The 72,089-nt window shown below is 35.4% G+C and overlaps 2 protein-coding genes across 2 annotated transcripts in view; both read right to left on the reverse strand.

Annotated features, from left to right (window-relative positions):
• Nucleotides 1-4,649: 4,649 nt before the first annotated feature.
• Nucleotides 4,650-56,153, reverse strand: slc6a5 (solute carrier family 6 member 5). The gene is made up of 15 exons (XM_030126734.1): nt 55,650-56,153; nt 53,933-54,080; nt 53,370-53,501; nt 53,044-53,217; nt 43,574-43,724; nt 41,729-41,861; nt 39,444-39,578; nt 37,710-37,813; nt 35,916-36,040; nt 35,691-35,803; nt 25,494-25,625; nt 25,086-25,185; nt 16,253-16,353; nt 6,314-6,481; nt 4,650-4,805 (listed from the first exon to the last, which is right to left on the reverse strand). The coding sequence occupies exons 1-15, from the start codon at nt 56,151-56,153 to the stop codon at nt 4,650-4,652; spliced, it is 2,376 nt and encodes a 791-aa protein (XP_029982594.1).
• A 15,518-nt stretch (nt 56,154-71,671) lies between these two features.
• The window catches only part of prmt3 (protein arginine methyltransferase 3), a 142,103-nt gene continuing 141,685 nt past the window's right edge, over nt 71,672-72,089 (reverse strand). Inside the window, exon 16 of the mRNA XM_030131078.1 lies at nt 71,672-71,916. Coding sequence (XP_029986938.1) covers nt 71,807-71,916 — 110 coding nt within the window. The 3' untranslated portion in view covers nt 71,672-71,806. The remainder of the gene's footprint in view (nt 71,917-72,089) is intronic.

Here is a 72,089-nt window from a genome sequence, read left to right on the forward strand (position 1 = left end):
TGCATCCATTAAAACCACTTGAGCTCTGCAGCAATTACACACCTGCAGTGTTAAAAGCCAAAGAGTCAGTCAGGACTGGGTTGGTCTTATTGTTGAGATACATTAACAACTGGCATGTATTCCTACCAGCTGACATTTGTAGACCACTTTGAAACCCTCAGAAAATGTCTTCACAGATGCTTATTTGTGCTGATGTGATTTAAAGGGAATTAAGTGCGAAATGACGGTAATTTGACTGACTTTTAAAAACCGCATTGAGAGAACAAGAATAACTCCATTAGGACTCCAGCCTTCTGTTATAATTTTCGCTTTCAACAGATTTCTAAATTGATTATTTTCTTTGTCTTTGTTCTTAAATCAAACTTAATTATTGCTTTTGTTGTAACTACTCTAGCTTGTTAAAAACAATGAAAAGCAATACACACAGTTTAACACTGCACACAATTGGTCACAAGAAGTTAAGTCACTTGCAAATCCTGTTCTATCAAACCAGGGTTATTATAGTAAACGAAGAACTAAACCTAGAAGTGAAAAAATAATCTAAAAACCAAGGTACAAGTACCAAAATAAAGCAATTCAATGTGAATTAAAACAAAAGAAAGTTGCAGGTAAAATCGGTTTCCCTCTTGATTTACGCTCTGGTTGTGATACCACTTTGGTTCACGGTGTACGAGGATAGAATGGCTTTGTACCTTTAAGAAACAATCGTTTGTGAATCATACATTCTTTCATCCTAGATTTTTCAGCTTCAGTAATAGAAGTTATCATCATTTCCTTATCGCTGAAAAGCTAACAATTAAAGTAAATACAAGTTAAACCAAAGGTGATGTAACTTCAGGGGAAAGATTCCAAGGTTGTTGAATTTTTTATGCAAATGTTAATTCGCCTAAACGTTGGTCTCTTGAGTAAACGATATCTAGTTCTATATATGATGTCATGCTGTCGTAAAACTCATTTCTGGTCCAAACAGTCTATAAAGTGGGGCCTGTATGTCCCATTTCTCTCTTAAAAGAGCAGCAGTTATGGTTCAGAAGGGTCTAAATTCACTTATTTGTTAAAATACTGTTTCAGCTGCTGCTTTACTTCATGCTCAGCTGTGCATCCATCCAAATCATTACGTTATTTACCTTCAACTGACCTGGACACAACACATAAAAGACCTGAAAACATGAAGTGCAGTGCAATGCAGATCTTGTTTGGCAGATGAAGACAGAACTGATATTAGTTGGCTGATGTGCTAACGCTACCTAATGCCTAATGTTATTTTCTCACTTATTTAAGACTTGTAATGTCACTTATCAGCTTTATCCACTTCTTCTGCTCTTTATCATCACATGTAAAGTGAGAAAATGACAACTGGGTGTGTTTTACAGACTCAGAGACACAGTACTGCAGAAAATTGTATATAAAGGAATGAACAGATGTGGAACCAGAAGTAGGAAGTGATGTCATAACTTAACTGGGCTGGTTCTCCAACATCACAACACATTCTAATGTCTTGTGTTGCAGCAGAGGAAATGCATTAGATGTGCTTTGTAGGTTTGGACGGTTTTAACTTTCATTTCAATTTCAATGTTCTAAAGGAGAGAGAAATAAAAGTTCTTGTGTATTTGGCTGATCTCGACCTGATCTTGTACTTTAAAAAAACTGCTTGTGACCTAAACTACATTGCGCTTTAAATATTTTGTCAAACTGTTGTTAAAGCTAAGGTTTAATTTACTGTTATCACTGATCTTTGAACGTGTTTTTCATTATGGTATGGTGTGTACTGCTCGACCTCTTGGCCAGGTGGCCCTTGTAAAAGAGATCTTGATCACGATGGGATTTTATCAGGTTAAATAAAGGTAAAGGTAGGCGACACGGTGGTGCAGTGGATACACTGCAAAAATCAAAATCTTACCAAGTGTATTTGTCTCATTTCTAGTCCAAATATCTCATCACACTTAAAATAAGACATAATCACCTAAAGAGTAACTTTTCAGGGAGATATAACAACTTATTTTTAGACAATAGATTCTTGAAATGTTATTTCAAGAAATCTTACCAAGATAATTTTCATTTGTTCCATTGGCCGATTTTTTGGCTTAATTCAAGATTTTTTTTTTTTTTTTTTGGCTGTATTCAAGCAAAAAAAATCTGCCAATGGAACAAGTGAAAATTATCTTCGTAAGATTTCTTGAAATAAGATTTTCAAGATCAATTGTCTAAAAATAAGTTTTTATATCTCACTAAAAAGTTACTCTTTACGTGATTATGTCTTATTTTAAGTGTGATGAGATGTTTTGACTAGAAATGAGGAAAAAACACTTGGTAAGATTTAGATTTTTGCAGTGTAGTACTATCGCCTCACAGTAAGAAGGTCCTGAGGTTGATTCCAGTTTGCATGTTCTCCCCATGTCTGCGTGGGTTCTCTCCGGGTACTCCGGCTTCCTCCCACCATTGGTTAATCTAAATTGCCCATAGGTGTGAATGTGAGAGTGATGGTTTGTCCGTCTCAATAGGTCAGCTCTGCAATGAACTGGTGACTCGTCCAGGGTGTACCCCACCTTTGCTCATAGGTAGCTGGGATAGGCTTCAGCAACCCCCTGCGACCCTAGTGAGGATAAAGTGGGTTCAGAGATGAATGAATGAATGAATAAATGGACCATCACTTTTTTTGAGGTCTAATTGGATAGTACCATACTTTCCTAGTCCATCACAGATGTCTTGTTTTTCTTATAAAACCATCTGTTTACTATTGTTTGAGATCTTCCCCCTTCAGTTACATCATCTTTGACTAAAACTACTTCTTACATACACAGGAAACTACTCAAAACCAAGGACCAAACACAATGAAACTCTGCATACACCTATAATGACTCTGATCAGCTCAGGACGTGTTTAAGCAACTCTCATGGATGTGTTTGTTCAAGTGTTGCAGCGCTGAGGCCGACAGTATTTTTTTGATTTCGACCTTTCGCAACACAGTGATGGCTCTGCTCTCTGTTTCCTATGCACTGAAATATTTTTTTTTTTTTTTTAGTCATTTATTCCCCACGACTACCGCGGCAGTCGGATTGGAATCGAGTTTATACCTGAGACCCTGGTTTTTCATGAGGATACACGACACACACAGAGAAGAGAAGAGAAGTGAGAAGAGGCAGAAAGTCTGAAAATGGCAAAAGAGAGTCTCCGGAGCTCTACCACAAACAACGAGAGACAAAAGTACACTTCCAGGGAGAAAGAGGCCATTATCCTAAAGTCTGATCATCAAGTAGTGGCGAGAGGACGCGACGACAACGACAACACACACCTACTACCTTGAATTTCTTTTTAAGAAGTGTACGCTTTGTACAAGATTACACAGCTAGCAAGAAAATCCAAACACGATGGTCAGGAGACATAAACACACACTCTCAGTGTCGTGGTACCGCTCTCCTCTATATATTTAACTTTATATGCATTTCATATATATTGTACTTTTAACCTACCAATGTGATGCAGTAAAGATGTTTTCACCGATGGCTTAACAAGTTCACAACACATATTCTACAGCAATAAATACACATCTAAAATATATGCACAGAGTGACGATCAGGTCCGTTTTGAAGATTTTAAAATGGTTAAATGGCCACATTATCATCTACTTAAAGGAAGGAGAAACTACTCTAGCAGTTTAATACGTCAGGATCTTTACATTCTAGGATAATACAATAAAGGAGAGCAGGAAGAAGACTTCAAGAGAAAGAGAGAAGGGGTATCGCAAATGGTCTCTCAGGGTTAGAGATAAAATAGACTCAAGCTCATTCAATGCTGAAGTGTATTTACTAGAAGTGGTAATTCAGGACGCATTCGCTACTCTACCGGGACGTAGGAGGCACAAATTGCAGATCTTGTAATTTATTTTTGATAAAAGCAAGAGCGGCGGAGCAGCAGCTACAGTGAATATACATATATACTGAACAAAATGTGGTAAAAGTGTGCACTGCTTTGTTTTTTTTTGTTTTTTTTTCCGTTTTGATATTATTTGTTCTGCCAATGGAATTTTGTACACAGATGGAACAAAACACCGATCCCCGCCGAGCTCGTTGAACCGTTGTCGCTCAATTTTCTTTTTGTTTTCCTGTGTCTGCTTGCACCAAGATGATTCATTATCTCTACACACAAAACGATGACACACACACGCAAAATACACACACGCACACACACACACACACACACACACACACACATACGACTCCATAGGGAGCAGCTATGGTGAGTTTAATATTGCAAGTGCAGTCTGAGCTGTGTCATTTGATGACACGTTTTTTCTCTTGGAATAAGATCCCTGGGAAAGGGTTCTGAAGTAATCAGTGGTCATGTGTGGGAGGCAATGATAGCCCGAGTACAAAGCAGCGGCGGCGGAGGAGTTGACTCCAACTGGGCAGCCACTCCTCCCTGAAACAACAGAGGATGTGGGGAGGAAGAGGAAGAAGAAGAAGAGGAGGAGGAGAGAGGTCCCACATCCACAACACGAAGAGGAGGAGGAGGACAAGAAGCACAGAGGGACAAGAACAGAGTGAGGAGAACACAGATACGAGGTGGAGGAGGTCTGGAGGAAGCACCGACCCGTCCTCCTGGCGCCCCCTGCAGGTGGGGGTGCTGTACTGCACGATGAGGAGGAGGCGCTACTGGTAGGAGCCGAGCTGGAAGTCCTTGGGGGGCAGTTTGAGGCCCAGGGAGTTGGTTCCAAGAGGGTCGATCATGTTCTTGTAGCGTTCTCCACGGTGCTTCATCAGGAAAGGACCCCAGTCAGGCTGAGGGGAGCAGACCAGCTTCAGACGCTGCAGGAGGAGGAGTAAGAGGAAGAGGAGGAGGAGAAGGGGTAAGAGGAGGAGAAGGAGGTGGAGAAGTAAGAGGAAGAGAAGGGGGGGGGTGGCAGAGATAAGGAAGTATGAGTAGAGGTCATATGTAGGAACAGTGCTTCTCAACCTTGGGACCTACATTTTCTGATAATAATAATCCTACTATATAATGCACGTTTTGTGTCAGATCGATCGATGTTGCAGCACAGGAGGGCGTTTGTATGGATTTTCCGCAGCCTTCACAGGCCCGATCGCCGCCAAACTCACCAAATGAATAGAAACATTACCCGACTATCTACTAGGCACAACTTTATGTCCAAATTCAAATGTTGTGAGGTACGCTAGGCGATTTTAGCCTCTCATGCTGTCGTACAATGGCACCACGGGTACAATGCCGCTCATAATAATAATAACAATAATAATAATAATAATAATAATGCATTAGATTTCTATAGCACTTTTTCTTTCTTTCTTTCTTTCTTTAGGACATGCAAAGAAACAAAATAAAACAAAACGAAGCAAATTAAGACAAAAACAAAATAACATTTAAATGAACAGAATTTATCTTCAAGTACGTGCAAGTCTGAATTTTGCATGGTTGAAAAGGAGTAGGAAGAAGAATAAACTTATTTAATCCTACCCCTCAAGTGCTTTTACACCTTTATCACTAAATTAGTACAACAATCAAAAAATACATTTTTCCTAATTTTAGCATTCAACCACAACAAAGCAACCTTTTCAAGGCACCCAAAGCACTTCACATTATTGATCCATTGTTCATTTACTCTCACATTGTGATGGTGGTGATCTACTTTTTTAACCACAGCTGCCCTGGGCTTTTTCCAAGTACCCCTGGAGGTACGCGAACCCCACTTTGGGAACCCCTGTTTTCGAACATTGATTCACCAATAAAACCCTTAGTGTTTAATAAATGAAAGTAGATGGAAATGCTTGATTTACGTTCAGCTAATGATAGATTTTATCAAAAAAGTGACTTTTTCTTAAGTTTTCTTTGTTTTTGATATAATAAACCTCAACTTTAATCTGAGCTTTTATAAACATTTTCAATTAAATACAGGAAAATATCAGATTTATGTTGATGAAATGCAAAATACAGAGGATAATATGATAATAAATGGTGATAAATCATTTAAGAAAGGTTAGACGTAGAGAAAATTCATTTGAGAAGTGGGTCTTTATGGGTTAAAGTGGGTGTGCTGTTTAGATATTGGAGTAAATGTGATCACAGTGAAGATAAAGATGTCAGAGCTGCTGAAGACACAAAAATGTTCAGCTCTAATCATCCCTATCCGTTACTCGGAGTATGTAAAAATGAGCTTCTGGACTCTCAGCTTCGTGTCCAAATGAGCGCTTCGCCGCCCGCCCGCCTCCCTGCACTAATGAGGCCAGTATGAGGCCATTGATTCAGCAGATTCCGTCTGTGTGGACGGTATGTGTGTGCATTTCCCACTCTGTTATGATTATACCTCAATGATGGTGCCAGGGGCGAGGTGCATCTTAATGACGAACATGATGGGGATCCAGATGACGGAGCAGATGACCATGAGCCAGCCCAGGACCATGGACCAGGTGGGGTAGGTGTAGTCCTCATATGTCATCACCTTCCACTGGTACAGACTCAGCCCCAGAATGCCCTGCAAACACCGGGATGGGAGACACTGTTACATTTTCAGCTTTTTATTGTTATGCATGCACAAAAGAAGACGAAGACTCTTTATCTTGCAATTATATAATGTTTAAGTAGAATTACTAGCCATCATGAAAAAGATGCTGATGTTTGTGCAAAAATATCAATAGCATTTAAAGCATTCAATGTGATAAAATCGAATAATAGAACAGAGTATATACAATCCAATTCCAATCCACTTTATTAATATAGCACATTTAAAGAACGTTTCCAAAGTGCTGCACATCATACAAACAATAAAACAATTAAAAGACATACAAAAAACAATAAATAAGTAATGGTCTAAATAAAACAATAAAATCAAATAGTTAAAAAGTAATAAAATCAACAATAAATAAATAAAAGACACAGAGGACCACACGACTCATGTGAAGCTGGGGAATAACCAGATACATGTAGGAACATTATTTATTTATTTATTTATTTATTTATTTTATTTTATTGAGATTAAAAATATCTTTTTCAAGAGTGTCCTGGCCCGGACACATATAGCAGGTGTACTTGGAGTCTGTTACTGTTAATCAAAGACAGTAAATTGCACTGCTAATCCTGAAAAGTAACACTGTGTTTATTTTGTTTTTTATTTTGTGATCTTGATGTTGAGGATGGATTTCATTTCCATCATATCCATCACACACATTATGCAGAGAGCAAAGGGTAGGAGGGGCATCAGAGTAACTGAAAGATCATCATCATAATGATAGTGATAAATTACTTACATTTAAGATCCATTTAACATACAATTCCACACACAAAACTATTTTTCTTGTCATATTCCCTAAAGGCCTGCAAAGGAAAATTGGGATGTCATTACCATATGGTGTTCTATTTAATTTTTATCTCATTACTACTAGTTTTCAGTTTCTTTTTTCATTTATGGTCCAAAAATACTAAACAAAAACATAAAATAGATACTTCCACAATATTATTTACATGTTAGAAAGCCTTTCAACCACAAGGATTTTGCACTTGAATTGCATAAAATAGCACATTCTGCCTATGGAACAACCAATGCAAAACACAAAGGCTGATGAAAACAGGTCATTTCTGCCACTGATTTGGATTTTATGAGTCGTATTTTATGGAAGAAAATTGTATTTACACATATTTGTGGTTTTTCCCTTTCCTGTAGTGTGTAGCATATACAGTGGATGTGGATCTGGTTTTCTTGTGTAAGATTAATAATGAAATAAATAAATAAATAAATAAATAAATAAATAAACCTGTCGATCCACTAAAAAATAAAAAATAATGAAATATATTTCTTAAAAAGGCAACACTTCTGATGGTGGTAAGTTGAGCTGAGTTTTTAATGTATTTTAAGGATAAGATGGTAAAAAAAAAAAAAAAAAAACACCATGAAAACTTCCATGTAAACATGTTCAAAGCTCAATTTTACTAAAAATTACACAATCCAATATGGCTGCCGGTGTGTAACGTCACAATATGCAAATTACATGAGTCAATTTGCTCCCACCATAAACTCTGTATTTTTCTCATTAACAATATGACTTCATTCTCCTATCACTTCCCAGATACAGCCTTTTGAAATCTTGATATCAAAATTTAATATTAATCCTTTCATGCATAGTGGTCACTCCAGTGGACAGTTTTGTTTTTTTTTTTTTTTTACAGCTGTTCTCTTGTATTTTCATGGGTTTTGTTGTTTTAGTTCCATATCAGCCAACACAGTGGACACTTGTGCATCATCCATACACTGTAATTCATACCATTACTGTAACTTTGCTGTTATTGATAAACCTGATCTGCAGTAAAATGATCGAGTCTAAATCAAGTGCTGATTGTTATTAGACTGTAATTAACAGTTTATTTTTTAAGCAAAAAGTTTTGGAGTTTTTTGCATATTATCTCCACAAAGTGAGTAATACCTAGTATTAGAGTATGTTAATATATGACAAAAAAAAAAGATTAGTAGCACTAAAAATGTTTTTATTTCATAGTTTTCACACAGTATATCACTTTCTGAGTTTAAATACATGTTTCTTTGCTTCAAAAATTAAATGCATGGTGTCCAGCTGAGTGGACAATTTTGTAACTCCATGAAAAATAGGTTCATAAAAAAAAAAAAAAAAATTTCAATTGCATTTTTTTTTTTTTTATGCCTAAAGAGGAATAAAAACACTCAAGAAAAAAATATTGACTAAGGTTCTCATAATTCATGCATGAAAGGGTTAAAAAAAAAACAAAAAAAAAAAAATTGGTGAACCTAAGGGTTAACTTTTCAATTTATATCTACAACAGAAGGCCTATAAAAATGAGTGACAGAGCTGGACCAAGTAAGAAACCAAAAGTTTCCCACTTTCATGTAGAATAGAAGGAGGACTTTTTTTCCCTCTGTGTCATATTCAAAGTGCATTTGTCTGATCTGTCAATCTATCACTGCTTTTCCCAAGAAGGGAAATGTGGAGAGGCACTTTGGAACTGTTCATAAAAATTATGACACTGAGAATAAGCTGAGAAAGAGAAAAGGTGAGGAACTAAAATCACAGTTAATTGGACACCTGTCATTTCCAGTTCAAATAGAGTTCCACCATGACTGATGATCCTGTGGAAGTGTGTTTGAGGCTGGAACCAGCAGATTCTGTCCAGACTGTGAACCATTCAGTACAAGTCATCAGAGGCAGATACTGACCATTAATGGACCGAACTGTACTGGGTCAGAAGGGTTCACACACTTATGCAAGGTATGAATAGAATAGAATAGAATAGAATAGAATAGAATAGAATAGAATAGAACTTTATTACCCTGCAAGGGGTATTGTTTTTGGTTCGGTTTGTTTGTTTGTTTAAGATAAAATCAGATGACATGAGATGAGATATACTTTATTGATCCCCCAAGGGAGAAATTCAAGTGTGTACAGCAGCGCAAGATAGTATGCATCAATACAATAGAAAATAAAATAAAGAGATAAAAATATAAACAATACAAACAAGTTTGTTAAAGTAGCTTAAGTGACAAAAAATAACAATAATAGTAAGGATAAAGTAGCAAGCATGCAATAGGTTTCTTTGTTTGATTGTTAACACTCTAGCAGCAAAACTATTGGTTGAATTCATACCAAATTGGGTTTATACAGGGGTTGGACAAAATAATGGAAACACCTTCACCTCAAGATGATAATGCCCCAATCCATACAGCTAGAATTGTTAAAGAATGGCATGAGGAACATTCTAATGAAGTTGAGCATCTCGTATGGCCGGCACAGTCCCCAGACCTCAACATTATTGAGCATTTATGGTCAGTTTTAGAGATTCAAGTAAGATGTCGATTTCCACCGCCATCGTCTCTAAAAGAGTTGGAGGGTATTCTAACTGAAGAATGGCTTAAAATTCCTTTGGAAACAATTCACAAGTTGTATGAATCAATACCTCGGAGAATTGAGGCTGTAATTGCCGCAAAAGGCGGACCTACACCATATTAAATTATATTTTGTTGATTTTTTAAGGTGTTTCCATTATTTTGTCCAACCCCTGTAGATTGCCAGTGACCCAGAATAGATGTCATTATATTTTGGGAAAAATAGGTCAAAGTTCAAATTTTTTATGAATTTAAAAAAAAAATAAAAAATTCCCCCGTTTGCTTAGAATGGGCAAAATTTCAAATGTCTCTAACAGCAAAATTATTGGCTGAATTCACATCAAATTGGGTTTATAGATTGCCAGTGACCCAGAATAGATGTCATTACATTTTGGGAAAAGTAGGTCAAAGTTAAAATTCTTTTTGAATTTTTAAAATGTTTTTTCTTCTCCCGTTTACTTATAATGGGTGGAATTTAAAATGTCTATAAAAACATCAATTTTGTTTCAGTTTACTTCAAACTTGGCACATACATAGGAGTAGTTGATATGCTGACATCAGCGCATGCATAGACATGATGACATCAGCTGGATCGATGCTAAAATAAGCTACAATACACGCGAGGGGCGGAGTTTGTTGTGCCTGGAACCACTTGTTGAAAAAGTTCCACCATATGACCAAGAGTACTGTGTGAATATTGTATGATGTCTTATGTATGTGCTTGCATTATCCTCTTTGTTCTTCACTGTAATTTTCGAAGAAGGTGGTCTGTGGCGACGCACCAGGTTTGCAGCGGCCCGATACCCTAACATCGAACTCCATTTCGTTTGACGTACTGTACATTGTACTGTGCTGTCAAATGACAATAAAGCTATTCAGTTCAATTCTTGTCACTGTTATGAAAATCAGTTTCTTGTTTAGCAGCAAACACTCAAAGTGCAAAAAGACTATAACAACATCACAAAAATTATGTTTACCTCCGCCAAGGAGGTTATGTTTTTGCCAGGGTTTGTTTGTTTGTTTGTTTGTCTGTTTGTCTGTCCGTTAGTGTGCAATATAACTCAAAAAGTTATGGACAGATTTTGATGAAATTTTCAGGGTTTGTTGGAAATGGGATAAGGAAGAAATGATTAAATTTTGGTGGTGATCGGGGGTGGGGGGGCCCACGGAGGGGGCGCAGACCAGAAAATTTCATCAAAATCTGTCCATAACTTTTTGAGTTATGTTGCACACTAACGGACAGACAAACAGACAGACAGACAGACAGACAGACAAACAAACCCTGGCAAAAACATAACCTCCTTGGCGTGGGGGGGCCCACGGGGGGAGCCACTGATCAGCCTTGGCGGAGGTCTGCGCTCTCCATGTGCTTCTAGTTATATTTATGCATTTGGCAGACTCTTTTTTCCAAAGCGACTTACAGGGGAAAACCAATCAAATCAATCAAATTTTATTTATATAGCGGCAGATCACAAAAAGTTATGTCATGACACTTTATATATAGAGTTGGTCAAAACCAGACTCTTAAATTATACTGAAAAATACTGACAATATACAAAACTACAAAGAAATACTAGAATATACAAAGAGCCAACTCTATACTACAGATAAAATGAACTTATGAAGGATATATCCAGGTAATATAGGATATGTACAAGATAAAATTAAAAACAAAGTGCATAGGTTATGATATTACACTGAGGTAGGGTGAGTATCACATTGTCTGTTAGACTGGGGGGGGGGGTAATTTAGTAAGAGTGTGTGTGAGTGTGTGAGTTGGGGGGGTACTTTCAACCACTTGTGGATAGAAAGTGTGCTTCAGTCTGTTTGTATAGACAAGTGTACTCAATATATATTTATAAATACAAATATATTTAGCAGTTTTTAGTGTAGGTAGATTGTTTTAAAGTAGTTTTCAGGTTGAAACAGTGTGGGCACCCTGTGGTCAACACTATCTGCAACAGTATAGTGTATAAGAGGCTGCCTCCAGACAGGCTCCATTCATCTGCAGTATATGTTCACATTCTGACATCTGCACCGCCTCGTGTCTACCAATCAAATCAATATAGAAGGAGCAGAAGGAAAAGCTTCAGGGCTTTATGGTAGAAAAGAAGAGGGTCTCATTTCAATCAAACCATGATTTTCTGAACTCGAACCAAGCAGTGACTGAAAACTGAAAATACTAATGAATAGAAGACGTCAGCGTGTAAAAACCTGCATTTCCCCGGGGAGACAAACCCCAGCCTTCTATATGAGAGCTCCGTGTACAAACCACTCACCTGCAATGACCCCCTCCACCTCTATACTCTATATTCAGCCCCACCTGACTTCCTAAAGCTTTTCTACCCAGAAGCCCTGAAGGCAAACGTCTCTCCATGATGTCGGACAACAACACCTTTCAGTTCTGGAAATCTAACAGAGTTTTTCTCCATGAATCAGAAATGATTCTAACATGACTAGAGAGTGGAGCTTGTTTACCAGTAGGGAAAACGCTATCTGCATCAGAATGATGTGTGAAACCTGAGGAGGTGGTTGGGTCTTTACATCAAAGTGTTCCAATGAATTCAACTGAGCAACGTTTTACTGAAGGTTTGACAGTTGTTGAGGGCTGTTGTGAAGTTTACATGCATGCTTGCAATCAGTGTTTTAACATGCTTTCTTTGTGTGTGTTTGTTTATCTATCTATCTATCTATCTATCTATCTATCTATCTATCTATCTATCTATCTATCTATCTATCTATCTATCTATCTATCTATCTATCTATCTATCTATCTATCTATCTATCTATCTATCTATCTATCTATCTATCTACCTACATTTGATGCCATTGCCTCATCTCGCCATCACAGCACTGCTGCAACTTTATTTACTTTATTATTATTATTATTATTATTATTATTATTATTATTATTATTGTTGTTGTTGTTGTTGTTGTTGTTATTATTATTGTTATTATTATCTATTAATTAATTTAATTTTTTCCCCTTTTAATGGTGAAAATAAACTCCTGGCCTATGTTGGGAAATGTTTGTATGAAAGTGTCTGTACTGCGCATTAAAAACACACAAGGTTGTTTGTTCTCACTCCTGGAATTCAAATAGGGTCACCTGTAATTCAATATATATTTCATTATAATTAAAACACCACACACGTTTCCTATAAAAATCAAGTTCAAATAAAATTCAGGATATAATAACTGAGAGGGCATATCTTGATTGACCTGATCGTGTGCGTTACTATGCTTCGACACAGTTGCAGTCAGGAAACCGGATCGAACAGAGAATGCAAATATTTCTTCACCCGCCTAACGACACTAAGACATCTAAGAAAAACTGAGAAGCAGACACCAAAAGGTGAATTATATACAATATACAGCCTAAATGTTTTCTAAAATGAATGTTTATTTGCAACATAGTATAGCAAACTATTACATGATCAATAACAAATTAATTTTAGCAAAAAAATGTCTGTTTTGAATATCTGGGGTCGCTAGAAATTTTTGATGTTAAAATGAAGTCACGAGCCATAAAAGGTTGGGAAGCACTGCTTTATGTTGTAGGAAATTAGAAGAACAAAAATGCTATTTATAAGCCTGAGCTATTTGAAATATAATGGATTAAGTGATATGAAAACATTCACGACATATGATAATATGCCAACACAAAAAATGTAATCATAATAAACGTTTTCACTGAGAAAACATGGCATGTTAACACAACAAATATTGTAATTTTGAAGTTGATGGGAATGAGACGTCCCCAGAGAGTTGATATTGCACAAAAAAGGCTGGAAAAGTAAGTGGAACTAAGACAAAACAGGTGGAGGAACATTCTACAACTAAACAGATGAAATACCAACAGGTTAGTGACATGACTGAAGAACATCAGAGAATCAGAGTCTGTCAGAAGTAAAGATGGATGAGAAACTGTATCTACAACATGTGGAGGAAATCATGGCCGTCTGCTTATATTTATATTTTACAGTGTCCCAACTGTTCTGGAATTGGGGTTTCATTAAAACATAGCGTTTTCTGACATTTAGGATATATGGGCAGGGATTTGTGACTTGAAATGAGAAATAAGATTCAGATAAGATAAGATACGATAAGATAAGTATTAAGTAGTACTCAATACAAACAGTGATAATAAATATAGAAAATATAAAACAGAAAAAATATAAACAGTAAAGTATGGAGTATTACAAGAACTGCACCTTGCTGTAGGCTAGATATTCTATAGTAATAATAATAATAATAATAATAATAATAATAATAATAATAATAATAATCTATATTATAAAAGGGAAGTGGACTCTGTTAGTGTGTTTGCGTGTGTATCTCGTGCATCACACTAAATCCGTACAGAGCTGGTTGCTGCAGTTTGTCATACTTATGTATTTTTAATCAAGGAAGGGACTTGTGAAAACGGCAAGTTGATAGGACCGAAATTTTGGGAGATATTAGTAATTTTGGAATATAATACCCCTACACTCACTTTGCTGTGGTCAGGACGGTTGACGGGAAGTGCAGTACCACGCTGCATGATGGGAAATGAAATTAAAAACAGGAACGACGCATTTACTAACTTCAGTCCCAAGATATCGTATTAATATATTAATTGTTGCTTAAATTTTAAAGAATGATTTACCAAACAACTTTTTATGTCAGTACTTATAAAATATAGACTAATATTTTTTTCCAAAAGTCAGCTCTCCCCAGGATAAAAACCACCACATCTACAACCCATGGTTCCCCACGGGTCAACGCACTAGTAATGATCATAATAATAACAACAATAACAACAAGTGGTGCCAGGCACAACAAACCCCGCCCCTTGCACGTATTGTAGCGTATTTTGGCATCGATCCAGCTGATGTCATCATGACTATGCGTGAAGTGATGTCAGCGTATCAACTGCCTCTATATATGTGCCAAGTTTGAAGTAAACTGAAACAAAATAGCTGTTCTTATAGACATTTGACATTTCACCCATTATAAGTAAATGGGAGAAGAAAAAAAGATTTAAGAAATTCATAAAAAATTTTAACTTTAATCTATTTTTCAAAATGTAACAACACCTATTCTGAGTGGCAATCTATAAACCAAATTTTGTATGATATCAACCAATAGTTTTGCTGCTACAGACATTTGAAATTTCGCAAATTATAAGTAAATGGGGAAAAAAAATTTAAAAATTCCTAAAAAATTTGAACTTTGACTTATTGTTCCCAAAATGTAACCACATCTACTCTGGGTCACTGGCAATCTATAAACCCAATTTGGTATGAATTCAACCAATAGTTTTGCTGCTAGAATGTTAACAAACAAACATACCGAACCAAAAACAAAACGCCTTGCCTCCACTTCAGGGGGCGGGGTAAAAAAAATTAAAAAATAATAGTAATAGTAATGTAGCCCACAAAAAGTGTGATTCTGAAAAATAATAATAATAATACTGGTTACAGTTTCAGGAAGGGTTTTTTTCACAGTGTGAACGCTTGGCCTCATAAAACACTAAAAATAATGACGGTCATTGTTTTTTTTCAGTCCCCGTGGGGTCCCATTTGCTTTGCTTTAACTGCGTAGTGATTTTCTGACTGAGGACCGTACAGCGACATGTCCTTAATTAACTCCGTTGAACTCAAGGTGTGAATGTGTCCGATACGAGCAAGAAAAAGACGAATGAACGCGGTGGTTTACGTCACGAGGCGTATGTACGAAACATGTGACGGATCCACCTGTTTCCTCCATCTGTTTGTCATCACACATGGTTGAAAGTAATGAAAGAGAGAGGGAGAAAAGACAAACAAAAGGAAAACAAGGGATGGAGGAGGTGGGAGATGGTGGTGGGGAGGTGGTGGTGGGGGTGGGGGGGGGGGTCAGCAGGAATAGATTAGCCTGGGCTTCTGCCTCAATGAGCTCCCCGAGGAAATCTCATCTCCCTGGAGAGCAGCAGGATGACCAGGCGGCCGACTGCTGCTCCATTTGTCATCGGAGCTCCAGTGGTTTTTCATTATAATTACTAACATTAATGCTGGCCTGTGTCCAAGCACTGGCACTGTGCATTGGAATTTACAACAGTATGACACGTGTAAGTGGCTACTTTGCAGCAAATGTTCTCTGCAAAAAACATTTTATCCCTTCACTTGTGTGTACGTGACGTCACAGCGTGCAGTCAGGATTCAAGAAGAAACACAAACAACTCGCAACATGACAGAAAATAGAAGGAAGAAATAATTTTCGATTTCGGCGTAACAGGAGCAATTTCTCCTCTGTTCCTTTCCAATGGCAAATCAATAAAGTTGAAAAGCAACGGTGGAAATGGAAGCCTTTTAAATAGTGTTTCTGTATGTGTGTGTGTGTGTGTGTGTTGGATGAAATGAACAAAAACAAACATACTGTCAGAATGGTCGGAGTCACAAAGGCCCAGCACAGTCTCCAGAAGCGGTTCGGCTGGAAACCAATCATCATTTCAATGTCCTCGCAAAACCTCTGCAGACCTGTGGGGGATTGGAAAGAAAAGAGAAATAAAGTAAAGGAAAAGGAATGGAAGAGGAAGTGCAGAGTGACCTGGTTTTAATAAGGTTTCTTAATACAACGATCAGAAAATTCAATCCATCCTTATATATATGTGTATGTGTTAGAGAGATGGAGCATGAGTTTCTGTCTTGGTTCCAAAAAAAAAAAAAAAAAAAAAAAAGAAGGAAGCGAGGGAGCAGATGGCTTCATTCCTCCACCTTTATTGACGGATAACAGTGAGTGACATGAAGAGGCAGAGTCTCACAGTCATTTCAATATGTCACCTGTGCTGATGCTCTGACAAACTGGAGCTGAGCAGTTGGCTCTGCTCCTTGGAAACAGCCTCTTCTCTGGCACAAAAATCCCACCTGAGCTCGACCACTGAGCCGCAATGATACGACAACAGAGACACCTAGTGGTCGCAGGAAGAACGACAGGTTGTGCACAGCAGAGAATAGGAAGGAAGTGTTTCAATCCAGCATTCGAGTCCACTAAATCCACTTATTTAACCTGGTCCTCCCAACGAATTTGTGTTCATTTTCGCCAGTTTACCATATCAAGTTCCAAAGCTTATAACTGAAGAACCAAAAGGAAAAAAATTAATTAATGACACCTCACATGAACAGTATTCACCTTTAGTTTCAGAAAGTTTCCTTTATATCTCACTCTGTCTTTTAACCCTGTAAAGCCTGAACCATTACATCACTGACAGAAAATACTCCAGTTCTTTGAAACCGGAGCCTTTATTGGTCCTTCTGAACAACCCCCACCCCCCCTGAAAAAAATTTCAAACATCAATTTCCATGTATGAGTTTCAATTTTGTATCATATTTGATACATCGGGTCTAAATACTCAAATATTATTATTTTTGAACAAACAAAAAGCACAATATAACACAAACATGTCTAACAAATTGGTAATTCCTTTTCAAAATTGCCAAAGTTCTTCCTCCTTCCTCATTAATGACAGTCTTGTAGTGTCACTGGAAAGGCCTCTGTTGAATGAATTCCTCCCCCTAGTGGATTATCACTGTATTGCACGTATCTAATTGTATAAATCAGGGTTTTTTTTTGGTTTTTTTTTAAATGTCATACTCACATGTAGATGTAGAGGGCTTCAAAACTCATGTATCAAATATGATACGTTTGGCGTTATAGGGTTAAGGATGTGCACATATTTTTTTGTATTTTGTTGTCGTATCTGAAGAAAAGAGGATGAGAAATAAATATTTGTGTCCATTTCAACCTTGAAAAACAACCAAGATAAAAATGGATTCAACAAAATATCCAATAAATAATATGTATCAAACACTACTCATGTGCTTTTAATGCAGCGTTCAAACAAAACAAAACAAAAACAAAACAAAACAGCTCTAAAGTAAACTTATTAATAGTAAAATGAAACAATTCCAATTCAAGAACAATTTCTGCTGTGTCAATAATTGAAATAATTGTCTCTAAGGTGCAATAGAGTAGAAGAATAATGCTCTTCTACATCACATTTGGTCAATTTATTGTCTATTTAAGTGTTGTGAGATGACTGTACAGTTTTAACACAAAAGTTAGGACGCAAAAAAATTGAATTCTTTTCAAGGATTATTATTATTATTATTATTATTATTATTATTATTATTATCATCAACAAAGTATTAAGCATATTATGTATAGTTTCACATTCTTTGAGACATGTTATTCAAATCACATTGGCATTAACTAAGATAACATAACTTATTATAAATATGACATAAGAGGTGCAAATGTTCAAAAGTAAACGTTTCATATTTGTGCCTGAGACTATTTATCTGTGTGTGTTAACATTACATTAAACTATCAGCTGTGGATGGTTTGGATATTTCATGTCGTGAGATCATTATAATTTTGTAATTTAATGTATATTCAGTATAATTAAGTGTAATTTGGTTTTGAATAGTGATTAAAGTGTCACTAAGTGTTATTCTATCATATAAGAATTAACTGATAGATCTGACGACAGGTAAAAATGACAATGATTATCCAGTCAAAGTTCAAAAAGCATTAACTTTAAATTAAATTATACAATTACATGTATGATGGGCGTCATATCAGTCTTATTCCCATTTTTATACCATGTCTGTAACAATGAAAGTACTTTGAACTTGAATGGAAATGTAAAATAATCTCACTAATGCCCTCTGGTGGAGAATCTATGGAAATGCATGCATTGTTTTAAAATGATGACAAATATACGTGCAAGTTTGGCATTTCTTAACCCGACATAGTGTTTATTTTATTTTATTTTAATGTACAGGGTATTTGGCCGGGACTCTGACAGCCTGGATGGGGAAAGTAACACAATTAAAAGGTTTAATCAGATTAATCACAGGGTTGCTGTGGATTAATTTCGATTAATCCCGATTAAATATCATTCAATCTATATTAATCGTGTTTCATTTTGCATGTATAAACAGACTCAAAAAAGAAGGGACTATATATGCACTTAACATCTTTATGAAACACCTTCAACAGGCTGAACCCCCCCATGACTGTTCAGTTGTTACAAAAAGTCAAACGTGTACATGATGGAGTGCTTAACAGCCCAGTTACAACTAAAACTTCCAACCTTTAAAAGGAAATGGGCTTCAGTTGTTGATTATCTCAGTTTTTTTTTCTGTCTTTCTCTTTCTCTTCCCATTGATGTAATCCAGTGCTTCTCAAACTGTGGGGCGCGGAGGCTTGCCGGGGGGGTCATGGGATCACTTCTGGGCATTTTATTGTTGTTTTTTTCAGGTTACAACATGTAGCAGGTGGAACTACTGTTTTAGCGTTGGAGCACCCTGGACTCGTTTTATATTGATAAATAAAACAAGTGAACCTAGCATCGCAGAATTTTCATTTTATTAATTTTATATTCATATAGATTTATGGCTTGTGACAAAAAAACTGCAGGATGTATTGCGGAGAACTTTTAACCCAAAGTCCATGAGAGTATAGTCTAAACAAAAATGCGTTTAAAAAGTACAGGGTGGGGAAGCAAAATTTACAATGAACATTTAGTTGTTTTTTCTCAGCAGGCACTACGTCAATTGTTATGAAACCAAACATATATTGATGTCATAATCATACCTAACACTATTATCCATACCTTTTCAGAAACTTTTGCCCATATGAGTAATCAGGAAAGCAAACGTTAGAGTGTGTGATTTGTTGAATGCACTCGTCACACCAAAGGAGATTTCAAAAATAGTTGGAGTGTCCATAAAGACTGTTTATAATGGAAAGAAGAGAATGACTATGAGCAAAACTATTACGAGAAAGTCTGGAAGTGGAGGAAGCAACAAAAAACGTACCAATGCTTTTATTAAAGCTCTGAAATCCAAAATCCTAAAGGATCCAATCAAATCCATGAGAAAAATGGCAATTGAACTTGAGGTAGACAACAAGAGCGTTAGAAATGCAATAAAATATGATTTGAAGATTTAAATTCTCATGACTTTCAATAAACTAATTGGTCATACACTGTCTTTCAATCCCTGCCTTAAAATATTGTAAATTTTGCTTCCCCACCCTGTAGTGCCCAGACATGGGAACGAAAATCATTTTCTAGCCACTTTTCATGGTTCACCTTATGGCCTATTAGGGACATAAAACAAACAAATCTACTGCCATGGCGATCTGTCACTAGACTAGACATAGAGTTTAGGTTTGGACAATGGACAAGGATTTGACTGGAAAAGAAAAATGTGCAATGTTTGTGTTTTTGCACAGTTTGTACAGTTTGCACTTTAACCCTTTCATGTATAGTGGTAACTACAGTGGACAGCTATTCCACAATGTAATTTAACCTGAACTTCTGTAACAGTACCTGAATAATATCTGTAAGAGTGAATATAAAGGCAAGGAAATAAAATGTTATTAATATTTAACCCATAAAGACCCATCGCTTTTTTTTAATGGCAGTTCCCAAATGATTGTTTCCTCTCTATTTAACCTTTCTTAAGAATTTATCACCATTTATCATTATATTATCCTCTGTATTTAGAATTTTTTTCAGTGTAAAGTAGGTATTTTCCTATATTTAATCTGCTGATCATGTTGATGTTCATTAAAACTCAGAGTAAATTCAAAAGTTATTAAATCAGAAACAGCGAAAACAGAAAAAAAAAAAAAAAGTGACTTTTTTAGCAAATTTATCATTAATCAAGTGTCTCCATCCACTGTCATTGATCCAGTTCCATGGGTTTTACTGGTGAATCAATGTTGGAGAAGATGACGGTGTTTCCATGGTAACTACGGGGCCTCTGAACATCCAAATATGGTCATATCTGATGACCACAAAAAGATGAAGAACTGTATTTTACAACAAATATTTACATTTTCATGGAGTTAAAAAATGTCCAGCTGAGTGGACATTTTTTAACTCCATGAAAAATAGGTTAAAAAACTTTTTTTAATTGCATTGTTTTTTTTTTTCATGCCTAAAGAGGAATAAAAACACTCCAGAAAAAATTCTTGACTAAGGTTCTCATAATTCATGCATGAAAGGGGTAATGTTCTGAGATGTGCAATGTAAATGGGCTCATTGCAGCCCATATATTTGATATTGTTGATATTGTTAAAATGTTCATCTTTGTTACCCAAAATGTGTTTGTTCTTCTAAAAAAAAAGGAACTTTACTGTCATAGTTGTAAGATAATTGCTCATTTCCTATTTTTATTTGGAAAAATATTGTCTCAGGGAGCAGTCTTGTTGAGTTTATTTGTATTGTTCACACAAAAATCGAAGTTACTTTTAACTTGCGCAACAAATAGTTGAAGGAAAAGCAAAAGGTGCTGTTACAGTATTGAAGTTTCTTTCGATAAAAGTTATAATTGCACCACTGTTACAATGTTGTTGGGGTTGAGGGGGGCCTGGAGATTTTTTTGTCCTCCAAAGGGGGGCCCGACAGAAAAAGATTGAGAACCACTGATGTAATCCAAGGTAGATAGATATATGATGGAATACGTACATATAGGTTTCATCATAACTGTAATATGTATGTCTAAATGTGAACAAGGTAGGAGTATGTATGATAGGAAGGTACATTTATACATTTATCTTTAAACTGTAATCCCGAGGAATGTACATTTATACAAAAGGAAGATGTATACATGAAAGGCTGCATTTTTTTTGGGGGGGGGGGGCTTTTTCCTCTTATTGTATGATGAAATCTCATACATACATTTATGTAAGGTGAAAGCTACTCTCAAGACAATCTTGTTATGCACTGTTAATTACCTGTCTTTTGTTGATAACGGCAGTAAAGTTAAAAAAAAAAAAAAAAAAAAAAAAACACCTTCAACAGTTTCAACAAAACTTGAAACAATTGTTCCATCTTGGTTTTTTTTTTTTGTCCTCATATTTCCATCCAGAGGACCAACGTGCTGTTTAGTGTCTTTCATCTTTTTGAGTTGGTTCTGCTGCCTGTCACTACCGGATCAACTGCCCATTTGCAAATGCGTGACAGTAACTCTACTAGGACAAACTGACCCAAATGCGTTTAAATTTTGAATCAGATTAATTATGATGATGGATTAATCTGCATTGACACATTCATTTTGACAGCCCTACATCTAATATTTCTAACTTCAGTAAATACCTCTATCTGCACACGATGCAATGACGTCTTTGAAACAACTTCACAAACAAATTTTGTGAATATTTTTATTTATTTATTTATTTATTTATTTATTAATTATTTCAAACATGCAAAGAAAATAAAACAAAACAAAGCAAATTAAGACATAAACAAAATAACATTTAAATGGACAGAATCTATCTTTCAAGCACATACAAGTCTGAATTTTGCATGGTCGAAAAGGAGTAGGAAGAAGTATAAACTTATTTAATCCTACCCCTCAGTGCTTTTACACCTTTATCGTTAACTTTATACAGAAATCAGCCTATAATATTCTATCGTAGTAAATATTACCACTTGCTGCTTTAAAGCCACAGTTTGACTCTCATGTCTCATTATAAACTGCAAATTATTTTGTTCTTACCAAGACAAAAAAAAACAAACCTTAGATTTAGAAGTGTCAGATAATGTATATTGTTTTTAGAGGTAACCCTTTCATGTATGAATTCTGAAAAAAGTAACAAGATTTTTTTTGGGATTGATTTTATTACTCAAAATTAGGCTAAAGTTTAAATGCATTTTTTTTTTTTTTTTTTAAATATGGTTTTATTTAATAAGTTTTTTGAGCTCCTTAGACGCAGGAAAGTACCATTTTTAGCTTCTTTTTTTTTTAAATCAAATAGTGGCCTACATTGGATTGGAAACATCATGATGCAACTGTTTTTTCAGATGCATTTTTAACAATTTTTATGGAATGTCCTTGAAGGTGAACAGTTGGGTTTTTTTTTCTTATAAAGTTGTGAAATTCAAAATACATAGCTGGGTCTTAGGAGGTTAACTTTATGAAATCACAGAGCAGTCCAAATTATAAAACAAAGGTTGACACTTCTTTTCACTGTATTTCTTAGGGTCTATAGACACTGCCCCCATGTGGTTTGGAGAATATTACCTTTATAATCCTTTGGAAAGTGAACTTCAACTATGTGTCCGCAAATGTGGACATCGTGCATGAAAGGGTTAATTTCTTTCTTTTTTTCTTTTTTTTTAAATTTCTTTTTCACATGTTCAAGAACATAAAATACAACAAACAGTACAGCAAGGCAAGTTGAGGGTTACAGTATTCAATAAAAGATACTCATAAATAATACAATAAAAGGAAAATAAGGGCATCACATTACCATTTCAGCGCTGTTGTCTTTGTTTTTAAATCCAATCCATTTGTCTCATTTTCTATCAAACTCATCTTTTTTTTTATCTTAAGGCAGTGTTTTTCAACGTTTGGGTTTGGGACCCCACGTGGGCTTGCCTGATAGTCAAATGGGGTCGCCTGAAATTTCTAGTAATTGATAAAAAAAAACAACAACAAAATAAAAAAAAATAAAAAAAAAACATATATAGTGAGTTGACAGAGCCAATCCCAATCCATAAAAGACAAACTCTGAAACTGAAACTGAAGCACTGTGGTTCTGTTTATCTGTCAAATGTTCATTGTGGTCGGTTTCAGATGCTGCAGCTCTTTCATAATTCATAGTTTGAGTTCTTGTTTGTTCAGTATTAATTGTCAGCCTTGTAAATCCAAGCTGGACTGACTGTACATATCCTGACCAAGGAAAATCAAATTCTCCCTTTGTGCAGTAATCTACACCTGGCTTTTCTGCCTCCGTCCAGAATATTATATATTATATAGACTAAATGTCATCTAAAATTAACGTTTACTTGCAACATAGTATAGCAAACTATTACATGATCAAAAATAAATTAATTTTAGCAAAAAAAAAAAAAAAAAAAAGTCTCCATTTTGAATGTCTGGGGTTACCAGAAATTTGTTAAAATGGGGTCAAGAGCCAAAAAAGGTTGGGAACCACTGGGTTAAGGTATACGTCTAATTTCTTATTTAAAGTGTTCATACATTTGTAGACACACTTATTTCTTGATTTAACAATCTTAATTCAAGAAATCTTGTTAAGTGAAATTATCTTGCTGCATGGACAGATATTTCCCTCATTTTAAATAATTTTTTTCTTCAGATTTAGCGTTTTTACATCCCTTTTTTGCAGTGTATGCATTAACTCTTTAAGTGCCAGACAGTTAAGGGGATAATAATCCTTTAATGTGCCACAGATTTTGGCCGTTTTTCAGTATTTCGCGTCGTTTTTATAATATTTGAAGAATCCTGCAGGAAACCGCTCGGTAACATCCGACCGATTGGTGATTAGATTCAAAACGCACCGGACGCAGCCGATTCATTATTGATCGTAATTTGCATAATTTATAATAATAATAATAATAATAATAATAATAATAATAATCTTTATTTATATAGCACTTTTCATACATTAAAAACTGTAGCACAAAGTGCTTTACATATCAGTTTAAAAATCAGTACCGCCCCCCACCCACACCCACCCACTCACCCGCACACACACACATACACACACACACACACACACACACATATACATGCAAACCCACAAGCTCACACATACTTAAGAAGACTGACTGAGCACGGGTAGACCAGAACAAAAATGTACAAGTAAAAGTAAAACATCAATTTAGGAGGCGCTGTCTCAGGGAGCCATCCGCACCAGGAGGCAGCCGCCGACCCCGGCGACCAGGCACCAGCAACACAGCCCCGCATCCCAACTAGTGGGAGAGGGCCAACTGGGACCCCCACCCACCAGAAAGGAGCGGACCCCAGTGAGAGAAGGCGCCACAGCCCCCGGAGTCCACAGCCGCCCCCCGGCATGGAGGGCTCCCTCTGATGAAACACCGGAGAATAAGAAACATTAAAAAGATATAAAAATATTATTCGGTCGCGTGACCTCAAATTCCCGTCTGCTTGGTCTCAAAAGGGGGACACAGAAAGAACGTCATCGAAATGTGAGAAAGAAATGGGGGTGGATGGTTTGTTTGTACACAAATATGGCGTGTTCTCCAAAGCCGATCTGATCGGCCCGTGGCACTTTACAGGTTGTATTCGTAAAGCCGATTTAATCGGCCCATGGCACTGAAAGTGTTAATAAAGTTGGAGCTCTTCCTTTAGTATTTGTCGATCATAATAAAACCGTATAATCTCAACAGTGTGGATGTGTTCTGTCATGTGCAGGTCATGTGACTCACCGTAGAGGTAGGAAATTCCCACCAGCTCACAGATGGCGATGATGACCAGAGAATAGGAAGCAGCGAACGTGTCCACCAGCTGCAGCATGTACATCCCACTCTGCCAAAAAAACACACAAAATAACACCATAAAAGGCATGTCGGTGTTCATAACTTTCACTTTGACATCAGAAATAACACACAAATCCCACTTTAGGCTGGATTTGGCCCCGTGAAGCCACCAAAGGGGGATTTTAATAAGACACAGCCTGTGTTGTTCCAGTCCGTGAGCTCGTCCTCCGAAGGCCGAGGCTTCGCTTTACATGGAGAAATGTGTCAGCTTCTTCACAGACAGAGTCACGGAGGAGGGAAAAGAGGGTAGTGTGGGTTCAGCTGATGTTCAGATGTATGTTTGCGGCTGTGATTTACCTCTGTGATCATGGGAAATCCAAGGATGAAGAAGGACATGCAGCAGACCAGGGTGAACAGAGGTTTGTGTTTCCTCAGGTATTTGGGGAACTCGTCGGACACGGAGGTTACAATGGTCTCAATGGTGGCGAACTGGGACAGAACGGAGAGAAAGAACAAGGAAAAAAGAGAAGAAAGTAAGTCATTCACCTTCAGATTCACTCATTAAAGAGGTTTTGTTCATTCTCTCATGGCATCAAAAGAAGAAATACTAGTTCCTTCGATCTCTGAATCAAAATCAGAATAGCTTCTATTGTTATTGTGTTTGCCACAAAATTATGAGCACTACTGCAGTCAGTGCAAAAACATAAATAAAAAACCAACATGTAAGAAAATAAGAATAGAGCAAATACAACATTGAAAAACCTTTTTAGTTTTTGTAATATAGGTACATTTTTATAGGTAAAATAGGAAAATAGAAAAACACACACACACACAAAGTAAAATAGGAATAGAAATGAAAGTAGAACAAAATAAAAATAGACAATATTAACAGTATGATTAGTAGTATCTCTGAGTACAGAGAATAATCGAGTTAATATTATTAATATGATATGATATAATATTATGATTATGTTATATTATAATATTGTTAACAAAAATTGAAAAACCACACTGAGAAAATGTTTTCAGTTTAAGTTTTGCCAATTTCCAGCATATACACTGGAAAAAATCCAAATCTTACCAAGTGTATTTTTCTCATTTCTAATCAAAATATCTCCTCGCACTTAAAATAAGACATAATCATTTAAAGAATAGCTTTTCAGTGAGATATAAGAACTTATTTTTAGACGATAGATCTTGAAAATCTTATTTCAAGAAATCTTACCAAGATAATTTTCCACTTGTTCCATTGGCAGATTTTTTTTTTTATTTTTTATTTTTGCTTGAATTAAGCAAAAAAAAAATAAATAAAATAAAAAATCTTGAATTAAGAAAAAAAAACTGCCAATGGAACAATGAAAAATATTTTGGTAAGATTTCCTGAAATAAGATTTTCAAGATCTATTGTCTAAAAATAAGTTCTTATATCTCACAGAAAAGTTACTCTTTAGGTGATTAGGTCTTATTTTAAGTGTAATGAGATATTTTGAATAGAAATGAGAAAAACACACTTGGTAAGATTTAGATTTTGCAGTGTATAACCCATGTATTTTTGGTGAGTATGAAACAAGTCAGCAGTTTTTTTAAGCAGTGCCAATTTTTTTTTTTTTTTTTTTTACACCAGAAGATGGCAGCACATCACATCATGGCTACAACTGCAGGAGAATACTTTCTGACCTTTGGAAATCCCATCCCATTGACAAATACGAGACATTACCAAAAATAAAACACTCAAATTAACTCTAACAGTTATTAAAAAAGTCACCTGAAATTAAACACTTTCAAAAGCAAAAAATGAACTAAACCAAACCAGTAAAATGCAAAAAGCTAAAACCTAACTCAACTGAAAATGGCTGTGATCACTTTTTTACTCCAGTGGAAAATTTTGGATTTTATATCTAGTATTTATCATAATTCCCATAGCACCTGAAGGCAGCATAAGTATAAAGGCAGTGATGCTTGACGTACCTGTTTACGTACATAAAGCAGACATGAATGGGCCTTTATGTGTTCTAGGATATCATAATATCACTGCTTTATTGTCTCATTTTCATTATCCATACTGTACAGAGTATTTCTTACTTGGGGTTTATATTGTACTTATGAGTGTGGACATACTCTGAGTACATAACATATATTACTAGGGATGGGAATCGAGAACCGGTTCTTTTTGAGAATCTTTTTGAGTAGCTCGATTCCTTGGAATCATTTGCCTGCCTGCTTGACGATTCTGCTTATCGATTCCGCCTTCGTTGCGCATGCGTGATGACATCACATGCACGCCGCATTGTTCTGGTCAGAACGTAGCCAACATGGCGTTAAGGATGAAACGCTCCAAAAAGACGACACCAGGTCCACTTGTAACACTGTCAAAGCTTCCATTTCTTCAAAAGGGTGAAATCCCTTCGACATGCTCAGACATTTGTCCACAGCATGTGATGCATTTACAGGAATGTCACATATTACATGCGCTACTTAGCGACGCTTGTGAATCTAACTGCAGAACAAATGCCAAGGCGTCATCTGGGCCCAGTTCTGGTGGGGGCAACAAACACCCTGTCCCCTCAAATACAAGTTTCTGAAGGTAGGGGAAAGGAAATGAGATGCACAACAACGGGAGACAGAGGAATTAGTGAAGCATCTTAAGTTTCGTTTTTACTGTGCCCCCCCACCCTCCAAACTGGACCCGGCGTCATTTGTTATTATTATTTGTACATACTGTATATGTTATATTTTCTGTGCAGAGATGGAAATATAAAAGACAGTTAATGCAAACACACCCGTTTGTACTCTTTTATTCACTCACTCAAAGAGAACACTGGTCAACAACAAATTTATTGTTTAAGTTTTTTGAGCTGATTTAGGATCATTTTGGTGTGCTGAATCCAAAAATCACATTCATTTTGCTCAATCAGGTCAACTGTCTGAACTATGCTACGTATTGGCTTTTTAACATTTTTGCTTACATTTATGGGTATTTTCACATCATATAATACAAAATTCTTTCATATTTCTTGCAATAAACGAGTTCTGAAGATTTGACTTTTGCCAATTTATGATTAATGTTTTTTTTTAATATTACAGGTGAATGAAATGGCTTCGACTAGAAGATCTTGCAAAAATAAGCCTGACGTATTCTGCTACATCTATAAAGTGTGCTTACCAATCTTATTTTGGTATTAATGATTATATTTTGCGAGAAGATCAAATTTTTCAAAATCAAATTAGCAAAAAAACCTGACCTGATTGAGAAAAAGAGATGTCATTTTTGGATTGAGCGGTGCAAAATGGTCCTAATTCAGTTGAAAAAACCTAGACAACTTGCAAAAAACATTTTTTTGTAACCCAGTGGAATCAATAAGAGAATCGGATCGATAAACAAAATCGATAATGGAATTGGCATTGTTAAATTCATATCGATTCCCATCCCTATATATCACTGTATATATGTGAGTGGGTACAAACTGTAAAAACTCTCTGACACTGAGTTTTCTTCCACCTCTTCTCTTCTCTTCCCTCCCTTCTCTCCTCCTGAAGCCCCAAAACTAATTTCTCATCCACATCCCAAGCCTATTACCGCTGAGCTGTTTCCTGCAACAAAAGCCACCAGGCTTCTTCTCCAGTGAGCTGCGCCGCTGCCAAGCCAAACTAACATCATCATCAAGTGCTGCTGTTGAGTCTTAATGCGTCGCTGTGCCCTCTGCTCGGCACCGCAGTAACACAACGCACTTAAAAGAGTTTGTCTAAAATGTGCAGTTGTTTACATGGGATTTTTACCTGGAGGACGGCGAGGAGTTGCATCAGCAGCGAATCAGGACAATTGTACTGATATTAAGTGAAAAATGATCAAAATTATCTTCATGGGCAAATTTCAACCAATAGAATTGACTCTGAAACGCCTTATTTAGTTATTAAAGCATAGAAACTGTTCTTTTTTGTTGTTTTTTACGCATTATATCACATCTCAGCAATGAAATTAATAAAACATCTCATCGGTATCGAGAATAAATAGATCATTTGACTTTTTCCACAGACTGTAAATCTGTGTAATATTAAAAAAGATCTAATGTGTGCACACTTCAGAACAAAAACCTTATCTAAACTTTTTAATTTTATATTAGTGCATCTGAACAGATCTTTAGTTCAGCTACTGACAACACAAACCGAACAGAAAACAGGTGATTTATGGTTTTACTGTGGCTGTTTTCATCTGAAAACAGAGCTAAGTTAACAGAGCTATAATGTAAACTATCAACTGATGCAGACGTGAAGATTATAAGACACTGTTATTTTGAGCGACTTTTAAAATAAGCGTCTATGAGTTTAAGTTTTAGAAGAAAACTTGGTGATACCATAAAACAGATGTGTGGAAACAATGATCTTTATACTTTATTTTACTTTGATACGGTCTGTGGATACATACAGTAGGTTTGGTTTATTGGTGGATTTGGTTCTAAATGTGTTCTGGTACCAGACTGCCCCCTGCTGGTCAGAGTTTAGAATGTCAACGCTACATAGAACCACTTGAACTCCCTACTCTCTATTTTGTGTTTGTTTAGGTGTTGTTTCTGTCTGAATTTATTCTGTCTCCCAGTTATTTTTATGTTTGATACATCTATGTAATGCCTAATATTTTGAAGTAGAAACAGGTATCTACAAACTATATCTTTTTTTTTTTTTTTTTCTTATTTTTTATTTAGGTATTTATTTTTATTCCCTTCTATTCCCTTCAGTTTCTATGTCTTTAAATCTATTCTGTATTTTATGCTTCTATTTTGGTTTTAATTTTTCTTCTGTACAGCACTTTGGTCTGCAGTTGTTTTAAAGTGCTTTACAAATAAAGTTGGATTGGATTTTCGTTGGGCTCAGTTATTATTTTTGTACATCACAGATTTGTTACTGCTTGTACTTAATTGATCTTCTACTGCACGGAGACTTTGTTATACTTTTCTTTTTTCTGGTGTTGCCCCTCTCAGAGGGCCTTGGGGTTGGTTTGGGCATGGGAGGAAAATGATATGAAAGGCAATGTGTAATGAATGCACTATAATTCCACTCCTTTGTATGTACTGTTACATTGCTAAAAAAATAAAATAAAATAAATAAAATAAAGAACCACTTGAACTCATCACAGACTATGGAAGTATTCATGCCTGATTGTATTTTTAATATGTGCTAAATATATAAATAGTCTGAAATGTGCTACATCACTGGACTAAAATGCACTTTAATTAAAGATAGATTAGTCTCGTTCATTGCTTTGTTGCTCAAAAACTTTAAGGTCAACTTGGTTTCACTTACTCTAATCACAAAGACACCCCCCCCCATCTGTTCCAGCACCCATAGAGCTCTGCAGCACCCAACTGACTTCAATCCCAGTGGGTGGTGTGCTGTGGGTAATTATGCTAATTGGGTCGATGTTTGCTGCAGTTACACGTAGCTGGATTTAGGTTCCAAAGGGACTGTTTACTTCAGAGCAAAACAAAAGTTTAGATTCTCATTAAAGACATAGAGGTTATTAATGTTGTGAAACTTTCAGATCTCCACAGACAGACGTTCACATATTAACTCATGTAATAAAAGCAGGTCGAGAGCCAGAACTTTTACAGAGGACCAACTGTCAGACCTAAATCCATCCTGTAAGTGCAGCTCCTTATTAATAAACAGTGTTACCTTATATATTTTAATTTTCTAAAACTTCTAGAACTAAACCTCTAAGCTATAACTGCAGAGCGGGAATATCTAAGGTAGTTTGGAGGAGAATTTTCATAAATATTCCATAATTATATCGATCAGTTTATTGTTTTCTATAGATTAATTTAAGGCCATGACAAATCCATGTGCATTCATTTGTTTTTATGTTGGTTGTTTGCAGAAAACATGTTTAAGCTCAGTGAAATTATGATCAATTAAAGGGTAAATTTCAGAAAGTGGCCAACATTACTTTAATTTGTTGTGTTGCATTAAAATAAGAATATAATCTGGATGTAAATCTAGACATGTACTAATAAATAAATCCACTTCATGCCAACACTTTGAGTGGTTGTAAAAACTTTTGACCCCAACTGCAGTTTTCCATATATTTTGAAGGAACTCCAATCTAACCTTAACCCATTCATACATGAATTATGAAAAAAAAAGTATCTAGACTTTTTTTTTTTTTTAGCTGAAGTTGAAATGCATGTTGAACTTTTTTTTTTAAATATGGCTTTATTTAGAACAGGGGTCTCAAACTCATTTTCTATAAGGGGCCACATTCAGCCTGATTTGATCTCAAGTGGGCCGAACCAGTAAAATAATAGCATAATTACCTATAAATAATGACAACTCCAAATTTTTGTCTTTGTTTTAGTGCAAAAAACCCCATTAAATTATGAAAATACTTACTTTTATAAACTAAAACAACAAAAAAAGATGTGAATAACCTAAAAAAAAAGTGAAATTTCTTAAGAAAAATAAGTGCAATTTTAACAATATTATGCCTCAACTTATCATTTCTACATGTGCATTATGGATCGGATCTACAAAGACATGAAACACTTAATAACAGGCAGAAAATTGTTAAAATTGTGTTGAATTTTCTTTAGACATTTCAGGTTGTTCATATTTGTTCAGGTTGTTCACATTTTATTGTTACAGGGTAGTTTGAAAATGGAAATATTTTCATAATTTAATGTTATTTTTTGCTCTGAAACTAAGAAAAATTTGAAGTTGTCTTTATTTATGGGCACAATGTAATTTTTTTTTTTTCTCCACATCAGATCGAGAAAAAAATATGGAGTCATTATTTTTTGTCGTTTTTTTTCACTGTTATTTCACTTGAGATCATATGTGGGACCTGAACTAAATTGAGCTCGTCAGCTTTGACTGTGGAATTTTTTGCACTTTGCTAATTCATCCCAGGGGCCGGATTAGAACCTTTGGCGGGCCGCATATGGCCCCCGGGCCGCATGTTTGAGACCCCTGATTTAGAAGATACTGAATCTCCTGAGACCTAGGAAAGTACAAGTTTTGCTTTTTTTTTTTTTTTAATTAAATAATTGCCTATATTAGAAACATCATTATGCAACAGTTTTTCAGATGCTCTTTTTTTTTTTTTTTTTTTTTTTTTTTTAATTTGTATGGAATGTCGTTTGTGGTGGACAGTTTTGTATTTTAAATTTTGTATAAAGCTGTGAAACTCTTGTCCACAAGCGCGGACAGAAAACCCATGGCCGGGTCTTAAGAGGTTAACTTTATGAGATCACAAAGCAGTCCAAATTCTCAAACTAAGATGATACTTTATTTCATTGTATTGCTTAGGGTTTATACACACTGCCCCCATGTGGTTTGGAGAATATTGCCTTTAGAACCCTTTGGGAAATGAGTTTAACCCTTTCATGCATAGTGGTCACTACAGCGGACAGCTATTCAAAGTTGTTCTGTTGTATATTCATGGATTTTGTTGTTTTACTTGCATATCAACCAACACAATGGACACTTATGCATCATCCCATACAATGCAATTCATACCAGTACTGTTCTTGATCAACCTGATCTGCAGTAACATATTTGAGTGTAAATCAATTGCCATTGGTTATTAGACTGTAATTAACAGGGTTTTTTTTTTTTTTTAAACAACATTTTTTTTTTGGCATATCCGAGTAATAACTAGAGACCCAGGAAAGGAAAAGTTTACGCTTTTTTACATTTAATTACACTGGGTTACAAAAAAATGTTTTTTGCAAGTTGTCTAGGTTTTTTCAACTGAATTAGGACCATTTTGCACCGCTAAATCCAAAAATGACATCTGTTTTTCTCAATCAGGTCAGGTTTTTTTGCTAATTTGATTTTGAAAAATTTGATCTTCTCACAAAATTGATTATATTTTTGTGACTTTATCAGTTGATTTTTTATATAGTTCTCACCCAAAATAGGTTTTAAGAGAAAAAAAAATCATTTTCTAACAGTATTCCTGTTAGGTACAATGGTGTATTCACTGCAGATGTAGCAGAATACGTCAGGCTTATTTTTGCAAGATCTTTTAGTCGAAGCCATTTCATTCACCTGTAATATTAAAAAAAACATTAATCATAAATTGGCAAAAGTCAAATCTTCAGAACTTGTTCATTGCAAGAAATATGAAAGAATTTTGTATCATATGATGTGAAAATGCCCATAAATGTAAGCAAAAGTGTTAAAAAGCCAATATGTAGCATAGTTGAGAAAGTTGACCTGATTGAGCAAAATGAATGTGATTTTTGGATTCAGCACACCAAAATTATCCTAAATCAGCTCAAAAACTTAAACAATACATTTGTTGTTGACCAGTGTAATTGTCTTGATTGGAAACAGCATGATACAACAGTTTTTTCAGATAGATTTTGTTTTTTAAATTATGGAATGTCCTTTGCAGCGGACAACTTTTTTTTTTTTTTTTTTTCATAAAGGTGTAAAACTCTTGTCCCCTACAGTGGACAAAAATGCATTGCTGGGTCTCAGGAGGTTATAGAATGTTAAAATGTGAGAACAGATTAACAGCACTTAAAAAAATGTATTTCATAGTATTCACACAGTACATGCATGGTGTCCAGCTGACTGGACATTTTTGTAACCCAATGAAAAATAGGTTCATAAAAAAAAAAAAAAAAAAAAAAAAAAAAAAAAAAAAAAAAGAAAAACAAAATTTAATCACATTGTTTTTTTCATGCCTAGGGAAGAATAAAAACACTCAGCAAAAAAAATCTTGATTAAGGTTCTCATAAAATACAATTTACAGTTCACTTATACTCCCTTATATGTCATATTGTGTGGGAATGTGGGGCTCGACATATAAAACAACTGTAAATACTATAGTCCTCCTACAAAAATGAGCCATACGTATTATTAATAAGGCCGGGTACTATGAACATACAAATGAATTGTTTATGAAATCCCATATTATGAAATTTAATGATTTGGTTTACTATAAAATAATGCAAATAATGTATAAAGCCAAATTAAAGTTACTCCCTGTCTGTGTACAAAGGTTCTTCTCAACACATGAGTCTAAATATGATTTGCGAGATGTTTGTAAATTTGTTGTACAAAAAGCTAAAAAAGAGGCAAAAAGAAGATGTATGTCTGTTGTTGGAGTTAAACTATGGAATGAGGCCAGCATGGATTTAAGAATGTGTAGCCCATTTTTGATATTTTAAAAAAAATGGCAATTTTTAAAGGATATGAATTTTAAGCTCCAACAAGTAATAGGTAAATTATTTATTTTTGAGTCTACATTAAATTACCATTAATTTGGTGGTTAAGTTTTCTATTTCTCTGGTTTATTTTCACCTTTTTATGTTTTGCTTGTTTGCTTGCTTGGACACATTGTTTTTTTTTTTCTTTTTCCTATATTGGATGCTGGGTAGCTGAACTTGTTATGTAGGATAGACATTAATACACTGAACAAAAATATAAATGCACCACTTTTGTTTTTGCTCCTATTTTTCATGAGCTGAACTCAAAGATCTAAAACTTTTTCTATGTACACAAAAGGCCTATTTCTCTCAAATATTGTTCATAAATTTGTCTAAATCTGTGTTAGTGAGCACTTCTCCTTTGTCCTTTGCTGAGATAATCCATCCACCTCACAGGTGTGGCATATCAAGATGCTGATTAGACAGCAGGATTATTGCACAGGTGTGACTTAGGCTGGCCACAATAAAAGGCCACTCTAAAATGTGCACTTTTACTGTATTGGGTGGTCCAGGGGGGTCAGAAAACCAGTCAGTATTTGGTGTGACCACCATTTTCCTCGCACAGTCTTCTTCATGAATTCTCTGAAACACCTTTGGAGATGGCTTATGGTAGAGAAATGAACATTCAATTCACAGGCAAAAGCTCTGGTGGAGATTCCTGAAGTCAGCATGCCAATTTCATATTCCCTCAAAACTTGTGACATCTGTGGTATTGTGCTGTGTGATAAAACTGCACATTTTGGAGTGGCCTTTTATTGTGGCCAGCCTAAGGCACACCTGTGCAAAAATCCTGTTGTCTAATCAGCATCTTGATATGCCACACCTGTGAGGTGGATGGATTCTCTGAGCAAAGAAGAAGTGCTCACTCACACAAATTTAGACAGATTTGTGAACAATATTTGAGAGACATAAACCTTGTGTGTACACAGAAAAAGTTTTAGATCTTTGAGTTCAGCTCACGAAAAATGGGAGCAAAAACAAAAGTGGGGCATTTATATTTTTGTTCAGTGTATAAGCATTTTGCGTCTGCCTGGGCCTTTTCAGTCATTAACCTGTTGGTAATGTTTGTAATGTTTGAAGTGCTGTTGTTGACACTGGTTATTATGTGATGACAGAATAAAGAATTTCATCATTTCATCATCATAATTCATGCATGAAAGGGTTAAACTGTGTGCACAGATGTGAACGTCATGCATGAAAGGGTTAAAGCAGCAATGACTTAACTTCAACATCAGACTCTTCTTTCAAATATTTTGTCGTCTAAAAGAAGACAAACCACCCAACTGATGTCCAGTTCTACATAAGTGGTACCCATACAGAAAAACACAGCTGAGGCGGTTACCATGGTATCCAGGCCAAGAGTCAGAAGCATGAGGAAGAAGATGATCGCCCAGAACGGAGACAACGGAAGTCTGGTCAAAGCTTCAGGATACACAACGAAGGCAATACCCGGACCTGTAACCAACCCAGATACAGAGGTGAGAAGACAACGTATAATCCGTACATCTGCAGACATTACTGATGAACCTGAAGTGACCTCAATCACCCTTTCACTCTGGTTTCTTACCTTCATCTGCTACTTTCTCTATTGGCACCTTCAGCTCATGAGCCATGAAACCAATGACGGAGAAGATGACGAAGCCAGCGAATATACTGGTGGCGCTGTTGGTACACGTCACTATGATTGTGTCTCTGCAGAAAAAGAGCAAGAAAAAGAGACAGAAGAGCAGGATAAAGATAATATCTGTAAGAAACTGCAACAGTGAAAACACAAACATAAGAAAAACTGTCACAGGCTGAAACAAATGTACAGTATTTAGAGATCCAACAGCACCCCCTGGTGGTTGGAATGTATACTGTCTGTTAAAGAAGTGTAGTGCAATGACAGACAGTGTACACAAGGGGGCGCAGTGCTCTTTAAAATAAAATAAAATTTGTATATAATAAAATGCATGATAAAATTAAGCCATATCTGTTTTAGTGGAAATTATTATTATTATTATTATTGTTGTTGTTGTTGTTGTTGTTATTATTATTATTATTATTATTATTATTATTATTATTATTATCTACTTCAGTTATTATTTCAGTTTATCACATACAAACAGCATGGGTGTCTATGTCTCATTGCAGAAAAAAGACTAACACTAGTATTTAAAAGTAGGAAATCAGTATAGCTTTTTCTTTTTTTTTAATCAAATACAAAAATTCATGAATGATTTTATTTGATTCATCAGATTAAGTTGTAACGGAATTAATAAATGAACACTTTTACAGAAGCTGAGGTTGTGCTTGCATTAACTTTTATGTTTTTATCTCAAGGTCATAATTATATTCAATTGATAAACTTGTTTTCTTATGATTACAGGCTGATTTATCTCATCTTTTTGTTTTTATACTTGAGGGAATTTAGGTCGAGATAGTGACATTTGTTTTCCCGTGATCACATGATACCTAATGAGACAAAGCCTGATCAACAAATTAACCATTCAGATGTTCCAAAATGCCTCCCAGAGATGTTTACATCTCAAATCAGCATGAACAGGACATCTTACAGCTGTAGACATGATGCGTCCTAATATTTTTGTTCGTATAGTTTATAAACATCAATATTTCTTTAAAGTTTAATGGAAGATTTTTTTTTTCCTCAGTGAGATGTGAAGAAAGTAGATGGTTAGTTGTGGTAGAAAATTATTATTAACAGTCAGAGCAGGAAAAATGTTTTAAAAATTTAGAGGCAGAACATTTAAAATCATAGTAATGGATAAAAAGAAATAAAAAGTCAGTCTTGAGAGAAATTAACTAAAAACCCACTTCTGAGGCATTTTGGAAGTAAAGATCATTTAAACCAAACTAACCAATGCAATGATATTTATCACAATATAAAACTATATGATGACATTTATCATTATTGTTTTGTATCCCAGACCCCTGTTTGAAAAGAAACACCTGAATTCAATGTGTCCACATACTTTTGTCCATATAATGTATCTTAAATGATCTTCAGATGAAAGATGAATACAAGTTTAACCTGTAACTATGTAAAAAAACAAACAAACAAAAGCAAAACAAAACCCCCCACTAGTTTTACAATTTTACAAGACAGCTGCTTTAATAATCATATTAAGAATTACATGTAATCTTATATTAACTCAGCACAGAAAATCCTATTATTCCATATCAAACAGATCATACCTTATAAAATTAGTTCATCTGAATGAATATGAGTCTCATTGAAGTGAATGAAACCAACGAAACTCTAGATTCCTGTAAAATGTGACATTTACTATCGACATTAGTTGTCTACGGTGACAGTTTCAGTTGTTTTTCCAGGAGAATATTTTACCTTTTGTTTGTTTACCTGTAGCAGTTATTGTGGAATTTATTGTAGGAAGACAAAGTGATGAGACCTCCCCACGCAGCCGACAGAGAGAAGAAAATCTGAGTGGCTGCGTCTTTCCACACCTGAAAGAAAAAACCACAGAAGAAGAAGAAGAAATGCATTAACCCTGAAAGACCCAAACATCCACCACCAACTAAAACCATCTACTAATGTAAATGTTCAGTAACTCCACTAATCTTGTCAATACATGTAAATAATTGGTGTAAAATGCAGTTTGTCATCTTCTCATGGTCATTAGATATGGCCCATTTGGACATTCAGAGGCTCTGTAGTTACCACGGAAACACCGTCATCTTCTACAACACTGATTCATCAGTAAAACCCATGGAGTTGGATCAATGACAGTGGATGGACACGCTGGGTTTATGCTCAGGTATTAATAGATTTTACTGGAAAAGTCACTTTTCTTCAGTTTTCTTTGTTCTGATAAGCTTTTGAATTCACTTTGAGTTTTAATGAATATCTACATAATTCTTATGACTTAATTGAATACAATTTCTTTTTAATGAAAAATGAACTGAAAATAATAATAATAATAATAATAATAATAATAATAATAATAATAATAATAATACATCATGCTTAAATAGCGTTTTTTGATACTCAAAGACGCTTCACAAACAATCAAATCAATACAGTATAATGTTCAATAAAAAATAAGTAAGTAATCGCTAAATTATATAAAAGCTTTACATCAGGTTATGTTCAGTTAAAGGTCAGTATTTCAGGCTTCTATTTATGGGTTTTGTTTTGTTTTTTGTTTTTTGTTTTTTTTTTTGACAAACAGCTCTACTGCTCTTGTTAACTCCTTACCCAAACAATACTTCGAAGACTGTGTCATTAATTGTGATAGAATTTATCTTAATTATAATCCTTAGACTGTCAGCTACATTAGCATGTTATCATTCCTTTGGTACCACATTATAATTATTATAACTGACTCCGAGCTTTTAGGAATGATCAGTAAATTAAATATAGAAAAACACCCCATTTACACTGAAAAATATTATTAAACGACAAAAATGTAGAAAAGGGGGAAAAAAAGTAACAAAATGAACAAAAACAAATAGAATAAAGTCAAATGTAAAGTAAAATTAATAAAAATGAACAACACTAATAAAGAAAATAACAAAATAATACATGTCATGAACAAAATAAGGTTGTAGACACTTGATTTGACTGAAAAAGTCATTTTTTCTTCAGTTTTCTCTGTTTCTGTTATAATAACCCTCAATTTTAATCTGAGCTTTTATGAACAATTACGTGATCAGTGACTTAAATATGGGAAAATGCATGATTTTCACTTGAAAATGCAAAATACAGAGGAGACTGTATTTGAAATCTCTTTGACGGGACATTTTAGAGACAATTTGACAGATTAGTGTTGCTAAATGACGCACATTTTTACTTTTAATTTCATTTTTGCTTTAGTTGGACCATAAGGGATTATCCAAAACAAGGAGCTACTTTATGTTGAAATAAATGTTGGAATGGCAATCAACTAAAGTTCGCCCTCTGACGGGACATGACTGTGTTTTGACCCAATGGTGATAAATCACTTAATAAAGGTTAAATTGATTAAAAATTAAAAAAAAAAAAAAAATCATGGGGGAACTGACACAAAAGCAGCTCTGGGTCTTTATGGGTTAAAAATATTCTCTGATGTGCTGTACATGAGCGTCTGTCTCGTACCTTGGCATCATTCAGCTTCTCCCACTTGGGTGTGATGAAGTAGAGGATACCGTCACCGGCGCCGGGCAGCGTCACGCCTCTGATCAACAGGATGACCAGAACCACGTAGGGAAATGTGGCGGTGAAGTAAACCACCTGGAGACGAGAGCAGATCAGGTGAGGAGGGAAGGAAGGAGGGGACGAGAAAAGAAATGGTAGGGGTCACCGGATCATCCCACTCCTCTGTTTTGTTTCACACTTTGTCACGATGTATTTGGGAATAATAAGAGTTCTTTTAGGTTTAGTAACGTCAGATATTTATGATCAGAAATGTTCCAGCTGCAGCTCAGTGGGAACTGGTAACCTGGATGAACAAACACTGCTACTTGGTGATTGGCAGATAGATGATGGGCGGAACATCAGACCAAAACATTAAATGACAACATAAACATTATTTAGGGGCTGACACTTTGTTTTTCAAATGTGAATATTCTGACTGGACTACTACTGTCAGTGATATCAGTATTTAAAATGAACATGATTCCTTAATGTCTGGTGACATTCAAGGCCATTTTATGATTACTTAGAACTAGTGCTGGGCAGCGATTAAAATTTTTAATCGCAATTAATCGCGTGGATTTCTGCGATTAATCACGATTAAACACATAGTTATATTGGGGGGTTGCCAGCATCAACAGCGTGTATTATCTTTAAGTGATATTTCAGACTGGAAGTGCTCCGGTGATAAAAATAATTCCACATTGCAGTGCTTACAAACTACTGTGTCCTTCTCAACCCCACCATCTGAAGACATTTAAAATGAAAATGACCTTGTAAAAGACCGGCACTTTCCTCCATGTTTATGTCCCCACCAGTTTATTTCCGCTTGTGAGTGGATGACAGGAGTCTTAAGCCCACTAATAAGTACTAATACTAATAAGCCCAATAATATGTGATGTTCAGTTGGTAAAAGCAAGCAAAGCGGGCCCTCTAGTGGTTGGAATAAGTTGCACTACTGTATGTTTTGTACTTGCGGTGTTTCCGTAGCCAGTTCGGACATAAGAAGGAACTAACAGACACGTTTCTTTCACTGTTTGTATGGCCTGAAAAACGTTTGTCTGTGAGTATTTTATGTTCAGTTGTTGTAAGAATGAATAGTATAAAAAATCTCTGATGCGAACCTTTGTCGTTGGATAAAAAGACGTAAATCTGAAGTTAATCTGTAAATGCTAATCGTTAGCGTGTCTATGGATTTTCCCATTCAAGTTAGCATCAAGCTAGCGATCTTTTTCCCATTCATTTAAATGTATAATGCCATGTATATGTACTAATGCAATGAACATAACTGAGACATATTTTGTATGTATGTTGCAGTTTTACAGTGAGTCTCAAGTAAAAGATTCGGACAGAAGTTTTCGGCGTCCGGCTTTTCTTGGGAAACCTGTTGTCTGTCTGCTGAGCTAATCGCTACATGCACACAAGCAAGGGCAAAATAATATGAGTTATAATAAAACGGCATTAACGTGAGATAAAAAAAATTGTTGGCATTATTTAATGAATGCGTTAACGCGGTAATAAAACGTTAACTTGCCCAGCCCTAAAGAGAACATAATTCATACATACAGCACCTTTAAGTATATCTTATATCAAGGCCCAAAGCCAATTCACCCCTTAGCCCTCCCCCTTACCGCTACCCCTTGAAACGGAGCTGCAAGGGGTAGGGGTTGGAATATTCTCCTATGAAATGGGACAACCCTTCCAAACCTGTTACGTCATCAGCAGTCATCGACGTCACTATAAACAGATGCGACAACTTTGTTTCCGAAAGTATTCCCCATGCTGTCAGCAGCTGTAACCGTCTCTGTTCCATGAGCTTTGGTCACCTGTTTGTGGCTATAAACTATAAACTGCAGAAATGTGATCTATAACACATTGAAACGCCATTAAACGGTCGATCAAATGATTACGTTGTTTACCAAGAAAATACATACATTTGTGTGTTTCTTTCGTCACATTGCTGCACTTTTTGCTGTGTTTACCTCCATCTTACCAATGATTTGAACAGAATTATGGGAAATTTCTCCTACCTCTCCATTCGTAGTGTGGTCTTGAAATATATCTGTTTCGAGGACTATACAGCCCTCCCCCTTAGCCCTTCCCCTCCGTCTAATCGAGAATCAGGACAACACTACCCCTATCTTGTATTTTTATCTATAACTTTATACAACACTTTGGATACTTTGCGTTGTTTTAAAGGTGCTATAGAAATAAACTCTGACCTATCTAGAGTGGTTGTGTTGCGTTACCTTCCCCGATGACTTGATTCCTTTGGCTAAGGAGGCGTAGACGATGAGCCAGGCCAGGAAAAGGCAGCCCGCAAGAGGCCAGCGCAGGTCACCTGGATATTCAATCCCTTTGGAGATGTGCAACACATTGTACCTGCAGATGGGATGCACACAGCAATACTCAAAACACAGAGACACAAATACAGTATCACAGTATGACTGTACGTTATAATCTCAAGATAACATTTATTATTTCATTAACTCTTCTTACTCTTGTTGTTGTTGTAATAATGGCTTAATTCATCCTGTTATCTCAAGAAAACTAAAGGTATACTTCTTCAGATAACAAGATAGTTACACAGAAGTTCAAAGTCAATTTTAAAAATCAACAATATATGGACAAAATATTGGGACATGTTGAATTCAGGTGTTTATTTTCTAACAGGGGTTTGGGATACAAAACAATAATGACAAAAGTCACACTGCAAAAATCAAAATCTTACCAAGTGTATTTTTCTCATTTCTAGTCCAAATATCTCATCACACTTAAAATAAGACATAATCACCTAAAGAGGAACTTTTCAGTGAGATATAAGAACTTAATTTTAGACAATAGATCTGGAAAATCTTATTTCACTTACCAAGGTAATTTTCACTTGCTCCATTGGCAGATTTTTTGCTTGAATTAAAGCAAAAAAATCTTGAATTAAGCAAAAAAATCTGTCAATGGAACAAGTGAAAATTACCTTGGTAAGATTTCTTGAAATAAGATTTTCCAGATCTATTGTCTAAAATTAAGTTCTTATATGTCACTGAAAAGTTACTCTTTAGGTGATTATGTCTTATTTTAAGTGTGATGAGATAGCTGGACTAGAAATGAGAAAAATACACTTGGTAATGATTTAGATTTTTGCAGTGCATTATATAGTAAACTTCCATGTAAAAATATGTTCAGAGTTCAATTTAACGAAAAGTTACGCAATCCAATATGGCTGCCCTGTGATGTCACAATATGCAAATTACATGAGTAAATTCATAAACTCAGGGTCATACCCAATGTTTTTGTCATTTACAGCATGACTTCATCTTGAACCTACGACAGAGGATTAGGGCCACCGGGAAAAAAAAATCAAGGTCCAATATATATATGTTTTTAATATTCTGAGAAAAAAGTCAGGATTCTGAGATTAAAGTCAGCATTCTGGGAAAAAAGTCTGTCTTTTTTCTCATAATTCTGACTTTAATCTCATAATTCTGATTTTATTCTCAGAAATCTGACTTTAATCTCAGAATTCAGATTTTTTTTCTCAGAATAATAATAATATAGGTAGATAGATATTGGACCTTGATCTAAGAATTCTGACTTAAATCTCAGAATTCTGACTTTAATCTCAGAATTCAGATTTTTTTTTCTCAGAATAATAATAAAAATATATATATATTGGACCTTAATCTAAGAATTCTGACTTAAATCTCAGAATTCTGACTTTAAACTCAGAATTCTAGCTTTTTTTTTTTTTTTTCTCAGAAATCTAGCTTTAATCTCAGAAATCTGACCTTTTTCCCCAGAACTATATATATATATATATATATATGAATGACATTAATTTCTATATTTTTTCCAGTGGCCCTAATCCTCTTCCATACTAACCACTTCCAAGATACAGCTTTTTGAAAACTTGATATCAAAATTTAACAAAAAAAAAAACAAAAAAAAAACAACCTCTGATGTCTAAATGGCTAACTTTGGACAAACTAGTGGAGAAAACAAAAAGTAAAGACGTCTCTGATCTCAAACCATCCACCTCTTTTTTTTTTTTTCTTTTTTTTTTTTTTAACCCAGATGTCGGTTTTTGCCTGACTCACTTGAAGTACTCCTCGCTGGGGCTGACGTAGGTCTTGTTGCTGTCCGTCGTCATGTTAATCAGTCTGGTCAGGTTCCCCACAGCGTTGGCTGACAGACAGAAGGTGGAGTTCTTGATGGAGGTGATGTTTCTGTCCCGCAGGATGCACGTGTCTGTTCCAATCACAAAACCAACAACAGCGTCAACCAGGAGAGACACCGAGAAGACGACTGACTGACCGAGCCGTCTGTGGAATCAGTCCACGACCACAGTGAAGGGAAGTGAAGTGAACAGATGGTCTGATGTGGAGCAGGAGGAGCAGGAGATGCAAACAGTTACAGCATGTTCACTGGAGTCTGATATCAGCTTTACATTCAATACTTTCACTTTTTAACTCTTAAATACCTCGAGCTACACTAGATAACAGGGGTGTGTATTGGCAAGAATCTGGCAATACCATACAAATCACAATACTTGGATCACGATACGATATATCATGATACTGTTAAATAGGCATTTTTTTCTTTGTTTCTATTTTTAAAGTGTTTATTTCCTGGAAGAATTGAATTACAGCAGAAATATGCACAAATACTAAACACATTTTGATTTGATCACAACAGGATCTAATGCTATATCACCTGTGTCAAAACTTAAATGATGTTTTACAGACATTACAGTTTAAGATCCTGTTCAAATGTTCATACTCTATTAGTTCAGAGCTAACATCAGAACATTATTTTTCTGCAATCACAACAAAGGAACTAACATCTGCCTCTCTCAGACAGTAAAAAGTGCTTTTAGGATGCTTCAAATAACCATTATTTAATTCAACAGTGTTAAATAATAATAAATAAGATATAAACGATAAAGAAAAACAAAAAACAAAAATGAACCTTTGCCATATCTGCATTGGAATAAATACCTAAAAATATCGATACAGTGCTTTTTAATATCGATACAGTATTGCGAAATGAAATATCACGATATATTGCAGAACCAATATTTTCTAACACCCCTACTAGATAATATTCCTTTCTACATAAATATTTATCATAGACGGTCAGTTCAGAATGAAAAGTAAGAAATATAACAGATTGTTTAAAACAGCTAAAAATTACATATCATTAGCCTCATAGCATAGTTACCTAAGTCATACACTATATGGACAAAAGTATGTGGACACGTTGAATTCAGGTGTTTCTTTTCTAACAGGGGTCTGGGATACAAAACAATAATGACAAATGTCAGAATATAGTTTTATATTGGGATAAATATCATTGCATTACATTGGTTTGTTTGGTTTAAATTGTTATGTTTGCTTCCAAAATGCCTCAGAGATGGTTTTCACTTCATTTCTTTCAACATTTTACCTAATACACTGGTCTACAAGTAAAATGCTTCCAGAATAAAAGTAGCTAAACTTTACCAAATTTGAGTCACTGATAAAGAAAAATAAAAGGAGTGATATTTTGCTTTTTTAAATGGAATTATGCATTTTAAAACATTTCCCTGTGGTCTACAAACAACATCTACATCTATAACCAAACACAGTGAAGCAGCATTCAGTTGTTCTGCTCCTCGCCTGTGGAACAAACTTCCTGAATATCTGAGGTCTGCTCAAACTGTCAGCTCATTTAAATCAGGCCTAAAAACATTATTGTTTACTGCAGCTTTCCCTTAAACTCTTAAATAATGTCTTTTAAATGAACTTTAAAATCACATTTTATTGCTGATAATTTTAATGTCTATTTTAATTTTGATGTTTTAATATTTTAACCTTCTCTCATCTTAAATGTATTTTTATGCCTCTCCTGTGATGCTTTTATGTTTTATGTAAAGCACTTTGACTTGTCCTGTACATGAAATGTGCTATACAAATAATAATAATAATAATAATAATAATAATAATAATAATAATAATAATAATAATAATAATAATACATTTTATTTATAAGCACCTTTCAAGACACCCAAGGACACTGTACAACAAGATAAAACAAACAATCCATAAACTACAAAGAAATAAACAGATTAAAACAAATAATTACTATAAAAGAAATAAAGTTGTAGAATGGAGAGTAGAGCTTATGGGGGGTAGGCTGTTCTGAAAAGGTGAGTTTTGAGTCTGGATTTGAATGTGGGGAGAGAACTTGCCTTGCCTACATAAACTGTAAATGCTCTGCTTGGGTCTGAATTCTTCATTAATTCAACTCCACAGGTCTATTTTCAACCCTATTTCTGAGTAATGACACCAGAAAGGTGGTTTGGAGCGCTGTCCCTTTAAATGCACATGAGCCACTTCAGGCCCCGCCCCCTCCAGGTTGTTGACTGTGCTGTTCTGTCCCATTCAACCAGCAACTGAACATTTTAGGAAATCGGTTCAAAGTTTGGACATATTTTCAGTTTTTACTACAACCGCTGCTGCTGATAAACAATTATGTCGTACTCGGAGAAATGTTCGTCTGTAGTCTTGACCTTATATGTGCAAATGTTGTGATGTAACTAGTTATAAAACATAACAAATTAAGACGGAATTAAAACAAGTTGTAGAAATCTACTTGATTTTTGCCAAAACGAATATAATGATAGCTTTGCAGCAGTTGGAGGGTTCAAATTCAAAATGTACGAACTATTAGGGTCCAAATACGCATCACTTTAATATCTATATTTTTCTTTTTTTTTTTTTCTTTTATTCCCTGCACCTTAGTGTAAATAGCTGTATTTTCTGCTCTTTAAATTCTTCAGAGGCTCCATCTTTTATTTTGAAAGCATTAGAGGATAATTGATATTTACTTTCTTAAATTTTGCATTATTGCATTAAAACAAATTTGAACCTAAAGTGATGGAACAATAACAATTATTGATGAATCCATCAGTAGATGTCACACATGACAAATTAAATAAGATGAAAATAGAAGACATGTAAGACATAAAAAGACAAAAATCACACAAAAGAAAAAAAACAAAATTAAAAGTACCTAACAAAACGACACTCGTGTATATGATATGACAAGATGACACAAAACTAAAACACATGTAAAGGGTCTGATTTTGTGATTGAATGCTTATTTTGTTCATTTTATTCATTCGGATTTAATGTCAGTAGAGTTAGTTTCTGCTGTTTTTTTAAATATTAAAATAATTAAGAGTCTCACTAAAGTAAAAGCACTTTGCAAAAACAAATACTCAAGTAGAATTAAAAGTATTCATCCAAAAAATACCAGCTAACCTACTGCATACCTGCTACAATTCTGCCCAAATATTTCATTTGACATGGATGTACCTGGATTTATTTCAACACACAGATGGGTTTTGTCAGGTAAAAGCAAAAAAAAACTGAACATACTTAAAGAAATGTTTGCAAAACTTAATAATTTTTATCAATAAAATCTACTGAAGTAAGATAGTTGAATGGCAATAGTTGAATAGTTGATGGTTGAATAGTTATTGTGTTTTATTGTTCAGTGTGTATCATGTATGTGTTTTCTGTTGTTTGGACTTTGTATGGCTGCTACCTTGGACAGATCTACCTTGCAAAAGAGATTCCTAATCTCAATGAGACTTCCTGGTTAAATAAAGGTAAAATATATATATAAAAAAAAAAAAAAACCCAAACAAACAAAAAAAAAAACATTACACTGAGAATACTCTGACACGTACAGCTCCTTCAACTTAAATGTAACTCATTTAGTTTCAAGTTCAACATGTTATAAATAATGACCTCTAGTGGTGAAGTTAGAGATTGCACCAAACTCAATACCTTCACCGAACACTATTACAATGACTTTAACTTTTAACACAAGCATTACAGTCAGTAGATATGTTTCCATCAGATAGATATGTTTAAAGAAATACCAAAAATATGTAAAATAAATAAATCCCAATTTTGAAAAAGAGTAGTTTGTTTTTTTTTTTTTTTTTGGATAATGGGAAATGAAAAAGCCTGTTTCAGATTACCTGTAAATTTAACTCGTGACTGATGAGCTGATTGATCCCAACATCTTTATGAATAAATTGCTCTTCTTCTTCTACTTGATTTATTACAGTCATGTGTCACATACTCCATATCGCCACCTTCTGACAACATGTCACAGAGCGGCCCGTTTAACATTTGGATTTGTTTTTTTTTTCTTGGAGTTTTTCTGAAATGTACCTCTAATTTCTGTTTGCATTTTATGGAAACGTAACTTTCTTTAGCCCACACTTTTGTCAATTAGTCCATAATTCTTTCACATTTAGATATAGTAGGTGCCACTAATGCACATTTACAATCGATTCTACTATGAGGCAGAAAATGCAAGAAGAGGACGAGCTGAACTCCTGCACAAACATGGAGCAGCACTAATTTTACACTGCATCTCTGCCGTCTAAAACCTTCTATTTCACCCTAAACGTGACATACTGGATCTGCAGGTTTTGAATACATCCTTCTGAGACCCACCAGTGCATTTTTGCCCTTTGTAGGGGACAAGAGTTTCACAGCATTACTTAAAAAAAAAAAAAAATGCTGTCCACTGCTAAGGACATTCCATAAAAAAAATAAAAAATAAAAATGTATTTGGAAAAACTGTTGAAAAAACATCAGGCTATTTCCAATCAAGACGTTTATTTAACCCTTTCATGCATAGTGGTCACTCCAGTGGACAGCTATTCTATAGCTGTTCTCTTGTATATTCATGGATTTTGTTGTTCTTTTCTCTGTTTTTTTTTTTTTACACATATCTTTATTAAAGTTTTAAGACACTACATATCCTTTCTGACATGAATTGGTAACATTATGTAAATCTCTCCTGAGCATAAACCTCCAGAATCACAAGCCCTCTCCATAGTTTTCGCACAATTTATCAGTAAATACATGTTTCTGTGCATCAAAAATTAAACATGTGGTGTCCAGGTGGGTGGACATTTTTGCAACTTCATGAAAAATATGCTCATAAGAATTTTTTTCATTATTATTTTTTTTTTATTTTTAATTTTTTTTAAATTTATTTTTCAGAAGAAAATTCTCAATCACATTGTTTTTTTTCATGCCTAAAGAGGAATAAAAACACTCAGGAAAAAAATTTGATTAAGGTTCTCATAATTTGTGCATGAAAGGGTTAATGTCAAAAAGCCAGAACTTTTACTTGCTTGGGTCTCAGGAGGTTAAGCATTGATTCATAAAAATCCAGTTTAATTCTAATGCAAAACTAGATGTGTAAACTTTTATTACTTTACATGATAACATTATAATCTGTATGAATCTGCAGAAAATCTTCTACCACCTAGGTCTGTCCATAAATTATTTCTTTTAAATTATTCCTCTCTGTATTGTTGCCTACCATTTTCATTTTATTTATCTATAATTTACAGAAACAGGGAAAATGCAGCTCATCTATGACGTTCTAGAGTGAATGAAAAACGCTCTGTACATTCAAATCTGTGCAAAAAAGTTCCTGCACAGACTTAAATGTGCAGATGCTGTGGACAGGTGTGTGTTATTCTGAAAAACACATTTCCTTTCCCTGTACTGTCACTGTTTTATTCAGTAACATCCAATAAAAAAGACCCAAGAAAGAAAAAAATAAATACAGCAGCGTTTTGTTCTTGTCAAACAAAAAAAAAAACCTCGATGATTGTTTTTCGTTTTTGTTTTTTTTCACAGAGAAGGACAGACTGATATTTCACAGCTAAACCTGAGAAAGAGTCAAAACATTTCAATCAAGCTGAGATAAAAACAACAAAAGACAATACCTGCATCCAAACCTGGAACAGAAGTGAGAGTTAACATTGTTTCACACACATTAATACAACACATGAAGGAAATGAAAATAAGACAATAGTCATACTTATAGCAAAAAATACACAAAAAAAAGCATTAAAACAGTACAATATCAACATATAAAATCATCAGTATATGAGTCTGGAAATTGCAAAGAAGGCATATTTGCCATATTTACAGTGTGCATAATGTTTTTTTACATATAGGCCGCAAAAAAGTATTGATATAAGTATGATTTTCAGTGATCAGAATGACATTATGGTGTAAAACTGCATTATGCATGACTGTTTAATTTTGTCCATTACTGCTCACATATTAGATTTGCAGTTATATGTGCAGAGAATAAAGCATTTATGTCTCATTTTCATATTAGTTTTCATATTTTTATATTATTGTTATTGGCGGATGGATGAAACAAGCAGAATATATATATATATATATATATATTTTTTTTTTTTTTTTTTTTTTTTTTTTTTCAAATGGTTTAATATTACTGGCTCTAGCTTTGTTTTACTTTTTTTTGTTTTGTTTTGTTTTTTACCTTCATTTTCAAACAGATTTGATTAAAGTTTTCATCATTTCCGACTGTGTTGTAAGTGTGGTCTAGTTTTCTGTCAGCTTTAATATTAATAAAGTGCAGACATGTGTGATATGTTTATTTCATTCATTTATTTATTTATTTATTTATTTATTTATAATAGGCAAAGCAACAAAATAAAACACAACAAAGCAAAATAAGACGAAAACAAAATAAGCTTTTAAATAAACAGAATCTATTTTCTAAATTTGCATTGTTGAAAGGGAGTAGGAAGAAGTATAAACTTATTTAATCCTACCCCTCGAGTGCTTTTTTTTTTTTTTTTTTTTTCCGGAACATTAGCAAACATCTCTCTAAAACACACAGGAGATGTAACATCCAGAATCAGATAAATGAATAGAGCATTGACCTAAACAGGGGCTTCGTGAACATGTAAAACGTTACAGCTCCAAATAAAATGTATGTGTGCAGCATCTGGAAAATACAGAATACATATATGATTATATTCAATTATAGTTGCATTATCACCTTAAATGTTTCTTTACAGACCTTTGATATGACTTTCTGATGCTCTGTCTTTGAATATGTGATTGTTTTCATTTTTTCCAGCATCAGACGTTACTTTACGTGTTACATATTTTAACCCATAAAGACCCAAACATCCAGCAGCGACCAAAATCATTCACTGATATAAACTGTTTGATACCTGTTGATTCATTAATCCTATCAATACATGTAAATAATTGGTGTAAAATACAGTTTTGTCATCTTTTAATTTTCATCAGATATGACCCATTCGGACGTACAGAGGCTCCGTAGTTACCGTGGAAACGCTGTCATCGTCTTCAACATTGATTCAGCAGTAAAATCTATGGAGTTTGACAAATGACAGTGGATGGAGACGTTTATTTATTTTCAGTTAATGATATATTTTGCAGATTTTTTTTTAATTTTTCTTCATTTTTCTCTGTTTCTTATATAATAACCCTCAACTTCAACCTGAGCTTTGATGAGCATCTACATAATCAGTACATTAAATATGGGAAAATACCTGATTTTCACCTAAAAATGCAAAATACAGAACATAATATTAGAGTAACTGTACTTCAGGGTCTTCAGTGTCTACTGTGTATAGGCTAGGTTAGGTTGTAAATATGAGCTATTATTTTTTATGTAGGTATTTTAAATTTTAATTTTAGACGTATATTTTACTGATTTTAAGTTAGCCTTAGTTTCAGTCGTTTTTAATGTATTCATTGATTTATTAGTTATTTATTTTATTCATATGGCAAATACTGGTCCTCACAAACCAGTTTCGTTCTCTTCTTTGTGATGGAATGACAAATAAAACTCCTTTGAATCCTTTGAAATGGTCATAAATCACTTAAGAAAGAGTAAAAATAGAGAAAAAATAATGTTTTGGGATCTGCCTCAAAAGCAGCACTGGGTCTTTATGGGTTAAATTGGGATTTTCTAACCATTATAATGCATCTTATTTCATTTTTCAGTTTGTAAAGTGAACATTTCATGTGTTTTTGCCTGTTTTTTGCTTCACATTTTGGCTACTGTAAGTTCCTCATAAGCCACGTTTATGATTAATTTTAAGTTTTCACCAGTTGGTCACAAGAAATATTTCCAAAGCTGCACATAAACAGATATTTCCACCATAAACTACATCACTTCTTCTCACCCCTTTTTTTTTTTTTTTTTAGCATGTAAATGAAACTATTGGGCTGTTTTTCTTAGTAAGATTGTCTTGATTGATTGTCTTTTTCTATTATTATTTCGGTTTTACTTGTTCACATATATGTTAAATTCCATTGCATGTTTGGAATAAATCAAATCAAATCAAAAGTTAAAGCATTAAAATCACAAAAATTCTGTGAATAATCTGTCCAACGCACATATTGTTCTTGCAGAGGACGGTGCAGTATTAACCCTTTCATGCATGAATTATGAAAACCTTAATCAAGATTTTTTTTTTCCAGAGGGTTTTTATTCCTCTTTAGGCATGGAAAAACAAACAAACAATGCAATTGCAATTTTTTTATGAACCTATTTTTCATAGACTTGCAAAAATGTCCACTTACCTGGACATCATGCATTTAATTTTTGAAGCAAAGAAACATATATTTACTGATAAACTGTGTGAAAACTCTGAAATAAAACCATGTTTAATGTAATCTGATGTTTTCTCACATTTTAACATACTCTAATACTAGTTACTTACTTCATGGAGATAATATGCAAAAAAAAAAAAAAAAAAAGTTAAAAAAAAAAAAAAAAAAGAAAAAAAAAAACAGTCTAATAGCAATTAGCAAGTGATTTACAGTCAAACATGTTATTGCAGATCAGGTTTATCAAGAACAGCAAAGTTACAGTCATGGTATCATTTGCAGTGTATGAGATGATGCATAAGCTGATATTGAACTAAAACAACAAAATCCACGAATATACAAGAGAACAGCTGTAGAATAGCTGTCCACTGTAGTGACCACTATGCATGAAAGGGTTAAACGGGTCTTTTTTGCGGTTCTGACAGACACCGGGACCCAGACCCAGGCCTGCAGTTCCTGACCTCTACCGGCAGGGGTCTCCCTCGGTCTCACCGCAGCACTGCAGCAGCTGCTCAGCCTGTACAGTAAATTTGTCAAGCAAGCAGTTTTTGTGCTGAATTCACACAATCGCTAGAGGCGAAATATTGCACGAAACGAACCGAATTTTAATATTTATTCGACGCAAATCGACGTCGATGCGCCTTAAGGTGCGGATGGAACATTTTCTGAGTGAAAACACCATTAATTGTGCGTTTTTTTCTTGCAAGAATCAAACCAATGAGGGATGCTTCAGGTGTGCACTGCAGGTGCATTTACCATAAAAGGACAACATTAAATCAGACTCTGTGCTTTTTTTTTTTTTGGCTGTTTTAGTGAGAATAACAACTAAAAAAAAAAAAAAAAAAAAAAAAAGAGGTTGAAGGAGGAGAAGTGGTGTGGATTGAAAGTGCTGAGAGTGAAAACGCCGCAGAGATCACAGGTCAGGATTCATTATACCGCAGGACACCTCAGCTGAGGGAGTCATGACGCATTGCGCATTGTGGAGAGAGAGGTGCTTTTAGTGTGCGTGTGTGTGTGTGTGTGTGTGTGTGTGTGTGTGTGTGTGTGTGTGTGTGTGTGTGATGTGTGTGTCTTACCTAGCAGCAGCATGTCTTTGTCCTTACATTCCACCGTGTTCCATTCATTCCTACAGTTAGCCCATGGCAGTGAGCCCTTCAACGAAGCGAACAGGTAGTACAGTGTCCAGCACATTATAATATTATAGTATATGGCTATCAAGACAGATATAATCAACATGGCAATCCCGCAACCTAAAATAAATAAATGAGACGAAATATATAAATTACTCTTAAGGAAAGTAAAAGAAAACTCTTGGTGATAAATATATATATATATATGGATTATTTCTTTTATTTTTGGTCATTATGCTTTCACACAGAGGTTTCTAGTCGTGGCAGTTTACCTTGCAGAGCTGGGATGCATTTCCACACTGACACGGGCCCCTGACTGGCAAACTGGCCCAGAGAGACCTCCAGCAAAAAGATTGGGATCCCGGCAATGCCCAGCATTGTCAGGTATGGGATCAAAAAAGCGCCTGGAAGAGGAGGAGAACGAACAGTAGCTGAGGATGAGGATACAGAGGAAACTACAAACAGAAAAGGATTTACAGTGATGCGTTCTGGTTCTTAGAAAACTGAAAAAAATACTATGATTAATCATGCAAATATTAATGACAGTGATAAGATTAACCTGCGCTTCTAATTTCTAATAATTATCCTAAAAAACATGCAAATACATCTCTAGAAATAATCATTTTTTTTCTTTATATTCATTCATTTTTTCGTTCAATAGCCTCATATTTAAAGGCCCACATGGATGCACTTCAATAAATACACCTCCAACGATGCAAAACTCCATATTATTGACATTTTATTTATTTCCTTTGTTAAAAAAATATCAAAATATATTAAAAAAATAAAATAAAATACATTGAATCTAATTTAACCATAGATCTAGGACTCTTACCTCCACCATTTTGGAAGGCAAGATAAGGAAACCTCCAAACGTTTCCCAGTCCCACAGCATAGCCCACCATGGACAGAATAAAATCCAGTTTATTGGACCAGTTTCCTCTGGCCTTATTCTCATCTCCCCCCTCGTCATCATCGTCAGCCTGAGAATAAAAAATCAAATCAAATCTGTGGTCCATTTCTGTAATTTTTTCTACCTGATTTATTTATTTGTTATCATAGCATCCCAAAATAAACTCTAATATTAACTCCAGGGCCTGAGAAACTTCAGTTAAAGCAATAAAATTTATCAAAATTCTACACAAACATGAGATGTTTAAGGAAATCCAACGCTTATATCTAAACAAGTTAACATTTATTCACGCAGAAGTAAAATATAAGCATTAAAACTACAGAATAATTATACATAAAAATCTACATAATGTTTTAAAGCACCCATTTATTATTTCGTTGATCTACAAATGAGTTCATCCATTAAAACTCTGTGTAACATACAGATAAATCACCATCCACTGCTCTTTAAGGCCTCAAACAGCTCAGATTTTATTCTAATATGTCACTGTGAATAATAATAAAAAGAATGATCTGTTAACATGGGAGCAAAGCACAACCCAAGTCCATAATTACAGCAGCACCGCAGGATGTAGCAGAGAAAATGCCCCCATAATTACACGGATTTAACAGTTTAACAGCATCATGCATGGGAATGTGGGTAAATGTGTGTGTGTTATAGCAAGAAGAGGTAGAGGAGGAGGAAGAGGAGGGGGTTCCTGGAAACGACCCGCATTCAGGCTGGATCATACCTGCTTTTTTTTTTTTTTTTTTTTTTTTGGACGGTACCAAGTGGAGCAGGGATCAGCAGCAAAGCATCGCGAGAATATTATAAAGAATAAAAACCAGACGAGCGATAAATACTGGTTTGTTAATGTAAAATATAAAGAAAAATAGGCTGAAAACACTGGTCTGATAATTAAATAGCCTTTGGTGTCTTTCCACAAAGTACTTAGTGTGATATTTATCAGCCAAAGTTTGATGCTCAACACCAGCACAGGGACACCATCAGGTGAAATCACACACATTTAACCGTTTTCTCACTTATTTCAGATGTGAAGCATAAAAACAATTGACAACTTTACTGCAGATAGAAAGAAGAACTAGCTCCATATATGTACACATCATGAAAACTATGCACAGAACATCCGTTTGCACATTCTATATTTAACCTGTCAAATGCATTGTCCTGATTTAAAGATAAATCTGTCATTAATGATGCAGGAGGCCTGTGTGTGTGGACATGCAGCCTGTTTGGAAAGTGACAGATCTGAGATGAAAAAGAAAAAGAAAGAAAAAAAAGATCCAAATAAGCAAGGCCTAATGATGAATGATCCTTTTTCCTATTTTCAGTCCACAAACATCCCATGATTCATCACGGAAGTCAGGCTACAAATGCGCACTTTTACGCACACACGTGTGCGCTGGGAAAAAAAAAAACACAAGGAACAAAGCAGCGTCTGGAGGATCCACAAACCCGGATCCATCAAACAAACACTAGCACCAGGACTGATCTACTCTGGCCCCAAAGCTCCAGGGGTTTGCGCCTTTCCGGTTCGGAGGCTACGGGGTTAATCCAGTGACCGGCACACCGAACCCACCAGCGGCCTCTCCCACCCTCCGCTCTCCGTTAAGGAAACGCTTCATTTAGGCTGACTTACCCCCACCGCGGAGCTGGGCTGAACAGACGTGTTTCCATCTGTTCCCAGTATGATGGTGGTCTGGCTCATAGCCGTCCAGTTGCCCGCGGTGTTGTTCTGTTCGGCGGTGGCCCGGAGCGGGTCTCCGTACTGGGCGGCCCCCCCGCGCACCGAACCGGCCGAATCCTTCCTGAAGGCCGAGTTCGCAGCCACGGCCGGGGGCACAGCCGGGGCGGCGCTTTTAAACGTCCCATAGGCTTTGTTGCTCTCCGGTTCTCCCGGTTTATTTTCCGTGGGACAAAAAGTTTTGCTCTCGTTGCAGGGCGCGGAGGGCGGCTGAGGGGCCGGGTGGTGGTGGGGGGCAGGCGGGGGGCACACGGCCGTGTTGTCCGGTTTGCTTGCAGTAAGTCCCGCAGCTCCGTCGGGCTGCTGCTGCTGCTGCTGGACCGGGATGTAGCCGGTTGGAGCGCAGGCGCCGGCCGGTGGCTTGGCCATGTCTCTCTGGTCAGAAAAATCCTGGAACATGTTAAAGACAGATCAGCAAGACAAGAAGAGGACAAGTGGAAACCGAGAAGCTGTGAAGCGGCTGCGATCCATGTCTGCTCTGGGACTGAAAAGGCTGGGTTCGGTTTGTGCGCCGTTTTTCTGCGCCATGCTGAGGCTCTGACTGCTCTATAGTTGGAGCTCAGTCTCCAGTGTGTGTTGCGCTGTGTGTGAGAGTGTGTGTCTGCGTTGGATGGGAGGGGGGTTGCTTTGCTTCTCCAGTTCTCCCTTTCTGCAAGATTCTTTAATTTTACGCCCCATTTCCCCCTCATGTCATTCAGCCACACACATCCACTGATTTTATGGGCAATAGACAAGCTGCTGCCGGTCTCTCGGCGGCTCCGCTCTCCCCGGCAGGCATGCAAGATCAGCGGCGTTACAGCAGTGAGCGGACCCGGGGCGGCGGAATTATAAATGACTCCCCGAAATTTAGCTCTGAGGGGAGGGCGCAAAAAGAGTCTAAAAAAGGTTTGAACGGGTAAAAAAACAAAAAAACAAAAACAAAACAAAAAAACAATAAAACAAAAACGGAATTGATTGATTTATTCTTGTTAATTGGAGGGAAATTAAAAACCCACTTGGTTGTAATCGATTCTGTTTTTTACTTGAAAAACACAGGAAGTAAAACAAAGAGCAATAGATTAAAAACTAACTTTAATTTACGTTAACATAAAGAAAGAAACGAAAGAAAACAGTAGGAAAATCGCTGACTTGCAGCTGAGGTAAAGTGGAAAAAGTTTCATTTCAGCACCACGGACAGCGACGGCGCAAACGCCAAATGCGTAAAAAAGTGTCCTAATGAACAGGAAAACAGGTGGAAACCCACGAGAAAAGTGTTAAAACTGCAGATAAGAAGTAAATCAAATGTTTGGGGTTACTTACCATTGTTGGTGGAGCCCTGGTGGCAGGCTGGAAACAGCTGTAAAAGACTATAGAGAGAAAGGCGAGTGGATGTGGACTGGATGAAGCCGCGCAAAGAACCAAAGCTTTTCTACTATCGCTCCGTGGGAAAGACCGGGCTTTTGCGTCAGTGCAGAGCAAGGTGCCCTTCGCGTGACATTTTCTTGATAATAGGAGTTTGATAAATCATTGGCCTTCGGATTCGGATTTTTAAAGGGACAACCGGAGCTAAAGACGACGCGGGGTGGCGCGTGTTTTTGCGTGCGTGGATCTATGTGCGTTCTTGTTACGCGCGGTGCATGCGTGAGCACTGGTCAAAGCTGATTAATACACTTGTCTCCAGGGATGTGTTGGATGCCTACACACATATACACACACAGATCTGACTGACACACACACACATACACACACACACACACACACACACACACACACTGTAGCTGCTGCGGGATAAAGATTTTCAGGAGCATCAGAGCTTCCACTACTGTTACAAAAACAGCAGCTATTTATGGGAAAACTTTAATTTACTTTAATTTAATGATTTAAAGCTTAAGTATGGACCAACTAAATATAAAAGCAATAATACTGGAGGAGCAGGTGTAGTTTCTAAGTCATAAATAAAAAAAAAAAAATCCAAACACAGAAAATGCACATACAGGCCTAGAGTTTTTCTTTTAGGAGAGGAAAAATATAGCACATAGTTTGGAATTATGTGCTAAAAATGGTCTGAACTATAAATAGTTTTTCCACTTGGCGGGATTTACGCACCGGCCACTCTATACGTTCCTGTGTGCGTCACCCATAGAGCATTGATCAAATGGGAAAAAAAAAAAGAAGAAGAAAAAGTGGGCGAGGTCTTTATAAACCTACTCATTTGTTAAAGTCTTACGCAAGAAGAAGGTGGTGGCATTTTTTTTCCTGTTTTTTTTTTTCCTTTTTGCCTACAATCACGTGTTCCAGGAGGAACCGGAGCCAACCACTGGAGCCGGACTGGAAGCAGTGACAGAGGAGGAAAAAAAAGGTGCTATACTGTAGATCCTGAAAGACTGCATTGCGCATAACATGCCTTTACAAAGAGTTTTACACATCCTATTTGAGAGGCTTTTCACTCCGTCTAATTAATGGATAGTTTTTCCATTAAACCCTTAAAACACTTAATAGCCTATTACTAATACTATACAGTGTCTTCAGGCCTATTATCACTACTATAAATACCGAAAAAAGAAAAAACAAAGACAGGAGAAACATCCCAATATACCTATTGTCATAAATGTGCAATCTAATTTTTCTTCTCTTCCGGAAAGTGGTCCGGTGCTCTTCTCTGATTGGCTGAGTCAAGCTCATTGTAAATTGGCAAAACAGCCAATGCTGGGCCTTCTGTCGCCTAGCAACCAGGTGTTTCAAGAAAAGGCGGCGTAGGTTTTAGCTACATGGAATCTAGACTAACGCAATCAACAATAATACTACTGGTGAAAATATTAATAATATAAATCAGTTGGATGGATCCTGAGGTGTTTTCTGCAGAAATGACAGGCCTTTTTTATTTTATGTACATTTAAAGCCATTTAACAGCTGCTTACCCATGGCCTAAGATCATATTTAAGGTTTTGAAGTAGATGTCAATCAATAATAGATTTTTACAGGCTGATATTAATAACAATAGGGCCAAAACTTTGACCATGAAAAACCATTACGCATGACTGAAATTAACCAGCTTAAATTGAACATTTCAGCCAAAGTAACAAATACTCACAGAAATGGAAGTAATCAATCAATAAACCAATTTTGACCAAAATTGAGCAATCAGTCATGGCTGTTAAAAATATGGGTGGGAGAGATTATTATCTTTGGCCGATAAATTCACCTCCAAGACAGTTTTTCCAATTTCTAAACAGAATAACCGATTATCCACTGACCACAATAGGAGACAACTTCTATTTTAAGGCTTTTATTTTTTATTAAGCCTACAGTTTTTGTCATTTTTCACAGGTGCTTCATTCTGATAGACTGTTGTTTTTTTTTCATAACTTTGTGTTTCCTAAAACATTCATACTATTGTTTTCAAATTTAAATGTATTAAGCTTAATGATCTGGTCAAAATGCTGTTTTATTTGTTACTGACTTACTTAGTTGTGGGTCTTAAATTAGCCTATAGCTCACATAATGTAAATATCACATGGGATGGGGACACTGTCAGTTACTTCCCAATGTAAAGACATTAATGTCTAAAGTCACTGCAGATAGCCTATGATTTACTACTAAAATGTTTCTTAACTATCATATTAAATATAGCTTACATGTTCTGTCAATATAACAAATGCATGAGATCGACATAAACTATAGTAATTAGCTTTTAATTTATTATTATAACCTTTATTTAAAGCTCACTGAGATTAAAAAATCTTTTTTTCAAGAGTGTCCTGACCAAAACAGCAGCAGCAGCAGAGGTTACACAATTAATTAGTAGTAGGCTATGGACACAAGTACATTTTTTATGACTAAAAAGTATATATTTTCCCTTTTAAATAATTTACAACTGTAAGTTTCTTAATGTTATAATAGTTTTTGTAGCTGATATAAATCACATAAGCAATAATAATGTTTTAAGCAGAAATAAGTTAACATTTAACTAGTTTATAGTCGTTTAATCATTACAAACTGATTATTTTAAACCAATAATCTAAAATCCAATAACACATTTTTTCAGTTATAAACAGACCAAGGTGTTTTCACGACAGTTGAGGAGGTTTTCAGGCAAAGTCGGTGGGTCCAGGACGCGCACAGACACCTTTCTTTTGGATACATTCATTGAACTTGCCATGCACGGTGCCCCCCCCCCCATCCCACCCCACCCCCACCCCCTCCCGCCTGTAAATCTCCGTCCGGCTCCAGATAAGAGGAGGCTGCTGCTGCTGAGGCGGGTGTATATTAGCCGCCGCCTTGACTTTAATTACATTGTCAACAGAGAATAATTGTAATTGATTTCTGCTCTTCTTCCACTGAGTCCACTGAACGCGTGGACTGACGGCGCGCGCACACAAAGACACACACACACACACACACACACACACACACACCCTGGACACACATCCTCACGTGTTTCCAATGTTTCAGAGCAGAAACACAACATTTAAGGTTACAGGACACATGTGCGTTCTTTGGATGCACCTGACAGACACCGCAGAGGGATGAAGAGCTCCATTATCTCCAAATTCTTCAAAGATTTACGCATTTTCTGACTGTTTCACTGTTTTTACTTTATTTTATTTCTTATCCAAATTTTGCGCTTTTTGGTGCGACCTTCTACCCGGGCCTTTATAACCCCCTCCCGGACCACTTTCACGTCCTTCTCCGCACATGCCGAGCCCCCTCCCTCACCCGGGTCAGTGCGCGTGTCCCTTCCTCTCCGTTAATTACCCAGAATCCTCTCCTGGTAATTAATTGATCAGCTCCGGTGTCGGCTGGCGGACTGATAAGGAGCCGCATCCATCTGAGGCGGAGGAGGTCATCCAGAGGCCCCCGGTCCCATCAGGGCCCCCATCAGCATCAGTCCTGAGGTGACAGCGACATTTACACTCAGTATGTGCGCAAACTAAGGCATTAGCGGAAAAACAGCAGAAATGTGCTTTACAGTAGTGCAAAAAAAAAAAAAAAAAAAAAAAAATTAGACCATGCAATCTAGTACTAACTCCTGTGTGTATCATGTGACTAAAACAGACAGAAAAGAAAACATGGAATGCCTAAAAGCACTGTTTTTGTCAGCACACTCTCAAAAATAGAGGTATGAGATCAGAACATTTATGTACCTGTAAGTACATTTTTTAAAGAATGTTCTCTCAAAAGTACTATATTGGTCTTTAGGAGGCCAGAATTGCACCTTTAGACTATGAAAAAGGGTCCAAAGTTCTGTAAAGTACAAATGTGTACTATAAGGTACCCTGCAGTATTAAAAAAAAATGTGTGTAGACCATGAGAATAGGCTATAGGCTAGGAGAACTGAACAGTAGGACTAATTATAGTTCAAACATTAGGCTTAGCGCATTATTTATTATATATCATACTGTAATTACTCTACATCATATTTAATAATAATTTGTGTTTTAATTTCACCCCTTTAGCCCTATCAGCCCGCCGCCGGGCTGATAGGGCTAAAAATTTATATTAATATTTATCTTGTAGAAAAATATAATAAATCAGGACAATGGATGTTTTTTTCAACTTTTGCTCAAAGTTTAGACCCTAATGTTGATAAATGTACATCAAAAGTGTATTTTAGAGCAAACTTTAACATTCAAACATGATTTTTAATCTTTGTGGGGTGAAATATACGCTATTAAAAATCTCTGACACGAACAATTAATTTTTAGCGTATCATCGTCAATCCAGCTGAAAAAAAAACAGGTGAGGATAAAAAATTCTAATTTCTCTTTTAGTTTGTTACAGTTTACTCAGGCATAGTAATAGATACAATATTTTAGACAATGGGAATAGATTCTGTGAGGTCTCTAAATGTCCACAGACACCAAGAACATCCATATGAACCTTATTATTGTGAAGGAATTCTTCATTTACTTTGGGTATGTGTTTTTAGGCATTTTTCCCCTGAAGATATGGTCAGGGTTAAACAGGTAGCCCAATTAGCTCAATGATAATAGCCTAATAATTTATTTAGCTTATTAGAACCTGTGATTATTGTCATAATCTCTGTTTTATCAAGTTTTCATTCACACCTCCATGTCTTGATGTCGTAGCTTGCCTATACCGTTTTTTTTTTTTTTTTTTCCTCAATTAGGCCACCGGTTCAAACTTTAAACATCATGGTATTATCGACTATATGAGAGTTTTCTTTCTATGTAAAGTACTTAAGGTACAAAAATGGACCATTTCGAAAGGGTACAGAAATGTCTCTCAAAAAAGTACACCCCCAGCGACAAGCATTTGTACCCTTTTAAGTACAAGCTGGTACCTCTATTTTTGAGAGTGTACAATATCATTGATATTGATGTAAGAACTGAAGTGATTTCGGTTATTATCAAGAAAACACGGAAAATGGATAGATATCAGCTTTGAAATTAAACTACTATGAGCTATTTTTGTTGTTCTCATTATATTTGTCCAAACAAATGTACCTTTAGTTGTACCAGGCATTAAAATGAACAAGAAATTGATGAAAACATATTTTTTTCCGTGACTGTATGTGCAGAGTTTAGATGGTTTCTGTAAAAGTGGAGGCCTCTCAGATAAAGGAGCCTAAACTTTTAATAAATGAATAAGAGAACATTCACTAACATCAGATATAAACATAATGTATTCAAACATTTATGAGGATGCTGATAACATTTATGAATAATAATAGTAATATCAACACTATTAATGAATGTTTCTTAACCCATAAAGACCCAGTGTTACTTTTGTGACAGTTCCCAAATACAGTTTTCTCTAGATTTCACTTTTCTTAAATAATTTATCACCATTTATTATAATACTATCCTCTGTATTTGGTGTTTTTACAAGAAAAACCATGTATTTTCCTGTATTTAATTTACTGATGATGTAGATCACAGGTGTCAAACATGCAGCCCGGGGGCCAAATCTGGCCCGCGAAAAGTTCCATTCCGGCCCATGGGATGAAAGTGCAAAAATTTACCTGAACAGACAAGGCTGTCAAAATCATTTTGGTTCAGGTTCCACATACAGACCAATGTGATCTCCAGTAAAAATAACAACACAATAACCCATAAATAATGACAACTACAGATTTTCTTTATGAAAAGTTATATGGAAAAAATGTAAGTGAAAAAAATAAGATTACACTGTGAAAATATTTACATTTACAAACAATATTAACAATATTTTGCCTGTTACCAAATGTTTATGTAACATTTTGTGTTATGTACATGTATAAATAATAAGTTGAGGCATAATATTGTTCAAATTGCACAAATTTTTCAAACGAAATTTCTGTTTTTTCAGGTTATTCGCATCTTTTTTGTAAAATGTAAATATTGCATAATTTAATAGGGTTTTTTTGTATTAAACCAACAAGTAAACTTGGATTTGTCATTATTTATAGGTTTTCCCCACGGTCATTATTTTACTGGTCTGGCCCTCTTGAGATCAAATTGGGCTAAATATGGCCCCTGAACCAAAATGAGTTTGACACCCCTGATGTAGATGTTCATAGATGCTTAGATTAATGTTGAGGGTTATTGGGGGAGGGGTGTCTTTGTGCAGGTGTATGGGTTCACAGGGCTTATAGTTTCATCTTTTGGTGATATTATTATATGTTTTTGCAGACAGTTGATGTTGGTGCTTATGTCTTTTATAATATGATGTGAAGTCAAAGGTTCACCCATCTTGGTTTTATTATCACCATAAGTTGTTGTGTTGTTATAAAAAGTGCCTTTTGTGTTTATGTTCTAGTGGGCTTATTGATATGTTAATAAAAATATGATTATGTTTTCTGGGTCAAAGAGGGAAAACTCGCCGTTGTAGATTACCTAAGATATTATTTTTATAATGAGACTCATTATAGAGAAGTTATTAATTATAGTTGAGAAGGCTAATATTAGCCATCAGCCACTGATATGATATCATCCTGAGACCCAGCAATGCATTCTTGTCCTCTGTAGGCGACAAAAGTTTGACAATTTTACTAAAAAAAAAAAAAGCTGTCTATTGCAAAGGGCATTCCATAAATAAATAAATAAATAAATAAATAAATAAATAAATAAATAAATAAATAATTTTTAAAATGTATCAGAAACAAGTGTTCAGAGAACGCAAACCTCCACCAAGCACCCCGAAAGGTGTGTATGTGTGGATCGACTATTTCTTTTTAAATTAAACAGTTTCAAGGTTGTTCCATACAGCAGAAAAAGCTGAAGCTTGGTACCAGTCATGTGTATGTCAAATTATATTAAATTCCAATCAATATTTGTTGAGTTATAGTGAAAAATGTGTCGTAAATGGGATTTTCAATGTTAAATTGAAATGTCCACAGAGTCCACATTCCATGGTGGACGAGGACAATTTTGTGCCAGATACAAGATATTGTTTTAAGCTATGGGTGGATCAAATTGGAGGCTAATTGGAGTGATTTTGAATTTTTTTTATGAATTTTCGAAAATTGCTCAATGACGGGAGATAGGAAAATTGTAGATTTTGTGACCTTGAAATGTGGCCTACTTGGCCCAAAATTTAATGGGTTCGTCCCAGAGCCTGGGCCTATCTGTGGGTAAAATTTGGTAAAGATCATTATTATAATAGTTTTCCTGTGAAGTTGTTAACAAACAAACAAACAAACCAACAAAGTGCTCACAATATCTCCTGGCGGAGGTAAAAATGGTTGCATTATGCAGTTTCGAATCAAGACGACTGTTTAATGTACACTCAACAAAAATATAAACACACCACTTTTGTTTTTGCTCCCATTTTTCATGAGCTGAACTCAAAGATCTAAAACTTTTTCTATGTACACAAAAGGCCTATTTCTCTCAAATATTGTTCATAAATTTGTCTAAATCTGTGTTAGTGAGCACTTCTCCTTTGTCCTTTGCTGAGATAATCCATCCACTTCACAGGTGTGGCATATCAAGATGCTGATTAGACAGCAGGATTATTGCACAGGTGTGACTTAGGCTGGCCACAATAAAAGGCCACTCTAAAATGTGCACTTTTACTGTATTGGGTGGTCCAGGGGGGTCAGAAAGCCAGTCAGTATTTGGTGTGATCACCATTTTCCTCGCACAGTCTTCTTCATGAATTCTCTGAAACAGCTTTGGAGATGGCTTATGGCAGAGAAATGAACATTCAATTCACAGGCAAAAGCTCTGGTGGAGATTCCTGAAGTCAGCATGACCATTGCATATTCCCTCAAAACTTGTGACATCTGTGGTATTGTGCTGTGTGATAAAACTGCACATTTTAGAGTGGCCTTTTATTGTGGCCAGCCTAAGGCACACCTGTGCAAAAATCCTGCTGTCTAATCAGCATCTTGATATGCCACACCTGTGAGGTGGATGGATTATCTCAGCAAAGAAGAAGTGTTCACTAACACAAATTTAGACAGATTTGTGAACAATATTTGAGAGAAATAAACCTTGTGTGTACACAGAAAAAGTTTTAGATCTTTGAGTTCAGCTCATGACAAATGGGAGCAAAAACAAAAGTGGTGCGTTTATATTTTTGTTGAGTGTAAAAAAGCTAAAAAATGTTCACTTTCCTGGGTCTAAGGAGGATATGTAGAGTCTATTGGTGGAGATAACAGACTGAAATATCTAAATGGACCAAATAAGACATCTGAGGACATGGTCTCAGACTTTGGTGAACACTTTTTTTGGCCATTTTAAAGAGCAAACCAATGAAAAACTAATTGAGAAATTAATCAAAAGTAAACAAAAATACTCACCAGCTGCAGCCTAACTTCAGTGCTTGTACAACACCTCTTCTAAAGTGGACGGAAAACTTGTAAAATATGTTGAATTTTTAACTATCTACGTGGACAAACATTGAGTCAGACAGTAAACAGAGCTGCAGTTCAGTCTGATTCATCCAAACAGAATGATAAATAATACATTTACAGATGCAAACTGTGCCTGTGGATACTTTCATTTCTTTTGTCTTTTACAAAAGTAAGAAAAAATACACATTTAGTCTTTCCTGATGTGAGTCATGAGGACAGACTGTACTTGTAGAACAACAGAGGACATAGAGGCAGTAGAAATACATCAGCAGAAGTGACTGCCAAATGTCCAATAAGAGAGGAAGACAGCCACTACCTCCTCCTCCTCCTCTTCTTCTTCGTCATTGCATTGCCACTGCTCAGGATTCATCATGTCCGAGAGGAAAAAAAGGAAGGAAAAAAATCTTTAATTGTAAGCAGAGCTGCTCATTGAAGTATGTAAAGAGGCTTCAGTCAGCCTTTTTAAAGCTTAAATTCATTTCCCACTGTCCCAGTAAACTCATGGAAGATGGATGACGCCTGCGGTCAGATCTAAGTAGGACAATAAGGAGTGTGAGCAAAGGAATTAAGAGAAATATGTGATGAAAACACAGATTTCTCTAACAAAGAGCCGGAAGCCAGTCACACTGAATGGTTTTTCCTCAGTTCGACTCCTATTGACCATAATTGTGCCGATTATACGCGACACAATGTTTAATTATAGAGGTTCATAAAGAGTTCTATGGGGGATTTTCAGGTTGCACAGAAAGTTAGAGGGCCAACTAATATCGAAGTAACATTTGACTGGACATTTGTGTTAATAAACTGCTGCCTCTCAGTTAATTTGATCAACTGGTTTTTGACGATGTAATATGGGATCAGTATGAGGGCAGAGTAGACGACTGTAACTGGAAAATGAAACACTATGGCAACGGAAAAATGCCAACATTGAAACACCAACATATGTTAGTCAGCATATTAATTATATCCAATATCACGACCATAAATTATAACAAATAAAAAAAAAACTCAAGGGATTATTGTAGGATCAGCTGAAGATCACGCAGAAATCAACATTTTCTGTCGATACCAAGTTGAACGGTGTTGTTAAAATAATTTTTGATGCTTCATTTCTTTAAAATTAAAGAAACAAAGATCACAAGAGTCAAGTTCAACCAGTCACTAAAGTTTAATTCAGGGATGTCAAACTCATTTTAGTTCAGGGGCCACATTCAGGCCATTATGATCTCAAATGGGTCGGACCAGTAAAATAATAACAGTGAAAAATGTACAATTTCATTATGAAAATGTTTACATCTACAAAGTTTCCTGATATACACAAACAACCTGAAATGTCTTGAGTGCAATTTTAAACAATATTATACCTTAGTTTATCATTTACACATGTGCATTGCAACTTGAATTATAATTACAAATACACAAAATATTTAGTAACAGGCAGAATATTGGTAAAATTACACTCACTTTTCTTAAAACATTTCAGTTCATATTTGTTCAGGTTATTCACATTTTTTTGTAAAAGCATAGTTTGTAGATGTGAATATTTTCATGTAATTTTACTTTTTTTATACACAAAAATTAAGAAAAAATGTGCAGTTTTCGTTATTTCAAGGATATTATGATAGTATTTTACTGGTCTGACCCACTTTAGATCATATTGTTCTGAATGTGGAATCTGAACTACAACGATTAACATCTTCAGTGTAATTTGTGCGTTTCACAAATTCATCCCGCGGGCTGGACTGGACCTTTTGGCGGGCCGCATGTTTGACACCTGTGGTTTAAATGTTGATATTCAAGGACAAAAAGAGGAGATTTGAGAAAGTGATTCTCCTAAAGATCTACACTGATGACAGTTGAATATTTTTATGTTCAAATTTTAAGGTATGTTTGGAAGCTGGAAACTCTGCAGTGATTCCAAAAAACCCTAATTCACTGAGTATAAATTGCATTTTTGACTTCTGAATCACAAGTGAAAAACACCACATACAGTCATGGAAAAAATTATTAGACCATCAAAAGTCATCAAAAACGATGGTTATGCAATCACGTACTAACTGAGTTTTTCTGCTGAATATGTTTCCGTTTGTTTGCCGCAAAGTAATGACTTCTCCTACATTTGATACAATAAAACATACTTAAAGGTTCACAAGACACAAATATCTGGACTGCAGCCATAGAAAGAATATTTGTAATATGTATAAAAGTTGCATTACATTATTAAAAATTCGGCATCTAAGAATTGTGGGTATTAAAGACGATCTAATTGCCAATATGGATCATCGCATTCAAAATTCATCATTTTCATTATGATATGATCACCTGAAAATAAGAACTGCTGTGCTGTGAACTGCTGCAGAATATTGGTAAAATTACACTCACTTTTCTTAAAACATTTCAGTTTGTTCATATTTGTTCAGGTTATTCAAATTTTTTTGTAAAAGCATAGTTTGTAAATGTGAATATTTTCATGTAATTTTACTTTTTTTACACAAAAATACTTTTTTTTACACAAAAATAAAGAAAAAATGTGCAGTTTTCATTATTTCTAGGATATTATGATAGTATTTTACTGGTCTGACCCACTTTAGATCATATTGTTCTGAATGTGGAATCTGAACTACAACGATTAACATCTTCAATGTAATTTGTGCGTTTCACAAATTCATCCCGCAGGCCGGATTGGACCCTTTGGCGGGCCGGTTTTGGCCCCCGGGCCGCATGTTTGACACCTGTGGTTTAAATGTTGATATTTAACCCTTTCATGCACAGTGGTCACTACAGTGGACAGTTATTCTACAGCTGTTCTTTTGTATATTCATGGGTTTTGTTATTTTAGTTTCATATCAGCCAACACAATACACAAAACACTGCAACTGATAACATTACTGTAACTTGGCTGTTCTTGATAAACCAAATCTAACATGTTTGAATGTAAATCAACTCCTTGTTATTGTTATTAGACTGTAATTAACAACAAAAGTTTTTTGTTTTTTTTTGGCATATTATCTCCATGAAATGACTAGTATTGGAGTTCACTACACACAAAAAGTTAAGGATATTTCTTTTTGTTTTTTGTCCTTTTTTTAGTCATTTTTGCCATTTGTAAATGAAACTATGTCAGGTCATTTAAAAAAAAAGTGTTTCAATTCACACACACAAAAAAGTAAAAAGCATTGTGCAAAAAATCCCAACTGAAAAAAAAAATAGCTCCAAAAATTTTAAATATCCATAACTTTTTGTTGGTAGTGTATGTTAAAATGTGAGAAAACATCAAATTAGCAGCATTGAATGTTTTTATTTCATAGTTTTCACACAGTATATCAGTAAATACACGTTTCGTTGCTTTAAAAATTAAACGCACATTTTTGCAACTCCATGAAAAATAGCTTCATAAAAAAAATCATCTGTTTTTTAAATGCCTAAAGAGGAATAAAGAAAAAAATCTTGATTACCGTTCTCATAATTCATGCATGAAAGGGTTAAGGACAAAAAGAGGAGATTTGAGAAAGTGATTCTCCTAAAGATCTACACTGATGACAGTTGAATATTTTTATGTTCAAATTTTAAGGTATGTTTGGAAGCTGGAAACTCTGCAGTGATTCCAAAAAACGCTAATTCACTGAGTATAAAATGCATCTTTGACTTCTGAATCACAAGTGAAAAACACCACATACAGTCATGGAAAAAATGATTAGACCATCAAAAGTCATCAAAAACGATGGTTATGCAATCACGTACTGAGTTTTTCTGCTGAATATGTTTCCATTTGTTTGCCGCAAAGTAATGACTTCTCCTACATTTGATAAAAATCATACTTAAAGGTTCACAAGACATAAATATCTGGACCGCAACCATAGAAAGAATATTTGTTATTTGTATAAAAGTTGCATTACATTATTAAAAATTTGGCGTCTAAGAATTGTGGGTATTAAAGATGATCTAAGTGCCAATATGGATCATCGCATTCAAAATTCATCATTTTCATTATGATATGATCACCTGAAAATAAGAACTGCTGTGCTTTTGTTCTGTACAGTCATCTACTATGTCTGAGTGTGGACCACCGTTAATATCTCAGAAAATTAAAGCCTAGACTGGACAAAAACTGGCTCCAAAGAGGGCTTCTTCTTCTATTATATGTGACCATTGTACGTGACAATGGGGAGGGTTTAGTTAGTTGCAACCTGCAACTTCACTATAACACATCACTAAATAGAACTGCACAATATATCGTTTGAGCATTTTTATAGACTTGCCTTCATGTGATGTTGTCTCTTTTTAATGTTGAATATTTAATTTATCCTGTTTTGGTTATTCTTTTATATTGACATACATGATGTTGTTTTATTCCACTCCTTCATTTCGCATTGATCTGACAGCATCACATTATGTTATTTCTGCCCTCTCCACTACGATACATTCAAAGTTAGTCATGTTTTCATGTTTGCTGTACTCATCTCTTTTGTGTTGCTTGCTATGTTTTTATTCTGCTGTTGTGCCCTTTTGCTTTGTCTGTCAAAGCACTTTGTAAACTCAGTTTTTAAAGGTGCTATATAAATAAAGTTATTATTATTATTATTATTATTATTATTATTAGCATTAGCATTACAATGTACGGGGTGGGGAAGCAAAATTTACAATATTTTGAGGCAGGGATTGAAAGACAGTGTATGACCAATTAGTTTATTGAAAGTCACGAGAATTTATTTGCCACAAGAAAATTGACATAATAGAAAATGTCTTTATTCTATGTGTCCTCCTTCTTTCTCAATAACTGCCTTCACACTCTTCCTGAAACTTGCGCAAGTGTTCCTCAAATATTCGGGTGACAACTTCTCCCATTCTTCTTTAATAGTATCTTCCAGACTTTCTCGTAATAGTTTTGCTCATAGTCATTCTCTTCTTTCCATTATAAACAGTCTTTATGGACAATCCAACTATTTTTGAAATCTCCTTTGGTGTGACGAGTGCATTCAGCAAATCACACACTCTTTGACGTTTGCTTTCCTGATTACTCATATGGGCAAAAGTTTCTGAAAAGGTATGGATAATAGTGTTAGGTATGATTATGACATCAATATATGTTTGGTTTCAAAACAATTGACGTAGTGCCTGCTGAGAAAAAACAACTAATTGTTCATTGTAAATTTTGCTTCCCCACCCTGTACGTGTGCACAATAGACACATCACAGGTTCTGCAATGTAGGAAAGTAAATTAATTTAACATGTTTTCATCAAATTTCAACCTGGGTACCTGACACACACTGCACACAGCCATCCACGTATCATTTTAAATCCAAACGGACTCAGGGCTGCTACAAACTGATTGCACTTAATGTATTTATTGCATTTTAACTGTATTTTAATTGTCTTGCACTGTAAAGCACTTTGTGACTCCATGTCTATGAAAAGTGCTCTATAAATAACATTTACTTACTTGCAATCATTCTCAGTCAGTTTGCTGAAGCAGACCACGCCCCTGCACATGGAGTGAGTCACTGGTAACAACATTGAAAAATGAACGAACAAGAGAAAATCACCGTAAATGAAGACTTGGTGCCAAAAAGAAAAGTAACGTCAGTTACCTGGAATTATTTCGGCTACAAAAAAGATGATATATAAACACATGTTCTGTGTTGACACCTGCTGCCACGAGAGGAAACACAACTACTTTGTTTGACCATAAACATCGGCGTCACACAGCTATTATATCCGCCTGACTATTTTTTTCATATCGCAGGGTTAAAAAAAAAAAATCGCAATGTTAGTTTTTTCCAATGTGGTGCAGCCCTAGTTTTTATCATATTTATTAAAATTAAGATTTATAGCCATTAGTTGGATATCTCATCAGCAGCTCCATCCATGTTTCACTACTTATGAAAGTGTAGCATATTAACCCTTTAAGTGTCAATCACACTAAAATTTAATATATTAAAAAAAAAGGCACATAAAGGGTTAAGAACCTGAACATTGGTTTTAGGAAAAAAAAACTTTTTATTTTTGTGTTTAAGCTAAGACTGTGTGATCCAATCTTCACATGCTAAACTTAGTGACACTGTCTTTTTACCTGTAAATGATTATTAAGATGATCGCAAAACACTTCCATGTTAAATAAATCCCACTCACAATGAGATGAACTCATACAAGTTTTTTTTTATTACAAGGCACAAAAGAATCCTAACATTAAAGTCTTGTGTTCAAGTCATAATCGAGTCAATTACAAAAGGGTTTGTGTTTCCAAACATCTACATTTGTCCTCTGGCTGATGTTACTGCAGGCTGTATGTCTGCTTCCTGTCTCTCAGGTCAAAGGTGACGAGCAGAGAACGAGGGTCCTTCTTGTTTTTGCGCACAGTGATCTTTCCCTGAAGCTCCTCACCTAAAAACAACCAAAAAAAAAAAAAAAAAAAAAGAGAAAAATACAACAAAGATGAATTGAAGTGTTTGGTTTATTGTGGAGGTGTTCATCTGTTGTTTGAAGGTTTTCTCTTCAATGAATCAGGTTTTGTGGACAAGAGCGTGAAAAGGATGACAAAGTTATTGTTTCAACAC

The sequence above is a fragment of the Sphaeramia orbicularis genome, chromosome 3 (assembly GCF_902148855.1).
Source record: "Sphaeramia orbicularis chromosome 3, fSphaOr1.1, whole genome shotgun sequence".
Classification (NCBI taxonomy): Eukaryota; Metazoa; Chordata; class Actinopteri; order Kurtiformes; family Apogonidae; genus Sphaeramia; species Sphaeramia orbicularis.

Excerpts from the sequence above, each read along its gene's own strand:
- slc6a5 (XM_030126734.1), bottom strand. The coding sequence starts at position 56,153 with ATGTTCCAGGATTTTTCTGACCAGAGAGACATGGCCAAGCCACCGGCC. Across the intron at positions 41,862-43,573 it reads CCCAGCGAGGAGTACTTCAA|GTACAATGTGTTGCACATCT; the intron begins GTGAGTCAGGCA and ends TCCCATCTGCAG. Across the intron at positions 25,626-35,690 it reads CTCTTGGCCTGGATACCATG|TTCGCCACCATTGAGACCAT; the intron begins GTAACCGCCTCA and ends GTTCTGTCCCAG.